This window comes from Tachypleus tridentatus, chromosome 3 (genome assembly GCF_004210375.1).
Source record: "Tachypleus tridentatus isolate NWPU-2018 chromosome 3, ASM421037v1, whole genome shotgun sequence".
Classification (NCBI taxonomy): Eukaryota; Metazoa; Arthropoda; class Merostomata; order Xiphosura; family Limulidae; genus Tachypleus; species Tachypleus tridentatus.
The window spans coordinates 109997715-110069803 of NC_134827.1; the positions used below are offsets into that span (position 1 = coordinate 109997715).

Genomic DNA, 72089 nt, shown 5'->3' on the forward strand with positions numbered 1-72089 from the left:
GTAAAACGAACGAAACGTTGGAACTTACATAAATAGTCCTTTACTGTTATTTTAAAAGTTGGCAGATAGCCCGATGTAGCTTTGCTGTAAGAAAACACACAGAACACCATGACATATCGATATACATTCTTCAAGCAAGTAATACATCTCCAAAACTATATTCACAGTCTGGTTACAACTGCTGTCCCTAATTAACTCGCACCTCAACTTGTTATTCGCCGGGATGACCATAAGTCTACAGACTCACAACGCAGGGTTCGAGTACCTCGATGGACTCAGCAGATGTAATCTGAATATGTTACTGTTATTGTTTTATAAAGTACCTAGTTACACACAGACGTTATTTCTTGGAGGTAAAGATGTGTATTATTTTAATTTTGACAAAAAAAAACAACAACAAACATTATATGAGTTACCCATCACGGGTATCGAAACCCGATTTTTATCATTATAAGCCCTCGGGCTTAACGCACTATTACATAGTGAACGTAAAACAAAGAGGCAGTCTTTATGGTTAACGTTTCGTGGAAGCAAGCCTCGAGATAAAAGATATGTATCTGATAGTATAATAAAAATGTCTGTGAGTCTGTAATTGACTAATTTCGTAGTAAACTGTGGTATTATATTATATTATACGACACGACACTTTTAATATTAACTTGCTGTCAGAACAAGCTAATTACTTAGGTCAAAAGTAAAAGTCAACACTGTAACAATTAGACCTAATTAAATACACCGTGTTTAGGTTGTTACCTATCAGGATTATAAAGCTCTGTTCTATTGGTTGAGTACAAGTCGTTATTAGCGGTGTTTTCGGCCGTAAACACATTAATATTTCACAAGATATGGCCAGCTTAGGACGCTTGGGGTGGTCTTAAATTTATGTAGTAAGCTAACAACGCCAAGTAATCTTCATAATAAAACAAAGTGATGAAATATAAAAACAACAACAGACATATTAAACATTCTGATTAATAATGTTCGTAAAATTAAAAACAAATTATGGAGCACGCCCTGCTCGTGTAAACTATAACACTAGTTCAGAGCGTTATGTATCTTCGAAGACTTAAGGTTTGTTGAACGACTTAGCAGCAGTATAATCATATTACACTTCGCTATAACACAAAATACACTACGTTGAAATATGTAAGATATATTAAAGGTTGAACATAGTGGGTAATGGTGCTCAAATAAATATTGTGAAAAGATACCCCATCTATCGCCAGGTGCTATTTTACTGGTGGTATGGAAACCTCTGATACACAACAATAAACCGATCATTACATCAGTAAAACTGAACGAACACAGGAGAGAGATAGAAATGTTTCCTTTGTTAATATTTTGTAACTTTATAATGAACACAATAAAACATTTTAACCGTCGTCTGCTTTAGACATCGATGGCGTAATAATACCAACTGTTAGAGAGACACAAGTGCTGAGGATGACGTTTCGAATGTCCATCGCAGTTCATCATGAATACTCTGTTTAAACAATCTATCAAAGAATATTCTTATATGTTGGTAGTCAGAAAGAAATTATACACTACATGTTTATAAGACAATTTTTTCTTTCGTCCAACGTTTCGCCATTGGAACTTCACGAGGATTAGTAGGACAAGAACAGTTCTCTGTTTCAACTTTGTTATCAAAATGTCTAAATCCCTACAGGATGCACTAGAGATGACCAAAATACAATATAAAATTTTATATATTTTTAACCTGGATAGCTCACAAACGAAATGATGGCACACTCTTTAGCGAGACATGTAACTTCTAATGTCTAATTAAGAGGTGAAATAAATCATAATATAGTCAACTTACTTAAAGACATCTGGAAGTTACAATGTTGAGTGTCCATTGGATATCTATGTAGTTCCATTAGGCATCCCACTTGGACTAAGTACCTAGAAGAAAGTCGAAAACCTTAACAATTTTATACACTAAGTGAGGACCGGACAACTGTAGTTTTATATACTTTATACACTAAATGAGGACCGGAGCAACTGTAGTTCTATATAATTTATACACTAAGTGAGGACCGGGACAACTGTAGTTTTATATACTTTATACACTAAGTGAGGACTGGGACAACTGTAGTTTTATATACTTTTATACACTAAATGAGGACCGGGGCAACTGTAGTTTTATATACTTTATACACTAAGTGAGGACCGGGACAACTGAAGTTTTATATACTTTATACACTAAGTGAGGACCGGGCCAACTGAAGTTTCAAATACTTTATACACTAAGTGAGGACCGGGGCAACTGGAGTTTTATATACTTTATACACTAAGTGAGGACCGGGACAACTGGAGTTTTATATACTTTATAACACTAAGTGAGGACCGGGGCAACTGAAGGTTTATATACTTTATACACTAAGTGAGGACCGGGACAACTGAAGTTTTATATACTTTATACACTAAGTGAGGACCGGGACAACTGTTGTTTTATATACTTTATACACTAAGTGAGGACCGGGACAACTGAAGTTTTATATACTTTATACACTAAGTGAGGACCGACAACTGAAGTTTTATATACTTTATACACTAAGTGAGGACCGGGACAACTGAAGTTTTATATACTTTATACACTAAGTGAGGACCGGGACAACTGTTGTTTTATATACTTTTATACACTAAGTGAGGACCGGGACAACTGAAGTTTTATATACTTTATACACTAAGTGAGGACCGGGACAACTCTAGTTTATATATACTTTTATACACTAAGTGAGGACCGGGACAACTGAAGGTTTATATACTTTATACACTAAGTGAGGACCGGGGCAACTGAAGTTTTATATACTTTGTACACTAAGTGAGGACCGGGACAACTGAAGTTTTATATACTTTGTACACTAAGTGAAAACCGGGACAACTGAAGGTTTATATACTTTATACACTAAGTGAGGACCGGGACAACTGAAGTTTTATATACTTTATACACTAAGTGAGGACCGGGACAACTGGAGTTTCATATACTTTCTACACTAAGTGAGGACCGGGACAACTGAAGTTTTATATACTTTATACACTAAGTGAGGACCGGGACAACTGGAGTTTCATATACTTTCTACACTAAGTGAGGACCGGGACAACAAAAGTTTTATATACCTTTATACACTAAGTCATGAGGACCGGGGCAACTGAAGTTTTATATACCTTTATACACTAAGTGAGGACGGGACAACTGAAGTTTTATATACTTTATACACTAAGTGAGGACCGGGACAACTGAAGTTTTATATTACTTTTATACACTAAGTGAGGACCGGGACAACTGTAGTTTTATATACTTTATACACTAAGTGAGGACCGGGACAACTGAAGTTTTATATACTTTATATACACTAAGTGAGGACCGGGACAACTGAAGTTTTATATACTTTATACAGTAAGTGAGGACTGGGACAACTGTAGTTTTATATACTTTATACACTAAGTGAGGACCGGACAACTGTAGTTTTATATACTTCATACACTAAGTGAGGACTGAGGCAACTGTGTTTTATATACTTTATACACTAAGTGAGGACCGGGACAACTGAAGTTTTATATACTTTATACACTAAGTGAGGACCGGGACAACTGAAGTTTTTATATACTTTATACACTAAGTGAGGACCGGGACAACTGTAGTTTTATATACTTCATACACTAAGTGAGGACTGAGGCAACTGTGGTTTTATATATTTTATACACTAAGTGAGGACCGGGACAACTGTAGTTTTATATACTTCATAACACTAAGTGAGGACCGGGACAACTGTAGTTTTATATACTTTATACACTAAGTGAGGACCGGGACAACTGAAGTTTTATATACTTTATACACTATGAGTGAAACGGGACAACTGAAGTTTTATATACTTTATACACTAAGTGAGGACCGGGACAACTGGAGTTTTATATACTTTATACACTAAGTGAGGACCGGGACAACTGTAGTTTTATATACTTTATACACTAAGTGAGGACCGGAACAACTGAAGTTTTATATACTTTATACAACTAAGTGAGGACCGGGACAACTGTTGTTTTATATATACTTTATACACCAAGTGAGGACCGGGACAACTGAAGTTTTATATACTTTATACACTAAGTGAGGACCGGGACAACTGAAGTTTTATATACTTTATACACTAAGTGAGGACCGGGACAACTGTAGTTTTATATACTTTATACACTAAGTGAGGACCGGGACAACTGAAGTTTTATATACTTTATATACACTAAGTGAGGACCGGGACAACTGAAGGTTTATATACTTTATACACTAAGTGAGGACCGGGACAACTGTAGTTTTATATACTTTATACACTAAGTGAGGACCGGGACAACTGAAGGTTTATATACTTTATACACTAAGTGAGGACCGGGACAACTGTAGTTTTATATACTTTATACACTAAGTGAGGACCGGGGCAACTGAAGGTTTATATACTTTATACACTAAGTGAGGACCGGGCAACTGAAGGTTTATATACTTTATACACTAAGTGAGGACCGGGACAACTGAAGTTTTATATACTTTATACACTAAGTGAGGACCGGGCAACTCAAGTTTTATATACTTTGTACACTAAGTGAGGACCGGAACAACTGAAGTTTTATATACTTTATACACACTAAGTGAGGACCGGGACAACTGAAGTTTTATATACTTTATACACTAAGTGAGGACCGGGACAACTGTTGTTTTATATACTTTATACACTATGAGGACCGGGACAACTGAAGTTTTATATACTTTATACACTAAGTGAGGACCGACAACTGAAGTTTTATATACTTTATACACTAAGTGAGGACCGGGACAACTGAAGTTTTATATACTTTATACACTAAGTGAGGACCGGGACAACTGTTGTTTTATATACTTTATACACTTAAGTGAGGACCGGGACAACTGAAGTTTTATATACCTTTATACACTAAGTGAGGACCGGGACAACTCTAATTTTATATACTTTATACACTAAGTGAGGACCGGGACAACTGAAGGTTTATATACTTTATACACTAAGTGAGGACCGGGGCAACTGAAGTTTTATATACTTTGTACACTAAGTGAGGACCGACAATTGAAGTTTTATATACTTTGTACACTAAGTGAAAACCGGGACAACTGAAGGTTTATATACTTTATACACTAAGTGAGGACCGGGACAACTGAAGTTTTATATACTTTATACACCAAGTGAGGACCGGGACAACTGAGTTTCATATACTTTCTACACTAAGTGAGGACCGGGACAACTGAAGTTTTATATACTTTATACACTAAGTGAGGACCGGGACAACTGAGTTTCATATACCTTCTACACTAAGTGAGGACCGGGACAACTAAAGTTTTATATACTTTATACACTAAGTGAGGACCGGGGCAACTGAAGTTTTATATACTTTATACACTAAGTGAGGACCGGGACAACTGAAGTTTTATATACTTTATACACTAAGTGAGGACCGGGACAACTGAAGTTTTATATACTTTATACACTAAGTGAGGACCGGGACAACTGTAGTTTTATATACTTTATACACTAAGTGAGGACCGGGACAACTGAAGTTTTATATACTTTATACACTAAGTGAGGACCGGGACAACTGAAGTTTTATATACTTTATACAGTAAGTGAGGACCGGGACAACTGTAGTTTTATATACTTTATACACTAAGTGAGGACCGGGACAACTGTAGTTTTATATACTTCATACACTAAGTGAGGACTGAGGCAACTGTAGTTTTATATACTTCATACACTAAGTGAGGACTGAGGCAACTGTGGTTTTATATACTTTATACACTAAGTGAGGACCGGGACAACTGTAGTTTTATATACTTTATACACTAAGTGAGGACCGGGACAACTGAAGTTTTATATACTTTATACACTAAGTGAGGACCGGGACAACTGTAGTTTTATATACTTCATACACTAAGTGAGGACTGAGGCAACTGTGGTTTTATATACTTTATACACTAAGTGAGGACCGGGACAACTGTAGTTTTATATACTTTATACACTAAGTGAGGACCGGGACAACTGTAGTTTTATATACTTCATACACTAAGTGAGGACCGGGACAACTGTAGTTTTATATACTTTATACACTAAGTGAGGACCGGGACAACTGAAGTTTTATATACTTTATACACCAAGTGAGGACCGGGACAACTGAAGGTTTATATACTTTATACACTAAGTGAGGACCGGGACAACTGTAGTTTTATATACTTTATACACTAAGTGAGGACCGGGGCAACTGAAGGTTTATATACTTTATACACTAAGTGAGGACCGGGGCAACTGAAGGTTTATATACTTTATACACTAAGTGAGGACCGGGACAACTGAAGTTTTATATACTTTATACACTAAGTGAGGACCGGGGCAACTCAAGTTTTATATACTTTGTACACTAAGTGAGGACCGGAACAACTGAAGTTTTATATACTTTATACACTAAGTGAGGACCGGGACAACTGAAGTTTTATATACTTTATACACTAAGTGAGGACCGGGACAACTGTTGTTTTATATACTTTATACACTAAGTGAGGACCGGGACAACTGAAGTTTTATATACTTTATACACTAAGTGAGGACCGGGACAACTGAAGTTTTATATACTTTATACACTAAGTGAGGACCGGGACAACTGAAGTTTTATATACTTTATACACTAAGTGAGGACCGGGACAACTGTTGTTTTATATACTTTATACACTAAGTGAGGACCGGGACAACTGAAGTTTTATATACTTTATACACTAAGTGAGGACCGAAACAACTCTAATTTTATATACTTTATACACTAAGTGAGGACCGGGACAACTGAAGGTTTATATACTTTATACACTAAGTGAGGACCGGGGCAACTGAAGTTTTATATACTTTGTACACTAAGTGAGGACCGGGACAACTGAAGTTTTATATACTTTGTACACTAAGTGAAAACCGGGACAACTGAAGGTTTATATACTTTATACACTAAGTGAGGACCGACAACTGAAGTTTTATATACTTTATACACTAAGTGAGGACCGGGACAACTGGAGTTTCATATACTTTCTACACTAAGTGAGGACCGGGACAACTGAAGTTTTATATACTTTATACACTAAGTGAGGACCGGGACAACTGGAGTTTCATATACTTTCTACACTAAGTGAGGACCGGGACAACTAAAGTTTTATATACTTTATACACTAAGTGAGGACCGGGGCAACTGAAGTTTTATATACTTTATACACTAAGTGAGGACCGGGACAACTGAAGTTTTATATACTTTATACACTAAGTGAGGACCGGACAACTGAAGTTTTATATACTTTATACACTAAGTGAGGACCGGGACAACTGTAGTTTTATATACTTTATACACTAAGTGAGGACCGGGACAACTGAAGTTTTATATACTTTATACACTAAGTGAGGACCGGGACAACTGAAGTTTTATATACTTTATACAGTAAGTGAGGACCGGGACAACTGTAGTTTTATATACTTTATACACTAAGTGAGGACCGGGACAACTGTAGTTTTATATACTCTCTATACACTAAGTGAGGACTGAGGCAACTGTGGTTTTATATACTTTTATACACTAAGTGAGGACCGGGACAACTGTAGTTTTATATACTTTATACACTAGTGAGGACCGGGACAACTGAAGTTTTATATACTTTATACACTAAGTGAGGACCGGGACAACTGTAGTTTTATATACTTCATACACTAAGTGAGGACTGAGGCAACTGTGGTTTTATATACTTTATACACTAAGTGAGGACCAGGACAACTGTAGTTTTATATACTTCATACACTAAGTGAGGACCGGGACAACTGTAGTTTTATATACTTTATACACTAAGTGAGGACCGGGACAACTGAAGTTTTATATACTTTATACACTAAGTGAGGACCGGGACAACTGTGGTTTTATATACTTTATACACTAAGTGAGGACCGGGACAACTGAAGTTTTATATACTTTATACACTAAGTGAGGACCGGGACAACTGAAGTTTTATATACTTTATACACTAAGTGAGGACCGGGACAACTGGAGTTTTATATGCTTTATACACTAAGTGAGGACCGGGACAACTGTAGTTTTATATACTTTATACACTAAGTGAGGACCGGGACAACTGAAGGTTTATATACTTTATACACTAAGTGAGGACCGGGACAACTGTAGTTTTATATACTTTATACACTTAATGAGGACTGAGGCAACTGTGGCTTTATATACTTTATACACTAAGTGAGGACAGGGACAACTGAAGTTTTATATACTTTATACACTAAGTGAGGAACGGGACAACTGAAGTTTTATATACTTTATACACTAAGTGAGGACCGGACAACTGGAGTTTTATATACTTTATACACTAAGTGAGGACCGGGACAACTGTAGTTTTATATACTTTTATACACTAAGTGAGGACCGGGACAACTGTAGTTTTATATACTTTATACACTAAGTGAGGACCGGGACAACTGAAGTTTTATATACTTTATACACTAAGTGAGGACCGGGACAACTGTTGTTTTATATACTTTATACACTAAGTGAGGACCGGGACAAGTGAAGTTTTATATACTTTATACACTAAGTGAGGACCGGGACAACTGAAGTTTTATATACTTTATACACTAAGTGAGGACCGGACAACTGAAGTTTTATATACTTTATACACTAAGTGAGGACCGGGACAACTGTAGTTTTATATACTTTATACACTAAGTGAGGACCGGGACAACTGAAGTTTTATATACTTTATACACTAAGTGAGGACCGGGGCAACTGAAGTTTTATATACTTTGTACACTAAGTGAGGACCGGGACAACTGAAGTTTTATATACTTTATACACTAAGTGAGGACCGGGACAACTGTAGTTTTATATACTTTATACACTAAGTGAGGACTGAGGCAACTGTGGTTTTATATACTTTATACACTAAGTGAGGTCCGGGACAACTGAAGTTTTATATACTTTATACACTAAGTGAGGACCGGGACAACTGAAGTTTTATATACTTTATACACTAAGTGAGGACCGGGACAACTGTAGTTTTATATACTTTTATACACTAAGTGAGGACTGAGGCAACTGTGGTTTTATATACTTTATACACTAAGTGAGGACCGGGACAACTGAAGTTTTATATACTTTATACACTAAGTGAGGACCGGGACAACTGAAGTTTTATATACTTTATACACCAAGTGAGGACCGGACAACTGGAGTTTTATATGCTTTATACACTAAGTGAGGACCGGGACAACTGTAGTTTTATATACTTTTATACACTAAGTGAGGACCGGGACAACTGAAGGTTTATATACTTTATACACTAAGTGAGGACCGGGACAACTGTAGTTTTATATACTTTATACACTTAGTGAGGACTGAGGCAACTGTGGTTTTATATACTTTATACACTAAGTGAGGACAGGGACAACTGAAGTTTTATATACTTTATACACTAAGTGAGGAACGGGACAACTGAAGTTTTATATACTTTATACACTAAGTGAGGACCGGGACAACTGAAGTTTTATATACTTTATACACTAAGTGAGGACCGGGACAACTGTAGTTTTATATACTTTATACACTAAGTGAGGACCGGACAACTGAAGTTTTATATACTTTATACACTAAGTGAGGACCGGGACAACTGTTGTTTTATATACTTTATACACTAAGTGAGGACCGGGACAAGTGAAGTTTTATATACTTTATACACTAAGTGAGGACCGGGACAACTGAAGTTTTATATACTTTATACACTAAGTGAGGACCGGGACAACTGAAGTTTTATATACTTTATACACTAAGTGAGGACCGGGACAACTGTAGTTTTATATACTTTATACACTAAGTGAGGACCGGGACAACTGAAGTTTTATATACTTTATACACTAAGTGAGGACCGGGACAACTGAAGTTTTATATACTTTATACACTAAGTGAGGACCGGGACAACTGTAGTTTTATATACTTTATACACTAAGTGAGGACCGGGACAACTGAAGGTTTATATACTTTATACACTAAGTGAGGACCGGACAACTGTAGTTTTATATACTTTATACACTAAGTGAGGACCGGGACAACTGAAGTTTTATATACTTTATACACTAAGTGAGGACCGGGACAACTGTAGTTTTATATACTTTATACACTAAGTGAGGACCGGGACAACTGAAGGTTTATATACTTTATACACTAAGTGAGGACCGGGACAACTGTAGTTTTATATACTTTATACACTAAGTGAGGACCGGGACAACTGAAGTTTTATATACTTTATACACTAAGTGAGGACCGGGACAACTGAAGTTTTATATACTTTATACACTAAGTGAGGACCGGGACAACTGGAGTTTTATATACTTTATACACTAAGTGAGGACCGGGACAACTGTAGTTTTATATACTTTATACACTAAGTGAGGACCGGAACAACTGAAGTTTTATATACTTTATACACTAAGTGAGGACCGGGACAACTGTTGTTTTATATACTTTATACACTAAGTGAGGACCGGGACAACTGAAGTTTTATATACTTTATACACTAAGTGAGGACCGGGACAACTGAAGTTTTATATACTTTATACACTAAGTGAGGACCGGGACAACTGTAGTTTTATATACTTTATACACTAAGTGAGGACCGGACAACTGAAGTTTTATATACTTTATACACTAAGTGAGGACCGGGACAACTGAAGGTTTATATACTTTATACACTAAGTGAGGACCGGGACAACTGTAGTTTTATATACTTTATACACTAAGTGAGGACCGGGACAACTGTAGTTTTATATACTTTATACACCAAGTGAGGACCGGGGCAACTGAAGGTTTATATACTTTATACACTAAGTGAGGACCGGGACAACTGAAGTTTTATATACTTTATACACTAAGTGAGGACCGGGACAACTGGAGTTTTGTATGCTTTATACACTAAGTGAGGACCGGGACAACTGTAGTTTTATATACTTTTATACACTAAGTGAGGACCGGGACAACTGAAGGTTTATATACTTTATACACTAAGTGAGGACCGGGACAACTGTAGTTTTATATACTTTATACACTTAGTGAGGACTGAGGCAACTGTGGTTTTATATACTTTATACACTAAGTGAGGACAGGGACAACTGAAGTTTTATATACTTTATACACTAAGTGAGGAACGGGACAACTGAAGTTTTATATACTTTTATACACTAAGTGAGGACCGGGACAACTGAGTTTTATATACTTTATACACTAAGTGAGGACCGGGACAACTGTAGTTTTATATACTTTATACACTAAGTGAGGACCGGGACAACTGAAGTTTTATATACTTTATACACTAAGTGAGGACCGGGACAACTGTTGTTTTATATACTTTATACACTAAGTGAGGACCGGGACAAGTGAAGTTTTATATACTTTATACACTAAGTGAGGACCGGGACAACTGAAGTTTTATATACTTTATACACTAAGTGAGGACCGGGACAACTGAAGTTTTATATACTTTATACACTAAGTGAGGACCGGGACAACTGTAGTTTTATATACTTTTATACACTAAGTGAGGACCGGGACAACTGAAGTTTTATATACTTTATACACTAAGTGAGGACCGGGACAACTGAAGTTTTATATACTTTATACACTAAGTGAGGACCGGGACAACTGTAGTTTTATATACTTTATACACTAAGTGAGGACCGGGACAACTGAAGGTTTATATACTTTATACACTAAGTGAGGACCGGGACAACTGTAGTTTTATATACTTTATACACTAAGTGAGGACCGGGACAACTGAAGTTTTATATACTTTATACACTAAGTGAGGACCGGGACAACTGTAGTTTTATATACTTTATACACTAAGTGAGGACCGGGACAACTGAAGGTTTATATACTTTATACACTAAGTGAGGACCGGGACAACTGTAGTTTTATATACTTTATACACTAAGTGAGGACCGGGACAACTGAAGTTTTATATACTTTGTACACTAAGTGAAAACCGGGACAACTGAAGGTTTATATACTTTATACACTAAGTGAGGACCGGGACAACTGAAGTTTTATATACTTTATACACTAAGTGAGGACCGGGACAACTGGAGTTTCATATACTTTCTACACTAAGTGAGGACCGGGACAACTGAAGTTTTATATACTTTATACACTAAGTGAGGACCGGGACAACTGGAGTTTCATATACTTTCTACACTAAGTGAGGACCGGGACAACTAAAGTTTTATATACTTTATACACTAAGTGAGGACCGGGGCAACTGAAGTTTTATATACTTTATACACTAAGTGAGGACCGGGACAACTGAAGTTTTATATACTTTATACACTAAGTGAGGACCGGGACAACTGAAGTTTTATATACTTTATACACTAAGTGAGGACCGACAACTGTAGTTTTATATACTTTATACACTAAGTGAGGACCGGGACAACTGAAGTTTTATATACTTTATACACTAAGTGAGGACCGGGACAACTGAAGTTTTATATACTTTATACAGTAAGTGAGGACCGGGACAACTGTAGTTTTATATACTTTATACACTAAGTGAGGACCGGGACAACTGTAGTTTTATATACTTCATACACTAAGTGAGGACTGAGGCAACTGTGGTTTTATATACTTTATACACTAAGTGAGGACCGGGACAACTGTAGTTTTATATACTTTATACACTAAGTGAGGACCGGGACAACTGAAGTTTTATATACTTTATACACTAAGTGAGGACCGGGACAACTGTAGTTTTATATACTTCATACACTAAGTGAGGACTGAGGCAACTGTGGTTTTATATACTTTATACACTAAGTGAGGACCGGGACAACTGTAGTTTTATATACTTCATACACTAAGTGAGGACCGGGACAACTGTAGTTTTATATACTTTATACACTAAGTGAGGACCGGGACAACTGAAGTTTTATATACTTTATACACTAAGTGAGGACCGGGACAACTGTGGTTTTATATACTTTATACACTAAGTGAGGACCGGGACAACTGAAGTTTTATATACTTTATACACTAAGTGAGGACCGGGACAACTGAAGTTTTATATACTTTATACACTAAGTGAGGACCGGGACAACTGGAGTTTTATATGCTTTATACACTAAGTGAGGACCGGGACAACTGTAGTTTTATATACTTTATACACTAAGTGAGGACCGGGACAACTGAAGGTTTATATACTTTATACACTAAGTGAGGACCGGGACAACTGTAGTTTTATATACTTTATACACTTAATGAGGACTGAGGCAACTGTGGCTTTATATACTTTATACACTAAGTGAGGACAGGGACAACTGAAGTTTTATATACTTTATACACTAAGTGAGGAACGGGACAACTGAAGTTTTATATACTTTATACACTAAGTGAGGACCGGGACAACTGGAGTTTTATATACTTTATACACTAAGTGAGGACCGGGACAACTGTAGTTTTATATACTTTATACACTAAGTGAGGACCGGGACAACTGTAGTTTTATATACTTTATACACTAAGTGAGGACCGGGACAACTGAAGTTTTATATACTTTATACACTAAGTGAGGACCGGGACAACTGTTGTTTTATATACTTTATACACTAAGTGAGGACCGGGACAAGTGAAGTTTTATATACTTTATACACCAAGTGAGGACCGGGACAACTGAAGTTTTATATACTTTATACACTAAGTGAGGACCGGGACAACTGAAGTTTTATATACTTTTATACACTAAGTGAGGACCGGGACAACTGTAGTTTTATATACTTTATACACTAAGTGAGGACCGGGACAACTGAAGTTTTATATACTTTATACACTAAGTGAGGACCGGGGCAACTGAAGTTTTATATACTTTGTACACTAAGTGAGGACCGGGACAACTGAAGTTTTATATACTTTATACACTAAGTGAGGACCGGGACAACTGTAGTTTTATATACTTTATACACTAAGTGAGGACTGAGGCAACTGTGGTTTTATATACTTTATACACTAAGTGAGGTCCGGGACAACTGAAGTTTTATATACTTTATACACTAAGTGAGGACCGGGACAACTGAAGTTTTATATACTTTATACACTAAGTGAGGACCGGGACAACTGTAGTTTTATATACTTTATACACTAAGTGAGGACTGAGGCAACTGTGGTTTTATATACTTTATACACTAAGTGAGGACCGGGACAACTGAAGTTTTATATACTTTATACACTAAGTGAGGACCGGGACAACTGAAGTTTTATATACTTTATACACTAAGTGAGGACCGGGACAACTGGAGTTTTATATGCTTTATACACTAAGTGAGGACCGGGACAACTGTAGTTTTATATACTTTATACACTAAGTGAGGACCGGGACAACTGAAGGTTTATATACTTTATACACTAAGTGAGGACCGGACAACTGTAGTTTTATATACTTTATACACTTAGTGAGGACTGAGGCAACTGTGGTTTTATATACTTTATACACTAAGTGAGGACAGGGACAACTGAAGTTTTATATACTTTATACACTAAGTGAGGAACGGGACAACTGAAGTTTTATATACTTTATACACTAAGTGAGGACCGGGACAACTGGAGTTTTATATACTTTATACACTAAGTGAGGACCGGGACAACTGTAGTTTTATATACTTTATACACTAAGTGAGGACCGGGACAACTGAAGTTTTATATACTTTATACACTAAGTGAGGACCGGGACAACTGTTGTTTTATATACTTTATACACTAAGTGAGGACCGGGACAAGTGAAGTTTTATATACTTTATACACTAAGTGAGGACCGGGACAACTGAAGTTTTATATACTTTATACACTAAGTGAGGACCGGGACAACTGAAGTTTTATATACTTTATACACTAAGTGAGGACCGGGACAACTGTAGTTTTATATACTTTATACACTAAGTGAGGACCGGACAACTGAAGTTTTATATACTTTATACACTAAGTGAGACCGGACAACTGAAGTTTTATATACTTTATACACTAAGTGAGGACCGGGACAACTGTAGTTTTATATACTTTATACACTAAGTGAGGACCGGGACAACTGAAGGTTTATATACTTTATACACTAAGTGAGGACCGGGACAACTGTAGTTTTATATACTTTATACACTAAGTGAGGACCGGGACAACTGAAGTTTTATATACTTTATACACTAAGTGAGGACCGGGACAACTGTAGTTTTATATACTTTATACACTAAGTGAGGACCGGGACAACTGAAGGTTTATATACTTTATACACTAAGTGAGGACCGGGACAACTGTAGTTTTATATACTTTATACACTAAGTGAGGACCGGGACAACTGAAGTTTTATATACTTTATACACTAAGTGAGGACCGGGACAACTGAAGTTTTATATACTTTATACACTAAGTGAGGACCGGGACAACTGGAGTTTTATATACTTTATACACTAAGTGAGGACCGACAACTGTAGTTTTATATACTTTATACACTAAGTGAGGACCGAACAACTGAAGTTTTATATACTTTATACACCAAGTGAGGACCGGGACAACTGTTGTTTTATATACTTTATACACTAAGTGAGGACCGGGACAACTGAAGTTTTATATACTTTATACACTAAGTGAGGACCGGGACAACTGAAGTTTTATATACTTTATACACTAAGTGAGGACCGGGACAACTGTAGTTTTATATACTTTATACACTAAGTGAGGACCGGGACAACTGAAGTTTTATATACTTTATACACTAAGTGAGGACCGGGACAACTGAAGGTTTATATACTTTATACACTAAGTGAGGACCGGGACAACTGTAGTTTTATATACTTTATACACTAAGTGAGGACCGGGACAACTGTAGTTTTATATACTTTATACACTAAGTGAGGACCGGGGCAACTGAAGGTTTATATACTTTATACACTAAGTGAGGACCGGGACAACTGAAGTTTTATATACTTTATACACTAAGTGAGGACCGGGACAACTGGAGTTTTGTATGCTTTATACACTAAGTGAGGACCGGGACAACTGTAGTTTTATATACTTTATACACTAAGTGAGGACCGGGACAACTGAAGGTTTATATACTTTATACACTAAGTGAGGACCGGGACAACTGTAGTTTTATATACTTTATACACTTAGTGAGGACTGAGGCAACTGTGGTTTTATATACTTTATACACTAAGTGAGGACAGGGACAACTGAAGTTTTATATACTTTATACACTAAGTGAGGAACGGGACAACTGAAGTTTTATATACTTTATACACTAAGTGAGGACCGGGACAACTGGAGTTTTATATACTTTATACACTAAGTGAGGACCGGGACAACTGTAGTTTTATATACTTTATACACTAAGTGAGGACCGGGACAACTGAAGTTTTATATACTTTATACACTAAGTGAGGACCGGGACAACTGTTGTTTTATATACTTTATACACTAAGTGAGGACCGGGACAAGTGAAGTTTTATATACTTTATACACTAAGTGAGGACCGGGACAACTGAAGTTTTATATACTTTATACACTAAGTGAGGACCGGGACAACTGAAGTTTTATATACTTTATACACTAAGTGAGGACCGGGACAACTGTAGTTTTATATACTTTATACACTAAGTGAGGACCGGGACAACTGAAGTTTTATATACTTTATACACTAAGTGAGGACCGGGACAACTGAAGTTTTATATACTTTATACACTAAGTGAGGACCGGGACAACTGTAGTTTTATATACTTTATACACTAAGTGAGGACCGGGACAACTGAAGGTTTATATACTTTATACACTAAGTGAGGACCGGGACAACTGTAGTTTTATATACTTTATACACTAAGTGAGGACCGGGACAACTGAAGTTTTATATACTTTATACACTAAGTGAGGACCGGGACAACTGTAGTTTTATATACTTTATACACTAAGTGAGGACCGGGACAACTGAAGGTTTATATACTTTATACACTAAGTGAGGACCGGACAACTGTAGTTTTATATACTTTATACACTAAGTGAGGACCGGGACAACTGAAGTTTTATATACTTTATACACTAAGTGAGGACCGGGACAACTGAAGTTTTATATACTTTATACACTAAGTGAGGACCGGGACAACTGGAGTTTTATATACTTTATACACTAAGTGAGGACCGGGACAACTGAAGTTTTATATACTTTATACACTAAGTGAGGACCGGGACAACTGTAGTTTTATATACTTTATACACTAAGTGAGGACCGGGACAACTGAAGTTTTATATACTTTATACACTAAGTGAGGACCGGGACAACTGAAGGTTTATATACTTTATACACTAAGTGAGGACCGGGACAACTGTAGTTTTATATACTTTATACACTAAGTGAGGACCGGGACAACTGTAGTTTTATATACTTTATACACTAAGTGAGGACCGGGGCAACTGAAGGTTTATATACTTTATACACTAAGTGAGGACCGGGCAACTGAAGGTTTATATACTTTATACACTAAGTGAGGACCGGGCAACTGAAGGTTTATATACTTTATACACTAAGTGAGGACCGGGACAACTGAAGTTTTATATACTTTGTACACTAAGTGAGGACCGGGACAACTGAAGTTTTATATACTTTGTACACTAAGTGAGGACCGGGACAACTGAAGTTTTATATACTTTATACACTAAGTGAGGCCCGGGACAACTGTGGTTTTATATACTTTATACACTAAGTGAGGACTGAGGCAACTGTGGTTTTATATACTTTATACACTAAGTGAGGACTGAGGCAACTGTGGTTTTATATACTTTATACACTAAGTGAGGACCGGGACAACTGAAGTTTTATATACTTTATACACTAAGTGAGGACTGAGGCAACTGTGGTTTTATATACTTTATACACTAAGTGAGGACCGCGACAACTGAAGTTTTATATACTTTATACACTAAGTGAGGACCGGGACAACTGAAGTTTTATATACTTTATACACTAAGTGAGGACCGGGACAACTGAAGTTTTATATACTTTATACACTAAGTGAGGACCGGGACAACTGTAGTTTTATATACTTTATACACTAAGTGAGGACCGGGACAACTGAAGTTTTATATACTTTATACACTAAGTGAGGACCGGGACAACTGTAGTTTTATATACTTTATACACTAAGTGAGGACCGGGACAACTGTAGTTTTATATACTTTATACACTAAGTGAGGACCGGGACAACTGTAGTTTTATATACTTTATACACTAAGTGAGGACCGGGACAACTGTAGTTTTATATACTTTATACACTAAGTGAGGACCGGGACAACTGTAGTTTTATATACTTTATACACTAAGTGAGGACCAGGACAACTGAAGTTTTATATACTTTATACACTAAGTGAGGACCGGGACAACTGTAGTTTTATATACTTTATACACTAAGTGAGGACCGGGACAACTGAAGTTTTATATACTTTATACACTAAGTGAGGACCGGGACAACTGAAGTTTTATATACTTTATACACTAAGTGAGGACCGGGACAACTGAAGTTTTATATACTTTATACACTAAGTGAGGACCGGGACAACTGAAGTTTTATATACTTTATACACTAAGTGAGGACCGGGACAACTGTTGTTTTATATACTTTATATACTAAGTGAGGACCGGGACAACTGAAGTTTTATATGCTTTGAAAGAAGAAACATAGCATCACTAAACTTATGAAGTACAAAGCTATGCAACAAACTGTCAAAACTCGCTTCTTAGCTCGTGAGCCCATAGACTTATCCTATCAGAGGAGATCCTCCTTCTCAGAATAACATACTGTCCAGTTAAAAAAAAAAAAATCATTCAATTTCACTTACTATAAACTACATATCGAATATTTCACCCCGGTGGGATAGCAGTACGTTTTAAACTAACAGCGCTAAAATCCGAGGTTTGATTCTTCACGATGTACACAATAGATAGCTCAGTATGACTTCTCTAAAACAAACAAATGTACAAATAAAAATTGCACTTTCCTTTAAAGAAACATACGGGTATTTTCTTGTCTAGATGACGTAGTAAGCTATCATTATTTATGAGCACATTTGACAAAAGCCAACCCTTTGGTATCAAAATATATTAAATAGATTTAAAAGTTCTCCAAACGAAGCTATTTATTAAAATATTTGTTATTTCTGAAAATCGTGAGTTAAAGAAGATAATACAATCAGCTAATGGATATTCCATCGTGTGCAATTAAGCACGAATCTACACATTGGGTTACTAGCTGTGTTTACCGCTGGAAATCGAATCCCGGATTTTAGTGTTGTGCATCTCTTAACTTTCCACTGTCCGAACGGGAAAGTCTAAGAATGAAATCAATAAAAGCACACCTTTAACACCTGTAACATCTCTTTACACCCATAAGACGCAAGAATAACTACAGTCAGTAAGAGCGAATGTGACCTAGTGGAAAGCAAGTCAGAATGTGAACCTGAGGGCCCATGATTTGTATACCGTTCATGCTGAAATCGTGCTCTGAGCTTTGGAGCACAAGTGCTGATGAAATTCCACTATTCGACGAGAATGACCAGAGATATGTTGGTGGGTGCTTTTGAATAGCCCATGTTCCTCTAATCCATCAGTTCAAGATTGGGAACAGATGGTGAAGATAGCTCTTTTGTAGTCTTGCACAAATACATGGAAGAAATAAATACGGCCAGTGATGTAATGAGAGGAGACCAATGTCGTCATCTCGTGGCTGATGAGTGCATACAAGCTTATTAGTTACTAAGTACACATTTAAACATTTAAACCTACGATCAGATATTTTATTTTTTTTGGTAACATTACGGATGAGATAATAAAAACATCAGATGACAGTTACCATTGATGGTGAAGTGGTATCATATAGACTGTTACCAATGATGGTGAAGTGGTATCATATGGACTGTCACCGTCAAGGAGAATGTGAAAATTATATCTACCATATATAATAACAATTTCATAAAGGTAATTTTCTCAAAGACAACACAACAATAGATATATAGTCTTTGAACAGACGGCACCAGAGGGCATTTTCTTGTAAAAGTTACCAATGGAATTCAGTTGGATTACAATAATGATAGGTAAAATAACATAATTCAATCTTAGGTAAAAGAGGCAGTGATATTATTAGTTTGTGAAAGTGCAGATAGAGGTCATCAGTGTGGTAATACCACAATTTTAAATTAAAGTTCTCTAATTCACTACAGTTTCCAAAGTTATAGCGTTAGATGTAACACACGTTCATAAAGATACAAATGTCTACTGACAGTACGTATCCGTACTACAGCACCGTACTCTACCAGTACTTGATAACTAACAAATGGAGGTGTACACGACCTTATTTTAAATAACAAAAAACTGGACAAACGGCCTTATATTTCTATATTAATAAAGTAGGTAAACAGCATGAGAAAATTATATATGGACCACATACCTCCAACTCCATTACAGATTCATACATACCTGGTATGATGGTAGATGGACCACACTTACTACATCCCTAGCCATCATCAGATTCATACATACCTGGTGTAGTGGTACATGGCCCATACTCACTCCATCCCTAGCCATCATCAAATTCATACACACCTGGTATAGTGGTAGATGGACCACACTCACTACATCCCTAGCCATCATCAGATTCATACACACCTGGTATAGTGGTAGATGGACCATACTCACTACATCCCTAGCCATCATCAGATTCATACATACCTGGTATAGTGGTGGATGGATCATACTTACTACATTCCTAGCCATTATCAGATTCATACACACCTGGTATAGTGGTAGATGGACCATACTCACTCCATCCCTAGCCATCATCAGATTCATACATACCTGGTATAGTGGTAGATGGACCACACTCACTACATCCCTAGCCATCATCAGATTCATACACACCTGGTATAGTGGTAGATGGATCATACTCACTACATCCCTAGCCATCATCAGATTCATACACACCTGGTATAGTGGTAGATGGATCATACTCACTACATCCCTAGCCATCATCAGATTCATACATACCTGGTATAGTGGTAGATGGACCATACTCACTACATCCCTAGCCATCATCAGATTCATACATACCTGGTATAGTGGTAGATGGACCATACTCACTACATCCCTAGCCATCATCAGATTCATACATACCTGGTATAGTGGTAGATGGACCATACTAACTACATCCCTAGCCATCATCAGATTCATACATACCTGGTATAGTGGTAGATGGACCACACTCACTACATCCCTAGCCATCATCAGATTCATACACACCTGGTATAGTGGTAGATGGACCATACTCACTACATCCCTAGCCTTCATCAGATTCATACACACCTGGTATAGTGGTAGATGGACCATACTCACTACATCCCTAGCCATCATCAGATTCATACACACCTGGTATAGTGGTAGATGGATCATACTCACTACATCCCTAGCCATCATCAGATTCATACATACCTGGTGTAGTGGTAGATGGATCATACTCACTCATCCCTAGCCATCATCAGATTCATACACACCTGGTATAGTGGTAGATGGATCATACTCACTACATCCCTAGCCATCATCAGATTCATACATACCTGGTATAGTGGTAGATGGACCATACTCACTACATCCCTAGCCATCATCAGATTCATACATACCTGGTATAGTGGTAGATGGACCATACTCACTACATCCCTAGCCATCATCAGATTCATACATACCTGGTATAGTGGTAGATGGACCATACTCACTACATCCCTAGCCATCATCAGATTCATACACACCTAGTATAGTTGTAGATGGACAATACTCACTCCACCCCTAGCCATCATCAGATTCATACACACCTGGTATAGTGGTAGATGGACCACACTCACTACATCCCTAGCCATCATCAGATTCATACATACCTGGTATAGTGGTAGATGGATCATACTCACTACATCCCTGGCCATCATCAGATTCATACACACCTGGTATAGTGGTAGATGGACCGTACTCACTACATCCCTAGCCATCATCAGATTCATACATACCTGGTGTAGTGGTACATGGACCATACTCACTACATCCCTAGCCATCATCAGATTCATACACACCTGGTATAGTTGTAGATGGACAATACTCACTACATCCCTAGCCATCATCAGGTTCATACACACCTGGTATAGTGGTAGATGGACCATACTCACTACATCCCTAGCCATCATCAGATTCATACACACCTGGTATAGTGGTAGATGGACAATACTCACTACATCCCTAGCCATCATCAGATTCATACACACCTGGTATAGTTGTAGATGGACCATACTCACTCCATCCCTAGACATCATCAGATTCATACACACCTGGTATAGTTGTAGATGGACCATACTCACTCCATCCCTAGATATCATCAGATTCATACACACCTGGTATAGTGGTAGATGGACCACACTCACTACATCCCTAGCCATCATCAGATTCATACACACCTGGTATAGTGGTAGATGGACCATACTCACTACATCCCTAGCCATCATCAGATTCATACACACCTGGTATAGTTGTAGATGGACCATACTCACTACATCCCTAGCCATCATCAGATTCATACACACCTGGTATAGTGGTAGATGGACCACACTCACTACATCCCTAGCCATCATCAGATTCATACACACCTGGTATAGTGGTAGATGGACCATACTCACTACATCCCTAGCCATCATCAGATTCATACACACCTGGTATAGTGGTAGATGGACCGTACTCACTACATCCCTAGCCATCATCAGATTCATACATACCTGGTGTAGTGGTACATGGACCATACTCACTCCATCCCTAGACATCATCAGATTCATACACACCTGGTATAGTTGTAGATGGACCATACTCACTCCATCCCTAGATATCATCAGATTCATACACACCTGGTATAGTGGTAGATGGACCACACTCACTACATCCCTAGCCATCATCAGATTCATACACACCTGGTATAGTGGTAGATGGACCATACTCACTACATCCCTAGCCATCATCAGATTCATACACACCTGGTATAGTTGTAGATGGACCATACTCACTATATCCCTAGCCATCATCAGATTCATACACACCTGGTATAGTGGTAGATGGACCATACTCACTACATCCCTAGCCATCATCAGATTCATACACACCTGGTATAGTGGTAGATGGACCATACTCACTCCATCCCTAGACATCATCAGATTCATACACACCTGGTATAGTTGTAGATGGACCATACTCACTCCATCCCTAGATATCATCAGATTCATACACACCTGGTATAGTGGTAGATGGACCACACTCACTACATCCCTAGCCATCATCAGATTCATACACACCTGGTATAGTGGTAGATGGACCATACTCACTACATCCCTAGCCATCATCAGATTCATACACACCTGGTATAGTGGTAGATGGATCATACTCACTCCATCCCTAGACATCATCAGATTCATACACACCTGGTATAGTGGTAGATGGACCATACTCACTACATCCCTAGCCATCATCAGATTCATACACACCTGGTGTAGTGGTAGATGGACCATACTCACTACATCCCTAGCCATCATCAGATTCATACACACCTGGTATAGTGGTAGATGGACCATACTCACTACATCCCTAGCCATCATCAGATTCATACACACCTGGTATAGTGGTAGATGGACCATACTCACTACATCCCTAGCCATCATCAGATTCATACACACCTGGTATAGTGGTAGATGGACCATACTCACTACATCCCTAGCCATCATCTGATTCATACACACCTGGTATAGTGGTAGATGGACCACACTCACTACATCCCTAGCCATCATCAGATTCATACACACCTGGTATAGTGGTAGATGGACCATACTCACTACATCCCTAGCCATCATCAGATTCATACACACCTGGTATAGTTGTAGATGGACCATACTCACTCCATCCCTAGCCATCATCAGATTCATACACACCTGGTATAGTGGTAGATGGACCACACTCACTACATCCCTAGCCATCATCAGATTCATACACACCTGGTATAGTAGTAGATGGACCCGTCACGCAGCACTTTAGTGCGAGAGTTAGGCACAGTTTCACTAAAGAAGAGCACGTGCTTGCTGTTATGAAATACAATGTCTGGTTTCCATAGAAACGTCTCGGCCCCGCACGGGAAACTTCTGAACTGCTCATCTCCACTTATCAGCTTTTCCAGATCCAGACGTCGGTCCTTCCACGCTATCACAAGGTAAGCGTGCATGCGGAACTCCTGCGTGAAGATAGATGACGTAACACTGGTCCATTACAGCCGTTACTACCGTATAGTACGCAGCACATAAATCACACAGTGACACTATACTTACAATACACTTTTCGTACAGTAATTAATGATAGGTTTCAATACAAGCATGTATGCTTGAATGTTGTTTAATATACTTTAATATTCTTAATTAGACACTGACGCACAACACATTCTGTCGTAAAGTTGGTTAAAACTCAAAGAAAGTCGAGAATGTCAAAATAGAAATTACCAACGATTAACGAGTTATTAGCTCCAAACTCGCGTCCTAAATGTGTCAAAGATAGTCCTGAACACACGTCCGAACTGTGTCATTCAGTGAGGTCTAAATACGAGTCATAAATATATATACAGCGATCTCTAAACGCGTCCTTCAGTGACTCAAAACGAAACGTATAAATTATTGTTTAGAAACATGCGAATCCGATGCTCATAATTTTAAACAGATGTTTAAAGCGTGAATCGTTGAAAGTAAACAGTCATTCAAGTTCTATTGTTATTTTCTCCTATGGGTTATATGGAGCCAATTAGTGTGTGTATGTTTTTTTCTTATAACAAAGCCATATCGGGCTATTTGCTGAGTCCACCGAGGAGAATCAAATCCCCGATTTTAGCGTTGTGAATTCGTAGACTTGTTGCTGTACCAGCGGGGGGACAATTAAAGCCAAAGCCAAGCACATATCTTGGTTACACTACAACTTTCACACAGTAAAAACTTTAATACGTGGTTCAAGGTTTATTACACGGTCATAACAATGAGGGCCAGATGACCTGTTTATCATTAAAGTAGAATAAAGGACACAAAAACTATAAGACATCACGACATTCGAAACCACGTGCACGAAGATTGCAGATGGTGATCTAATCCAACCTGATAAAAAAAATGACACAGTCTCGCGGTTGCGCGTGCTATAATAATGCCCTTTCGGTAGAGTTTGGAATTAGCTTTAATTTTGTACCCCATAAGTTATATTAAATGGTGCATTTTGATAACACTCGTCAATTTGTTACTTTATCCTTCTATGTCACAAACGAACTTCTAAGTGTCGTTCGTTAAAATCTGTTAGCTCTGTTTTCTAAAGCGAAAATAATAGATTGTTTACAGCACACTTAGCCCTTAGTGTAATCTCACAAACTGACAAGACAGAACGGTGCGGATAGTTTGTTTTCTTTTACGAATTTTGCGCAAAGCTACACGAGAGCTATCTGCGCTAGCCGTCCCTAATTTACCAGTGTAAGACTAGAAGAAAGGCAGCTAGTCATCACCACCCACAGCCAACTCTTGGGCTATTCTTTTACCAACAAATAGTAGGATTGACTGTTGCATTAAAAAGCCCTCAGAGCTGGAAGGGTGAGCATGTTTGGTGTGAAGGAGATTCGAACCCATGACCCTCAGATTACGAGTCGAGTGCCTGAACCACGTGGCCGTGCCGGGCTGGATCGCGACGGAAGTTCTTAGTTTATACCACGACATTAAACAACGTAACTTTATGCTAATGTGTTTTATTGGGTGTTGGTTCAAAACAGTCATAAATAATTTTAGAACATCTGTCAACGACATTGGAACAGGACTAGATAAAGTTCGGTCTTCAAACCAAAACAGGCCCGGCATGGTCAGGTTTGTTAAGGCGTTCGACTCGTACTCTGAGGGTCGCGGGTTCGAATCCCCGTCACACCAAACCTAGTCACCCTTTCAGCCGTGGGGGGCGTTATAATGTGACGGGCAATCCCACTATTCGTTGGTAAGAGTAGCCCAAGAGTTGGCGGTGGGTGGTGATGACTAGCTGCTTTCCTTCTAGTTTTACTCTGCTAAATTAGGAACGGCTAGCGCAGATAGCCCTGATGTAGCTTTGCGCGAAATTCAAAAAGAAACAAAAAACAAACGAAACCAAGACAGTCGAATGCTTGATCAAATCAGGAAAACTGGGAAGTCTGTAATAAGACAACTGAAAAATCACAGCTGGAACAAGCAGTTATCAAAGTTGGGAAATTAGAGATGTGGAAATCGAACAGTTCAGAAAGCCAAGCTAAGGGAAACCCATGACTGAAAACAAGAAATCAGAAAGATTAGAGGAAAACCATGCAATTGTCACTCAGAAAATACTCAAAACAAAAATTGTATTATTTATTGGTTTTTAAATTAGGCCAAGAGGAAACTGTGAGGCGTTGTGAAAGTGTTTTATATATATATATATATATATACACACACACAACAAAAAACTGACGTATCATAAACAGTATAATTTCTTTCTTTATGGGGAGCATCTATATATCAATATCATAATAGAATTAATCGATAAAATACCATTTGATGTTCTGATATTCCATCTATTTCAAGGATTTGTAGAGAGACATAGACTTTGGTCGGCTTGTCTGGAAAAAAATTCCAAGTAACAAAGAAATATTAAAAAAACGTATGTGAAACAAGACGGTTAATGTTGATTCTAGAGAAAAACACGACTCAAACAAGTAACTCGTGTAATCACCAGTTTTATTTACTAAGCTTGTGAGTGTGCTACAACAGAGATGACAGTCTTACACTACCAGAGTAAAAAGCACTGGGCGTATATTTCAAACGCAACTATAAAGTGTCTCATACCGAGAGATACATTATGGTGTAAAACAGTTTAGTCTTATTGTCTCAGAAATTTAAAGTGTATTTAAGTATCAGCATGTGAAGATTTGGGGCTCATGTTTCGTGTTTATGATTGAACATATTAGTGTTCAGTGGTAATCAGCTGTGGTTGAACATATTAAATAATAAACATAATCACCTGTAGTTGAACCTTTAAAAAATGTTTAACGTTTAGTTTTTATTCGTGTAAAACGAGGCTACTTTATCAAATAAAAATAGAATAAATGGATCACGTGGTCACTGATTTGACACCTGTCTTGAACCCGCACGAAACATTCCACCAATTAAGTTATAGCAATAACATACACAGCTAGAAAAAGATATACAAGTTTTTAAAGCTGGTATGAATTGATGTTATCAGCTTTATCCTTATACGTTTTAAACAAAATCATACAATCCATATTTTATATTAAAATATTAATTTAAGGACTGAACTATGCTACAAGCCACCTACTTCTTGCTAAAGTGTATCATAACTAAAAAAAAATTAAAAAATGTTGCTTCTTCGACTGGTGAAAAAAAAAGGTACTACAAAAAAATTTGATTATATTTTAATTCTTACCAAGAACAGGCGGAGGTTCACATGACAGATATGTGTCTGGAAAAATATTTTTCGAGGTGTTACTATTGTCACATCTATAAGAAAAAGAATTTTAAAACTAATTTGGATGCTTGCCTATGCAAATATTAACTGATATTTACTGTATAAATAAATAAATATTTATTATTAATAACACATCGCGTCGATGAAGTGTCACGAGAGCAAACGTTAACCCTATTTTAGGATAAAGTTAGGTTACATTTAAATTCAGGCTTAACATTGCACTTACCAACAATACTTTTTTAATGGCATACTTAAGTGTCATAGTAATTAATAGAGCATTTTAACAAATATTTATGTTAAGTAGATTTTGTATAATAATAGATAATTCAAAAGATTTTCATATTTTATATTTATCTATTTAGTTTATTTCAATTGTGAAGTTGAAATTTTCTGATAAAAATGTTCGGTCAAGTTGAATTAAAATATTTTTGAAAGTTTAAATGTACGTGCGAAAAGAAAAAAAAATCAAAAATATACCATATTTTAAGACAGTTAATATATTAATGTATTTAATATATATTTATCAAATGACAAATATTTTCAATTAATCATTTTAACTTTCCATTTTATACTCTGCAAAGTTATATTTGTACTGTTAATATGGCTACCGAATTATAAGGAAAGAAAACATTAGCATTCATTTCAAATAGTGGCTTTTATGCCATAAAGCTTAGAAATAATATTATTACTAAGTTCCGTGTATTGCACTATGATTAACATTTATAGCTCCCTTTACCCACATACTTAAAACAGTGGGTTTGAAATTTTTCCGCTTATATAATAACCTGAATTTCATTTGTATTACCCACACCATTACACCTCTTCTAGCTGTTTTAAACTTTGCAAATATTGGAATAACAGAAAAAGTTAATTAATTAACGTCATTTCTTTCTCTTAGTTTTAACCTATCGCCAACACAAGTAAGACAGAACTGCGATCATAGACCCATATCGCAGAATACCAGTAATTACTGGTGCATAATATGTGCTCTAAGAATTGCTAGATAAAGCTATGTTTGCTTGTGTGAATTTCAGATAAGCAGTTATCAAAGTGGTTCTTGCTCACAATATCACAGTTCTTTAACATGTTTGACATGAGACAGTCGAATTAGAGTCACAGGATAACATCTGTTGTCTTGTCTATCGAAAGGATTCTAGTAGTCCCATGTTATTTTCCACACTGGACTCCTTGAGATAATGACCACACAAACCAAAGACCGGTTTCGATGTTGTTAAAGAACGCATCAGTCCTCTAATACAGCTAAGCCTACTTTTGAATCATCTGATCATAGGGCGGACCACAGATCAGACTTTTAAAGGCCCAATATGGCACACATATTGGGAACAACTGATTTCTGATTTCGGTATATTACTGTAACTATTAGACCATGTCGACAGATGTCTCTGCACAACTAGTCAAAGTAATGTTTGATAATAAACCCTGACACATGTCACGCGCCAATGTCACGCCCTTTTGAAGTCCAGGGAGAAATAAAAATGACATGCACAAATATATGCATTTATACAATTCAATCAATCACGTGATAGGTCATATGATCAATTTTTGTCCAATTAGAGAAAAATTAGTTGATAGTATAACGTTACGCGAACGTTTCTCTTTCAGTACTTATTTTCTATGTTCATTAATATTTTTTTCATTAATGTTATTAACTTACAAGAGAAGTAAAAATGATTACATGACAAATAATAAAACAAGAACATTTAAGTAATTACCTTATTTCTATTTCATCGCCACAAGACCAATATATCTTCAGACAGGTCAAGATAGAAACGACCAAAACATTCAAGAGGCCCATGGTTTGTTGTCTTCGCTGGTTTTGCAAACATAACCAAATTAAAAACTGGTAAGTTTTAGAGAAAGAACATCTGGCGTAAGTCGTTGAATATTGATAGACATTATAACATATGTATAAAGCTAAAGAGAATAAAGTTGAGTTTATTGGATGGTCTATATAGCGTTACAACGTCTCTACTTTCTTTTCAGTTAACGTCTTTTTTTTCTTTTTCCTTAAAAATATTCGAAATGTATTATTATACTCGTCGTAAGATCTAATATGGCTCAGATAAGTCTTGAATATCATACGAAAACCGTCAAATCAATTTCAGTGAGTGATAAATTGTGGTAAATTTAAAATTTATTCTGTTCTCCAGTTTTCTTTCTAGTTGGCTCGGCTTAATCATCTTAAAATATATAACTCATCTTTATTGAAGCACACCTGACGAAGAGAAACCTAGTCATTGTAGGCGTAGCAATTTTATGATATATGCAAAGATGTTGTTGTTTTGAATTAAGCACAAAGCTACACCACGGGTATTGAAACCCGTTGTAACTCCGCAGACATACCGCTGAGCCACTGGGGGGGAAAAACGTAAAGAAAGAACCAATTATTTTAAAGACCACAAGTACGCACAAGTTTAGGCTTAATTATAAGTTGTTTATAGTTTAGAACACGTAAAAAAGTTGAAACACTTCTGTTTGATGGTCCTGTAAACATTGCATTTTAAGTTAAGGCTTAACAATGAGTCCTTTAAGATTCAGAACATGTAAATAAGTTGAGAAAAATATTCTGTTTGAGAAACTGTTAACATTACGTTTAAAGTCCAAACTTAACGATAAGCTGTTAATATTTAGGACATGTGAACAAAACACAATATACTTATGTTACGTGGTTTTGAAAACATTGTATTTAACGTTTAGGCTTAACACTAACCTGTTTACGATTCGGAACATGTAAAAAAAGGTGAAAAACGCTTCTGTTTCGTGGTCTTGTAAACATTGTGTTTCAAGTTTAGGCTTAACAATAAGCTGTTTACAATTAGAAAATGTGAAAATAGGTGAAAAACACTTCTGTTTCGTGGTCTTGTAAACATTGTTTCAAGTTTAGGCTTAACACTAAGCTGTTAACAATTAGAAAATGTGAAAAAATTAAATATACTTCTATTTTATGGTCCTTTAAAACATTATGTGTATATCTTCATTTCATATTTCCGATAAAATATAAGAATTTTAAGTAGATTTATCGTTAATCAAATATTATTTGGTTCTTAGGCCTAAAAACATATGTTGCGTAGCATAACTGGAATTAAGAAACAGATTAAAGAACAACGAGTGATATATTTTTAAGCTTCGTGTAATTTTTAACTTAGTGTTTTCTACAATATTCCACCATCATACCCTACCCATATGTTCCTCAACAGATCTACAAATATGCCTTCCAGTACCACTTTCCTAATAGATCTACAAATATGTCTTCCACTTTCCTAATCTTCCTATCTTATTTATTTTTGTCTGTTTGTTTCAAATTTTGATCACAGCTACTCAAGGGCTATCTGCGCTAGCCGTCCCTAATTTAGCAGTGTAAGACTAGAGGGAAAGCACCTAGTCATCATCACCTACCGCCAACTCTTGGGCTACTCTTTTATCAACGAAAAGTGGGATTGACTGTAAGATTATAACTCTTCCACGACTGAAAGAACGAGCATGCTTGGTGGGAAAGAGGGATTCGAACCCGCGACTATCAGATCATAATTCGAGCGCCTTAACGACCTGCCCATGCCGGTCCCTTCCTATCTTATCAAAGGTATTTTGAAATTTTAAACGTGTAGTTCGAAACCAGCCTCGTTTCCTTCACAAAATAATTCAAATGAAGCTCGAACTTTCTTTACTTTTTATACATAATTTGAGGATTCTTCGATTTCACATTCACTACTGTTCCTTCCGCTTTAAACTAGAGTGCTTATTCTGTCTTTCCAATCTTTTGTTTCACACTATAATTTCTTCACTCTTTTCTCTGATTTGTTGTTTATCCATCATCTTAACACTTCCATGTTCTATCTATCTTTTGAAATGTTAACACATTTTTCACTTTGACTCTCTCGTAATTATCAGTACCTTTCTCTCCAGCACAGATAAACAACAGTATGTCAAACCTTCCTAAACACCCCACAGAATAGCACAGATAAACAACAGTATGTCAAACCTTCCTAAACACCCCACAGAATAGCACAGATAAAGAACAGTATGTCACAACCTTCCTAAACACCCCACAGAATAGCACAGATAAACAACAGTATGTCACAACCTTCATATACAACCCACAGCATAGCACAGATAAACAACAGTATGTCACAACCTTCCTAAACACCCCACAGAATAGCACAGATAAACAACAGTATGTCACAACCTTCCTAAACACCCCACAGAATAGCACAGATAAACAACAGTATGTCACAACCTTCATATACAACCCACAGCATAGCACAGATAAACAACAGTATGTCACAACCTTCCTAAACACCCCACAGAATAGCACAGATAAACAACAGTATGTCACAACCTTCATATACAACCCACAGCATAGCACAGATAAACAACAGTATGTCACAACCTTCCTAAACACCCCACAGAATAGCACAGATAAACAACAGTATGTCACAACCTTCCTAAACACCCCACAGAATAGCACAGATAAACAACAGTATGTCACAACCTTCATATACAACCCACAGCATAGCACAGATAAACAACAGTATGTCACAACCTTCCTAAACACCCCACAGAATAGCACAGATAAACAACAGTATGTCACAACCTTCCTAAACACCCCACAGAATAGCACAGATAAACAACAGTATGTCACAACCTTCATATACAACCCACAGCATAGCACAGATAAACAACAGTGTGTCACGACCTTCATATAAACCCACAGCATAGCACAGATAAACAACAGTATGTCACAACCTTCCTAAACACCCCACAGAATAGCACAGATAAACAACAGTATGTCACAACCTTCCTAAACACCCCACAGAATAGCACAGATAAACAACAATATGTCACAACCTTCCTAAACAACCGGCAGCATATATTCTGATCCTTAATTTACCATTGTTCTGTCTTTGTAAAAAACAACAAATATATTAACATCCTCTTACGGTAAGTAAAGAGCCTTTTTATCCCTTGTCCCCTCTTTCATCACATAAATGATAAACTATATATCCCTCTTTCACTACATAAACAATATACTCTATCTCTCTGTTCACCATTGTTCCCTCTTTCACTACATAAACAATATACTCTATCTCTCTGTTCACCATTGTTCCCTCTTTCACAACATAAACAATATACTCTATCTCTCTGTTCACCATTGTTCCCTCTTTCACAACATAGACGACATACTCTATGTCTCTGTTCACCATTGTTCCCTCTTTCACAACATAAACGACATACTCTATGTCTCTGTTCACCATTGTTCCCTCTTTCACTTCATAAACAATATATTCTATCACTGTCTTCTCCATTGTTCCCTTTTCCACTACATAAACGACATACTCTATCTCTGTTCTCCATTGTTCCCTCTTTCACTATCTAAATACACTTACCTACGACTTTACCTCAGAGTGGATCCTGGATTTTCTACTCAGTTATTCCTAGTTGTAAAATGGGTCTCTTGTCTTCCTAGAAGTTTCGTAGGTTACGTTTTATCACCTAAAATATGTTGGGGAAAATAATACTCTTGATTTATTCATCAATCAATACATATATTAAAGAGAGACATTAACAGATCAGTTACGATGTTGGGAACCACCTACAAGAAAGCTGACAAATACTGAAAACATAAAACTCGCTAGTGGAACAAAAATTCAACAAGTCGATCATTTTAAGTGACATGCGCTTTGGAGGATTAACAGCTGGCACTGAATAAAGTGCCACTGTAGAAAATTGTAGAGACGTCGATATTTTTATATATGATAGCATAAGCTGTGTAACAAAGTAGCTTTTAAACATTAAATTTAACACTAACGACCAATAAATACACAATAACAATATACTCTATTGATGAACGGACTCCCCCTGAATCAATAAATAATACATCAGCCCGATCACTTGCTATTATGTGAGTGGCGATACATAGGTGTCATTATTGTAAACGAGCACGTGGTTTTTGTTAATAGGTGTATGCATATACAAACATTGACCGATTTGACTGAGTTTATTAATATTACATTTCTCACAAGTTGCCTCGCTATAAAATTGCTGTAATATTTATAAATAAATAATAAGAATTGTTACGATAAAAATATTCAACAGAGAATTTAACATATATTAGTTGATCTGATCCAGATCCTTCAAATTTAACATCTATTAGTTGATCTGATCCAGATCTCTCAAATTTAACATCTATCAGTTGATCTGATCCAGATGCCTCAAATTTAACATCTATTAGTTGATCTGATCCAGATCCCTCAAATCCGATGGCAATGAACGGACTAGTATTTCATTTCTTAGATGAGACTTCAACGGTTGTGAAACTAAGCCTAAAATCAGAGAGTTAAAAATACATGCAAATTGCATTTTTTTCATACTGGATTTACACAGTACTTACAAAATATGTATTGAAATTTCCTATCATCTCCAACTCTAAACGAGAGACTATCAAATAGTGCTTTCTAGCTGTTACATTGATTGTGTTGCAGAAAAAAACCCCAACCAAATACACTTGTTACTTCAGCCTAATTAGGTGGTCTCGCCATCTATGTACAGAAAAGAAAACCATTTGACAAATTAACTTTATTTTTTGTATCTTAGAACGACTGGTATGGGTATTAACACTTTTATTGATAAGGAGAGAACAACGTTTCGACCTTCCTAGGTCATCTTCAGGTTAATAAAGAGTTTGAAACTGGCCTTCGCCGGAGACATGTCTCAGAGACGAGAGCAGGGGCGTAGATTTTTTAAACCCGATGGGGGGTGGAATGATTTTTGTAACCACTTATGTGAACTGTTTAATTTACAAATTGGTAATCTCTGATTACGTGAACCTGAAAGCTGTAAACATGCAGTCACAGAGTTATCTTGTTACCACGATACTTCAAAGTTTCCATGTAGGTTTGTATAAGTGAGGTGTTGTAAACAGTTTTCAAAATGTTAATAGAATAAAGACAAATGTGTCACAAATTAACTGCCACATGAATTTATTCCTGCACACTGCACAGTATAAAAGATGGCCATTATACTTGACAAGGTTACTAATAACTTTCATTGCATGAATTACGTTTTCAAATATTAATAAAATTAGTAATTAGTAAGTTTATATCTGCTGAAAAACTGTTCATGTTATTTGATAAAAATAATTAAAATGTCTTTGCGAACTGTTGAAAATTACACATCAATACAATGTAGCACATAATTATTCATACTTTTCATTGAAGTAAGATTCATTTAGTCCTGTAGTCTACATGTTCCCAAACGTAGACCTCCTTTGTGATGATCTGTTTATGAATTCTTTCATAAGCTCTTCTATATTTATCTTATCGACCTCATCTTTGTGAGTGTGACAAACTGCCACATGGTTGAGGCAGCACTAAGACATAGTTGACCTTAACCACGTCTTCAACCGTCTAATGCAGAAAAGCTGCGTTCACATTCGCAGCTGGATACTGGACATACAAGCAAAACTTTCATGAGAAGAAACACTTCACTAAACATCTGCTGGCTTGTTTCATGCATTTTACAGTAAGCATCCTTCGCCCCTTTCAGACATACTGCTTTTGTTGTTCTTTTAGACATGGGCAGTTGAAACTCGAGTCGTTGTGCAGAGATTTCTTGAAGGAAGTTTATAACCGAGTTTACAATCTTGCCAGATGTGATCATGTTCTCAAGTGCCAGATATTGCCTCAAAGTCATTGTTATCTGCATTGAATCTAGTGGTCAGATGTTATATGACTATGTCCATAAATTAAAAATATTGGCTTCTGTAGTAATCTCTAGCTGTTCCAGAATGGTGTGTTGAGCCATCACCTGTTATCCTTCTGGGGGGTCTGCGAATGCATGGTAGTTCAATTGGCACCAGATCTAGGGAAGTTATTTTTTTCTCAGCTTCATCAAATATCTTGTTGTAATTTTCTTCTGTTGCAATACCCGCAACTGCTCAACTGTCATTGCAGATTCTTCAATCATGCCAGATACTGTCGTTGATATGGTTTGGAGTGCATGGTTTAGTTCCTCTAATGTAGCTATGGATGCTGAGCCATTAACAATCCTAAAACTGTCTTTCCTTTGTCAAATCTGTCCAACAGACCTCGTGTTTTCACTGTTACATCTGATTTTTCATTTGCTAATTCAGACAAAGAATCTACAATGCCCCTGTAGTGATCATTAGCACATATAATTGCAGATAGGCAGCACAACCAGCGTGTTGGACACAGTGGGCGGATGTATTTAACTGGACCATTGTGGCTGTCTGACGATCCAATATTTTCAAAGATTGTCTTGTATTTGCCCGACCCCCTGAAGCAAGACACCAAGTTCATGTACCCACTGGAAAGAATCTCGAACACATTCACAAGTTTCAACTGTATGTTGCATTATTAAATTAGCCTTGTGTGCTCTATGCAGTGAAAAAACAAAGCTGACGGTTGCTTCTCTTTTATTTTTGCCTGACATCCACTGTACGCACCACTCATGTTAGCGGCTCCATCATAAGTTTGTGCTCTTAATCCTGACAGTGGTAAATTGAGTCTAGTCAGTACATCAAGTACAGTCGAGGATATAGTTTCACCAGTTGTATTGGAAACACTGTACAAACCAAGAAATGTCTCATGGACGTCAAGGTTCTCATCTACGTATCGTACACATATTGCTTCCTGTTCGGCACCTGTAACATCTTGAGTGCCATCAACCATTAATGCAATTATTTTACTTTGCTGCACTTCGTGTGCTATGTTCCTCAGTATTTGATAGCTGAACATCTCCATTATTTCATTCTGAGCCTGGGGTGATGTGAATGTGGTTTTCTTTGACAAGTAGGCCGTCAACTCAGGATCTTCCTCTTCCAGGAGCTTCTTTAACTGCGGGGAAGTTCCCCTCTGTATCAGTATGTCCACGTAATGCTAAACCTTGACGCAGTAAGAAACGTAAACTTCTGAATATTTTAGCTAGACTTCTTTTGCATTCTTCCTGCTGCTTCTTGTTTTCCATCATGTAGCTGGACAGTCACTGGAGTTACACCAAGTGAACTTTCTGGAGATATGGCAAATCTGTGCTGAGAGGAGGATTGGTGTTCGTTGAATTTGTGTTTTGCCTTTTTACAGTTGCAAAAACCGGTGGATATGAAGGTATACTCCACTGGCCTCTCCAATTTCCCTGTAAAAAGGCCTCTATTTTCCGCCTTGGCACAATGAAAGCATATGACTTTCTGAGTCTGATTGTCGAAGTGCAGCCATGGGAACTCATCAAACCACTTGCCCTGGAAGTTGATATTCCTTTTCAGACTTATCCTCTGATAAACATGGTATTTCCTCTGTATAACAAGTTTCTATTCCTTTGCTTGAGGTTGTTGGATTATCTATTTCTGCATTGTCACTAGTAGTACCAGTAACTGGCTTGTAGAACTGTCTAATATCGGAAAGTTTCAGACGCTTGCTTGTCATAATTAGAATCTGTTTCCCAGATGACTCAACAAGCTAAAATACAGTCTTTATTGAAAAACTCTAACGTACAACGAACGAAGATAGAACAGAATGGAAGTTGGACTGAACTGTACAATGTATTTAAGTTGAACGCGCGAACCTCACAGTGACTACCGAGCCGACTGACCGGCTGGACATCGCTGGGACAATAATGTGTGCTAGTTACAACACAAGTAATTGCAAGTTTCTCTAAAAATACTTAAACAATCACAAATATATTATATTCCTGTTAAAACTCATCAAACACGTTGTGATATAATGTCTATAGCATTATAACGTCTATTAAATAAAAACACCTAAACAAAAACTAGCAATACAATTAGAGTAGAGGCTTCAGGCTGTTGAAGTCGCTCCTTTTGTGTTCTAATTATACAAGAAAATACAATATTTTTACTATCTATGATAAGAGAACATATTGTTCTTTTACCATAAAGCACCAGCACTTTATTAGAGGGTGGTGATAATCAGAAATTTCATGGACTAATGAGGGACACAAACACAGGTCTAATGAGCCCTGTTGTAAAATCGAGGCTCAAACTAAAGGGAGCGGAGGGGGGTGATGTAGGGCGCGTCTGGATCCAAGCGGCCCGAACCTGTCGGTAACTGTACACTAAACGTACACTATGGTCAGTGGCTTCGGCAGCCAAGGAGAGTAAGGCGTTCGACAATAAAACCGGCTAGACATGCATAAGAACAAATGGCGTAGGAAAACCGCAAAATATACACATAAGATTGATACAGCTACAAGTTACAAATGGCCTGCCAGATCTAGATCACAGGAGTTTACACTTGGGAGTAATATTTTCGAATTTCATGCTCTATTCAATCCGTTGTGATGAAAATTTTACTTAATTTTACACTATGTACAAGACGTAGGTAGATTCTGTGATAGTGCTTGCAAGCCTTGCATGTATATTTAGGCCTACTGACTGATACTTACGAACTAGATCGAAAAGCTTAGAAACATGTCTATATTAAATATGTACATTTCGGCTACTGAAAAAGCCTACATCTAGGCCTAATTATGTAATTCGATTGGTAACAACACGAGAATCACAAGAACAAACACACAATTTGTAGGCCTGTGATGCAATAAAACAATTCAACAGACCAAACTGTAGGGGGGGACGATTGTATGCACCATACCCCCCACCTAAAATGAAGGGGGATATATACCCCATCCCAAGTACTACGCCCCTAGACGAGAGTATAAACGGGTAGGGATTGTAGAAGGCGTTGCAGGTTGATGTTAAGTTATTAATTAATATAGGTATAAACGTGTTCCTTTATATTGGTTTAATTTTGGTTTTAGTTGTTGTATAAGTAGGGCTTCTTTGATTTTATGTTTGTTTATATTTGTTTCCCTACTGAGTGTTTTCTATGGTTATGCTGTGTTTATTTGATTTGCAGTGTTCGAAAACGTGTGAAGGTGACTTTTTATGTTCTTTGAATTTAATTTCCATTTTTCTACTTGTTTCTCCAATATAGAAGTTGTGGCAGTTATCACATTGTATTTTATAAATAATGTTGGTGTGGTGTTTGTCAGTGTAGTTTTTACATAGTATAGACTTTAGTTTTGTACCTGGTTTTTGAATAAATTTGGTGTTTACTGGAATGTTGTGTTATAAGTTTTTTTCCAAATGTTGGTTATTTTTTCACCGATATCAGGAACATATGGTGTACAGCAGTGTAAGGTTCTGTAGTTTGTTGTATCTTGGGATTTATTATTGTTTGTTTGTTCTTGGTCTAGGTGTGTGTGTATAATATTTTCCACTGTTTTTTGATGAAACTTACTGATGTTGATGAAGTATTGTTTTATTTTGTCCAATTCATCGTTAATTCTATCTGGTAAACATAGTTTTGTGGCTGTGTTTATTTGGTTTATTAATATGTTAAGTTTTTGTTTTGTTTCATGTGCTGAGTCCCAGGGAATGTATTATCCAGTATGGGTGATTTTTCTGTGGATTTCTGTTTTGAATTGTGTATCAGTTCTAGTGATCCCGAGGTTAAGAAATAATATTTTTTTAGTATTTTCCCTGTTCACGGGTGAACTTAATGTTGGGATGTATCGAGTTAATGTGATTGAAAAAACTAAGTGTGTTATCTGTACCAGTATTGTGGTGGGTGTAAGGCTGAACTGATCGCTTGTGATTCAATCTGTGTCATAAAATGTTGGTTAGAACTGGTGACACGGGATTCCCAATATTTAGGCCATTTATTTGTAGGTAGTTTTATGGTGGTGAATTCTATAATGGTTGCTGAGGATGTGTACCTAGAAATATTACATCTATCGAAATGAAAACCTGACTGGAAGACCTAGCTAGTGATCCAATTTACACAAACTGAAATACCAACAAAACAATAGAAAACAACAACCAAAAAGAAGACAACTTCAACAACAATTCCATCGACAACCAACAACCAGCTTTCCCGGTAGAACTGAAAACATCTATTTCTCCGAAACACCTCAAAACAGTGTCTTAAAAAACCTTTTAAAGGAATTTTCACACAAAACTATGAACATAATTTCACAGAAAACTGAAATACAACCTCATATGGAAAGATATTAATTCTATAAACAATCTAAAACAAGACAACAACATCAAAATTCTAAAAGTAGATAATGGCAGTTCTATAGTTATAATGAACACAAATGAATACATTCAAAAAATGAACATCTTATCAGATAGAAACAAATTTAAACTACTAAACACAAATCCAACAAAAACACATGAAAACCAGTTGAATAAAATATTATTACAAATGAGGTGGACATTTTCTAAATATGTTACATCAGCAGTCTCCATTTTAAAAGAATATACTAATTAATAACCTAACACCCAACTGCAGCGCCCCCTACAATTCCGTACTCGTTTATACTCTCGCCCCTAAGACACGTGTCCGGGAACGATCACATTCAAACTCTCTCTTTCTTAACCTGAAGATGACCTAGGAAGGTCGAAACGTTGTTCTCTCCTTACCAATAACAGTGTTAATACCCATACCAGCCGTTCTGAGATACATTTTTATTTCCAGTTAATTTCTTGTCATTAAGTTTTTGGGGATTTTTTATCTGCTGAACACCAAGGAAAAAATAATTGATTACGTTTGTCGTTTCGTTTTCATAAGTTAGGGTATTCTGAATTGTTGTTCGATAGAAATAACATATATACTAAACCATATACTTCAAACACCTCAATCTCAACTGTGACTACACAAACCAACTGTATAATAATATTTAAACTGTCATCATATTTACTGCGAGTCTAAAATCACATCATTAAAAGCTTGTTGTTAAGCGCAAAGCTGCAAAATGGATTATCTACAATGTAGGCCAGGTGGGTTAAGGTACTCGACTGGTAATGTGAGGGTCACACCAAACAAGCTCGCCCTTTCATCTTTGGGATCCATATAATGTTCGGTCAATCCTACTATTCGTTGGTAAAATAGTAGTCCAAGAGTTGGCGGTGGGTGGTGATGACTAGCTGCCTTCCCTCTAGTCTTACATTGCTAAATTAGGGACGGCTAGCAAAGATAGCCCTCGAGTAGTTTTGCGCGAAATTAAAAACAAAAAAAACTATACTGTTGTCGTAAGCCAAAGATTTATCAGTCACTCACTGTGGTGCATACGAAGGACAAATATTTTCTTTCGTCATAAAAAAACAACTCGCCACAATTTTGAACTAAATAATCTCTTACTAAGAATAATCTGACAGGACGTTAGCACGTGCATGTTCGAAAATGGATAATCGGAAATAAGGAAACACGTGAGAACCCAGACAGATAATGACGTCCATCCTGTGGATTATTTCCGTTACTCAAACGTTTCACATAAGCTCGCTTAGTCAGGAAAGTTATTTTGTTTATTAAACACTAGATTCATTAATATTACTTTTATTTAAAGTTTTAAAAAATTAAACCTATCTTAACACGCCTACGAAAAGACGTTTCTAGTCCTGATTTCTCCAAGCCCGTTCCCCTGGCTGTGGTTTCGCTAGATAGTAGATAGGGACAGTGGGAATCTCGTTAATCCATTCATTAATCGATTTAAATGGCAATTTCATTTAAATACAAAATTATTAGCCTAATATTAATAACCTTTCAAGTTGCTCTGGGGCCTAATAGGCCCCACTTTTCGTAGGAGTGTTAAAGTGTTACAATACTTCAAAATTTAAGGTTTCTTTTTCAACTTAATCTATAATCTAATATTACATCAAGATACTGGAAACATATTGAACAGAGAACAACCGATTTAATAATTGTTACACACTTGATAAATAATTACTAATTCAGTTCTCATAAATTAATTCCCGGTTCGTTTAGAATTATGAAATTTTGTTTTGTTGAAGAAACTATCACATTCAGGTTTCTTTACACTTAAACATAATAAATTATTATTATAAAACCAACTTCTTGTATGTTTGAAATCGTTATTTACGTTTTGATTAACAGACGTTCTTTTATCCATTAGTATTGAGCCACCTATAGAATTTTGTTTTCCCGTGAAGCTTAACTTATGAGATACCATTTTACTTTTAAGGTTTGTTTGATTTTGTTTTGAATTGCATGCAAATCTACACGAGGGCTATCTGCGCTAGCCGTCTTTAATTTTGCAGTGGAAGCCAAGAGGGAAGGCAGCTAGTCATCATCACCCACCCTCAACTCGTAGGCTACTCTTTTACCAACGAATAATGAGATTGACCGCCACATTGTAACACCTCCACGACAGAAAAAGGCGAGCATATTTGGTGTGACGGGGATTCGAACTCGCGACCCTCATATTATGAGTCGAATGCCTTAACCACCTGGCCATGCTAGACCAGGTTTGTTTAAAGTTAAATGCAAAGCAACACATTGGGTAATGTGTACCCACCATGAGTATCGAAACCCGGATTATAGCGTTATAAGTGTCCGCAGTCGTACTGCTGTGCCATTGGGGGTCAATATAAATGGATACATTAATGTATCTACAACAAATCATTGGAGTACTTCACAAGTTCAGTTTAGTTTATCATCTCTAACATTATTTAAAACAACTTATAACAGTCCTTCTTATACCACATGTATGTTTCACTATAAAACTCAAGTGATACCTGTCAAAAGATTTTAACATATCTAGAAATATGACAGGTGTTGTTTTATAAAGGAGCCGATTTCATCTGTTATTGTTGTAGTTGGTGAACTTTATCTGTTTACATTTTCAGTGAACTTTATCTGTTTACATTTTCAGGATATCCATCTGTTATTGTTGTAGTTGGTGAACTTTATCTGTTTACATTTTCAGTGAACTTTATCTGTTTACATTTTCAGGATATTCATCTGTTATTGCTGTAGTTGGTGAACTTTATCTGTTTACATTTTCAGGATATCCATCTGTTATTGTTGTAGTTGGTGAACTTTATCTGTTTACATTTTCAGGATATTCATCTGTTATTGTTGTAGTTGGTGTACTTTATCTGTTTACATTTTCAGGATATTCATCTGTTATTGTTGTAGTTGGTGAACTTTATCTGTTTACATTTTCAGTGAACTTTATCTGTTATTGTTGTAGTTGGTGAACTTTATCTGTTTACATTTTTAGGATATCCATCTGTTATTGTTGTAGTTGGTGAACTATCTGTTTACATTTTCAGGATATTCATCTGTTATTGTTGTAGTTGGTGAACTTTATCTGTTTACATTTTCAGGATATCCATCTGTTATTGTTGTAGTTGGTAAACTTTATCTGTTTACATTTTCAGGATATTCATCTGTTATTGCTGTAGTTGGTGAACTTTATCTGTTTACATTTTCAGGATATCCATCTGTTATTGTTGTAGTTGGTGAACTTCATCTGTTTACATTTTCAGTGAACTTTATCTGTTTACATTTTCAGGATATCCATCTGTTATTGTTGTAGTTGGTGAACTTTATCTGTTTACATTTTCAGGATATTCATCTGTTATTGTTGTAGTTGGTGAACTTTATCTGTTTACATTTTCAGGATATTCATCTGTTATTGTTGTAGTTGGTGAACTTTATCTGTTTACATTTTTAGGATATCCATCTGTTATTGTTGTAGTTGGTGAACTATCTGTTTACATTTTCAGGATATTCATTTGTTATTGTTGTAGTTGGTGAACTTTATCTGTTTACATTTTCAGGATATTCATCTGTTATTGCTGTAGTTGGTGAACTTTATCTGTTTACATTTTCAGGATATCCATCTGTTATTGTTGTAGTTGGTGAACTTTATCTGTTTACATTTTCAGGATATTCATCTGTTATTGCTGTAGTTGGTGAACTTTATCTGTTTACATTTTCAGGATATCCATCTGTTATTGTTGTAGTTGGTGTACTTTATCTGTTTACATTTTGAGGACATCCAAGATGGCAAAATGAGAAAACTTACTGAATCAATAAAAACGATTATTTAACAACATAATTTATCAGCTATGATATCTGATAACTATATAATTGTTCTGTATCACTTCCACGTGATATTCACATTATAAATAAACTTTGTTTTATTTTTCTAATATTATTGACCACTGCCTCCTGAACCAAAGGTCATTACAAAGACAGGTTTTTCTGGTACGAACTAGTTTGTAATATATTGTTTACTTTGATTATTTCCTCAATATCAAAGGCAGAAAACTGAATGTATGTAGAATGTAGTGTGTGTGTATGTGTAAGTTAAACAGTGCTGATTATACAGATGTGAGCCATTAGAGACCTTAACCTCTTCGTAATGTGCAGCCAATAATATATATATAAAGATTCCTCGAAATATAGGCTCTAGAAGCACCACTTATCTTACTTATGGGGCCATTATTTTGGGCATGAATCATCCTTTCAGTTTACGTAAGAAAAAGAAGTGTCTGACACTTATTATACATAAGTTGTTAATTGTACCGCCATTTGTTGAATAGATGTTTCAATATACCACATCAATTTATTTACTGTACTTCTACTACTAAATTACACTGATATTCCATTTCCATGTCTAAAATAATGTGTGGTTTTATTGTATTCAACTATAAGTTTGCGATTATAACGAATTCTGAATATATTATCTATTCTGTACGAACCTGTATCGCCATCTGTTGAATAAAACTTTCATAAAACACATCAAATTTTCATGCTGAAAATAATGTGTAGTTTTATCGCAATTAACTTCATTTTTGTGAATACAACATTTCAAAGTTTCATCCATTCCATATTTGGGTCTGGACGAGATTTTCCCTCACACTGCCGATTAATGGAATATGCAAGAAGCGGTCCTACATTCCTATTGAGTTATTTAAGATATACTGTGTTTCGTCACATACCAGCAGTTTTATTGCGTATATTTTACCTGTCCTCTGCCTATCGCGGACGTAAAATTGATTTTCATCGTTATAAGCCCTTCAATCTCACTACCGATACATTTGGATGTACTTAAGCAACAATGGTTATAGTTTAACCTGATTGGTGCAGAATAAACGCAAAACCGATTGTTATTGGTTGTTTCTCTGACGTCACAACTAGTCGTCATTTTTTCATTGGTGAAGGGCCAGGCGTGGCCTAGCGCGTAAGGCGTGCGACTCGTAATCCGTGGGTCGCGGGTTCGCGCCCGCGTCGCGCTAAACATGCTCGCCCTCCCAGCCGTGGGGGTGTATAATGTGACGGTCAATCCCACTATTCGTTGGTAAAAGAGTAGCCCAAGAGTTGGCGGTGGGTGGTGATGACTAGCTGCCTTCCCTCTAGTCTTACACTGCTAAATTAGGGACGGCTAGCACAGATAGCCCTCGAGTAGCTTTGTGCGAAATTCCAAAAAAACAAAACAAAACAAATTCATTGGTGAATTCTCAAAGCAACAGTAGGTTTTAGCACGACTACTGTTTCTGACGTCCAGTATCTGAACTGTGATGGTCGAGTTCCTTATTTCTGTTGATGTTTTAATGGAATATGCAATCACGAAGAGATATTTTTTTTCTACTTAATGAACGTTGAGAAAACTAAACCTTAAAAGACATATAACATTACATGGTATATAAACAATATTTCTCTATGTATCAAACGTGACGAAAACTTAAGCCTAATTATATATATCCTATGGACATAACTACTAATCCACTCAAGATTTCATCAATATATCTTGAGGTTACTGATGTCTGTAGTTTTTCGTTAAAATACTAACAACGATAATTAGTGATTAATACTGAATTATTTGTAAAACTTATTATATCTCCATTAAAATTAATTTCATAGAAATATAACAGAAGCACCAAACTGATCTTTGGATAAAGACAAGTTTATTTCATCATTTATAACATTATTTTAACGACTTGAGTTTCTTATTCAAACATGACTACATGATTTTCATTTTGTGAACATGTTCATACAATTTAGCTGCAACTGTCACAGTGTTGAAGGAAAAACACTGCAGTGAAGAATACATTTATTAATAAGTCAGTTCTAATTATTTCTGGTTTGGTTTGAATTTTGCACAAAGCTACACAAGGGCTATCTGTGCTAGCCTTCCCTAATTTTACAGTGTAAGACTAGAGAGAAGGCAGCTAGTCATCACCACCCACCGCCAACTCTTGGGCTACTCTTTTAACAATGAACAGTGGGAGTGACCGTCACATTATAACGCCCCCATGGCCGAAATGGTGAGCATGTTTAGTGTGATGAGGATTCAAACCCGTGACTCTCACATTATGAGTCAAGTACCTTAACCACCTGGCTATGCTGGGCCTAATTATTTTTGACTGAAACAGAGTTTCTGCTGATAACAATTATTTTCTTAAGAAACAAAGTATATTTGGTAGTTATGATATATTACTATTAAATGTAAGAGAATCTTATAAGACCAGGGTTTCTATTTTTGTATTGTAGAATATTTCCATTCTATTAAATGACTTGAAACAGAAGTACTTAAAACAGTCTCACAAGTTTTTATTTCTAACTGTAGGCACACAAGGAAATTTCTCAGTGGAACAAATTCTACTTACTAATTATAGGTTTTATTATGTTGTTAAACAGAGAGACGACGTTAAGATCCTCAAATAATCCCTCTAAAGAATTTTCTTCGTCACTTTCGTGCACCATAAACTCTCTCGAACTGAGAAAGAAATAATATACAACTTATAAATTATTCTGATAAATATTTACTATATACATTCAGTGTTAACAGACAACTGCTGGTTGTGTCGTACAACATAATAAAAACGTTTTCTTCCAGAAGTCGTGTTGTAAAAGGATTAGATAGATTCATTAAGGTAAATTGGAATAACACCATTATTTTGACAAGTAAAAACTCACTCAGTACATATATTTTTGATTTCTGACATAATTTTACCAACTCTGATCACTGGTTCTGGTATTATTTGAGCTATCAACTTGTTTATTGGCCGTACAGTTTTCTGAAATGTTAGGATTAATTTAACATATTTTATTGTTAAGAGACTTAACTAAATATCAAATTTATTAAAATTATTTTTTTTCTATGGTAGAAGATAAAATATATATATATATATATATATATATTGGCATTAAACATTATAGTCAGTGTGTAGGTTTAATTGGAATTATAAAGTTGTTACCAAAATATAAACACTTTAGCACTAATAAACAGATTAACCCTTAACTTCAACAGTTTATTATTTCAGAGTAGAAATAATTCTTTGTTTCATGGTAAGACATTCATTTATTTAAAACCTCTTGAATGTTACTGCTAGGCCTGATATTAATTGCCTGATTTATTTATACTGATAGATGTACACAGAACATATTTTACAAGTGTTGCTATTTAAATTTTATTAAATCTTTGGATTTTTCTGGAATGAAACACTAAGAACTCTCTTCTACAAATAAAACTACAGATGTTTTGTTTTTCAACTTTTAACATGTTTTGTACTGTAGTAGAGACATAGTAACAAATGTCTTAGGCTTAACCTTAAACACCCAGAGAACAATGACTGTACAAATGTTTTATTGTTTAAAGTTGTTTATCAAACTGTTTCAATGGTCAGAACATTTTAACAGACGTGATCTCACAAGGTCAACACAAACTAGGAATTTCACAATAAAAGACACACCAGATCACCAGTTGAATAGTGGAATTTGTTAATGAAATAAACATTGGGCTTATTAATTAATTATATTTAACTGGGACTGTGTTTGAAGGTTTGTTCACCATTTGTTAATGAAATAAACATTGAACTCATTAATTAATTATATTTAACTGGGACTGTGTTTGAAGGTTTGTTCACCATTTGTTAATGAAATAAACATTGAACTCAATAATTAATTATATTTAACTGGGACTGTGTTTGAAGGTTTGTTCACTATTTGTTAATGAAATAAACATTGAACTCATTAATTAATTATATTTAACTGGGACTGTGTTTGAAGGTTTGTTCACTATTTGTTAATGAAATAAACATTGAACTCATTAATTAATTATATTTAACTGGGACTGTGTTTGAAGGTTTGTTCACTATTTGTTAATGAAATAAACATTGAACTCATTAATTAATTATATTTAACTGGGACTGTGTTTGAAGGTTTGTTCACCATTTGTTAATGAAATAAACATTGAACTTATTAATTAATTATATTTAACTGGGACTGTGTTTGAAGGTTTGTTCACCATTTGTTAATGAAATAAACATTGAACTCATTAATTAATTATATTTAACTGGGACTGTGTTTGAAGGTTTGTTCACCATTTGTTAATGAAATAAACATTGAACTCATTAATTAATTATATTTAACTGGGACTGTGTTTGAAGGTTTGTTCACCATTTGTTAATGAAATAAACATTGAACTCATTAATTAATTATATTTAACTGGGACTGTGTTTGAAGGTTTGTTCACCATTTGTTAATGAAATAAACATTGAACTCATTAATTAATTATATTTAACTGGGACTGTGTTTGAAGGTTTGTTCACCATTTGTTAATGAAATAAACATTGAACTCATTAATTAATTATATTTAACTGGGACTGTGTTTGAAGGTTTGTTCACCATTTGTTAATGAAATAAACATTGAACTCATTAATTAATTATATTTAACTGGGACTGTGTTTGAAGGTTTGTTCACCATTTGTTAATGAAATAAACATTGAACTCATTAATTAATTATATTTAACTGGGACTGTGTTTGAAGGTTTGTTCACCATTTGTTAATGAAATAAACATTGAACTTATTAATTAATTATATTTAACTGGGAATGTGTTTGAAGGTTTGTTCACCATTTGTTAATGAAATAAACATTGAACTCATTAATTAATTATATTTTACTGGGACTGTGTTTGAAGGTTTGTTCACTATTTGTTAATGAAATAAACATTGAACTCATTAATTAATTATATTTAACTGGGACTGTGTTTGAAGGTTTGTTCACCATTTGTTAATGAAATAAACATTGAACTTATTAATTAATTATATTTAACTGGGACTGTGTTTGAAGGTTTGTTCACCATTTGTTAATGAAATAAACATTGAACTTATTAATTAATTATATTTAACTGGGACTGTGTTTGAAGGTTTGTTCACCATTTGTTAATGAAATAAACATTGAACTCATTAATTAATTATATTTAACTGGGACTATATTTGAAGGTTCGTTCACTAGTTAGGAATTTAAAGATTGTATGGTCTTCAAATTTATAGAATGTTTGTTACGTTAAACAACACATATACCAATTACAGTTCCTTCCATACATTAGGTCAGATGGTAAAACACAGGGTGGAAAGGAAAGTTTTCAAGCTGCATTACTTCATTAAGGTGTCCTGATTGGTCAGTATTTATTTTCTAACCAAAGAAAGTTACTGTTACTCTACTTTGGTTTGTCATTTATTTATAACTGTTAATTAATTAATTTGTTTAATAATACCTTTATACAAAGAATATATTTATATTATCAACAATGTAACCAGTAATAACAAGTTTTTGTTAGACCAGTATCTACTGTTTATCTGTTATTATGTTTATTAGGTATATTTAATCAGTTTTCTGTTGAATGTACTGTCTGTTAAATAAAGATCTGTTCAGATGGAGTTAGCTGTGGTTTTTCTAACTGGCAGCAACAGAGAACTCTAGTATTGCAAGACCACTGCATGGAGCTGTACAAGTATCACATGTATGTAAATGTAATTGTGTGTTTATTTTATTTACAATTGATGTGGATTACCCTATAACCAAGGGTTTTCATTCAAAGATAAACTAGGAGCTGTAATGAGGACATTAGTGAAAACTAGAACTCTGGAACAATCAATTCTTTGTTTGATTACACATATAGAACCTTCAGAAGTCAAAATTTATCTTTTTATATTACCCTGGATTCAACTTACCAATTACTCTGACAAAATGTGGATCAGTCTTACATGAATTACATAAACAAACGTATAATGATAGAACTTGGGTTTTGGTACACATGTAAGAACACAAAATAGTCTACTATATAAATCTCTATTTAAATAGAAACAAATACAATGTCAGTATTTATATTATTTGAACAATTAAAAAATTCATCATAATAAAAGAGAACCCAATTCTAATTAGTGGCTTATTTTTGTAGGTTGTGACAATAACTGACCGAGTTCAATTAATAATCACGGAAAGTCACGATGATAACATAATTTCTGGATAATGGAAAATTGATTACTTTACGCAACATTAATAACTTATCAACTGAAACAGTTAATCACTGTTAATAACTGTTAATCACTGTTACTACAGAAGATATTTTAAAAAACCAGTTTACTTGTCCTCTTGTACTTTAAGAAGTGTCTGTTATTACTACACATACCCAAGTGAATGCTCTGTTACTCTTTCGTAAAGAACGGTCAGCATTCGTTCCTTACAACTTTGTCCAGCTGAATCGACATCGACACGTACCGTTCTCAGTCGTGTTACGAATTCCTTTTGTGAAAAAGTGCAAGATGTAAGAAAACTGTACACAAGTACACAGACGTTATAACACAAGCATACTGATGAATGTGAACCAACATCTTTAAAACAGGCAAAACTTTTAAAGTCACCACAGCACGGCTGATCTTCCAAAATCAATCACTTCTTAAATGTAACATTGTTCATGTGCTCTTCAGAAACACAACGTTTAATATATTACAAACAATTTAACCAGAATTTCCAAAGACCCAACAACAAACACAATTTGTGTGTTTGGTTTTCATCAATAACCAGGATACAATTATAGAAAATGCTGTGAATTACCAGTGTATTTGGTAACATTTACAAAATATATATACACTTTTTCCACAAAAGACAAAAACAATGGATTAAACACACACCTTAACAAGTTTCTGTTTCCCCTGTAGTAGTAAGAAAATCCACCTTCTGTAGAAGATAATTACATTTAACAAACCGAGTTCACCAGCCCAATACTTTAATGTCTTTACATACTTGGTTTTAGATCTCATATGATCTAGAGACAGCAACGTTGTCCACGTTTCTTCTGAAATAATACAATAATATTATTCAATTTGTGTAAATAACTGCAGAATTTTAACAACAGTTTTCTAAACAATTAATTGACTCATGAAAACAACAGATAACTGACATTAAACTTTCATTATGGTTTAAGAACCTTAACCTGGGTTGATGAATATATTCATTATCAAACTGACAGCTTACGACACGTTTCACGCTAACATGTACCATACCATTAACAAATCAGTAGATACACATAAGTACATCAGAATAATTCCTTACCCGATTCTTGGGACAAAGTTACATCTTTCTCTTCTGAAACATAACAAAGTCCATTTTCTTGGAGCCACAGAACGAGATCCATTACCATTGGTGAACCCAGAAGGGTTAGGGCATAACTTCTTATATCAGCCAATAACCTTGTCTGTGTCTGTCTTGTGAAGAGGTTACAATCAACAGAGATATTAGGAACAACGTGTGGATATCCTTCTGGAAGTTCTAATGTAATAGTGAACTTTTTTCCATGTTTATTACTGGAGTGTTTATAGAGATTTTCGGAGTTCAGGTTGATTTTCAAGGATATCACACAAGTTGTCTCATCTGGAATTCATGGATACTATCAGAACCATTTCTTGTGTATTCAGAACAATACAGTTCATACTTATGGAAATTTTAACAATGTCACAATGAAAGTTTTCAAAAGCAAGTCTTCCTTCCATGTTACTGAAGAAACAAATAACCCCAAATAATAAAAAAAGCTCTTCCATACATAATTTAAACCATAAAGTACAGGCTGTGATAGATCAGGGCGTTTGTTAACAAAGGTAACTTTTTCATTTGGGTTTACTTATAATATTGTTTTCAATAAACAGGTGTTTCAGCTAAATGAACATATGGAATAATGTAAGTTATTCTGCTGTTTTGTAACTTATCCATTATGTAGTCTTATAACAATGACCATGAGGTCTATCTTTAAACATTTAACTATATTTTACAGTCTGACAGCTTAAACATGTGTGCTATGTACATATTTTAAAAGACAAGACAATCCAGTGAAAAACAAAATGATTTATTACACATAAAGTGTGTGCATGTATCCAAATGTCAAAGGTAGTCTTTCTTGATGACAAGAAACCCACTTGAAATAAAAAATGTACATCTTCAGGTTAAAAAAGATGACCTAGAAAAGTCAAAACATTGTTCTCTCCTTATCAATCAAGGTACAGTCTCTCTACTTCATAGGCTATTTGTAATGTTTACTCTTAGCTCACCCATACAAGTATTTCTATGTTAAAGATATTTGATAATTCAGTGTGGACAAAGCTTACACAATTGTATTGTTCAAGTCATCACAATACAAACCTTGGAATAAAATTTCAAGCTCCCCATCTCTGGAGTAAATTGCCTGCAAGGTGTCTATTTCTTCCCTTTGCATCATTAGGTTGCCATTATTTCTTTCACTTAGCACTTACGACAGAACAATAAAAATAATATTTGTTAACTTCTTGTCTACTTCATTACTTATTTATTTATAGACAGTTTTTAAGCCTTGTAAAACAATATGAAACATTGTGAAGATTGTCTGATCGAACATTGTAATTATCAGTAGTAAGGGAAATTCAAATTAAGTACAATACCTATATATAAAGCTTCCTTAATATTATTAGTCATAATTAATCAAATTATTGGTTTCAGGATCAAATAAAAATGACTACCACCAGTGGTTTCAGTTTTGCTTTAAAGTTACAAGTTGTGGAAACAATATTCACTTCAGGTTAGCCAGCATTGTAAATACAATGATATAAATTACAAATCTATAATTTGAACTACATTAAGCTAACGACTAACTTAAGGTTAGGCTCTTATATAACGGTTCTCACACCTTCATTGTCACCAATGTTATGGGGAAGTTGGTTAGGTCCAAATATACAGTAACAAGGAGGGTACAGAAATTATGATGGCATAAAAGTAGTACTAATCAATGGAATATTTTCATAAATATTTAAGCTGAGTTGCACATTCAAAGTCCAAACAAATGTTTTAGCTTATATTGGTCAAATACCCAAGGTATCTTAAATTTAATATTACGAACTCCAATACAACAAGTGTATTTTCACATTCAAAGTCAGAGCATGCCTAACCCTCCACCATACGGTTTTATTCATAAACGAAAAAGATATATATAAAATAAAATTAGCGTAAAACATGATATTCCATTCTATAACGAGAAATCTATTATATAATAAAAAGAATAAAGCAAGTAATAGCAAAGTGAAGAGAAATATTCAATGAAAGAAAAGGGAGATAAGTGTTAATGAATTAATTTAGAATTTTACTAATAAGTGTCTTACACAATTCATGTAATTTGTTTTATGGTTATAATGGCACGGCATGGCCAGATGGGTTAAGGCACTCGACTCATAATCTGAGGGTTGCGGGTTTGAATCCGCATCACACCAAACATGCTCGTCCTTACAGCCGTGGGGGCATTATAATGTGACGGTCAATCCTACTATTCGTTCGTAAAAGAGTATCCCAAGAGTTGGCAGTGGGTGACGATGACTAGTTGCCTTCCCTTTAGTTTTACGCTGCTAAATTAGGGACGGCTAGCACAGATATCCCTTGAGTAGCTTTGCGCAAAATTCGAAACAAACAAACAAAACTCCTCAAATTCCTCAGACTAACCGCTAACCCTTCATAACGGCGTCTTCTGTTGTAGGAATGCATAATTTAGCCAACATTTTGTGATGAATTATTATAAAATTTCTTTGATACGTAACCAGTCACAATATGTAGTATTTTTTATTTTTCATTGGAATAAAATTATTGTTGTTACTACAAAATGTGCTATTGTTAACACCACTATTTAGGACAAGAGACTAATTAAAAATAAATATAATATTTAATCATTTAAAAATACGTATTTATATGAATTACAATAAATTTCTTTCCGCAATTTTATTTTTTAAACACTTATTATATGCAAGAACTCTTCCTCTTAATGTCTTGCAAATAATAATAATTAGTGGAAGGCTATTAAGTGACACAGTTCTCACCAGTACTATAGGCCAACGACACATTAGTTTTGGTTTGAATTTCGCGCAAAGCTACACTGGACTATTTGTGCTAGCCGTCACTAAATAAGCACTGTAAGACTAGAGGGAAGGTAACTAGTCATCACTACCCACCGCCACCTCTTGAGCTACTCTTTTACCAACGAATAGTTGGATTGACCGTACAGCTGATAGGTAGCGAGCATGTTTAGTATGACGGGGATTCGAACACGCGACCCGCCTCTCATGAGTCGAGTCCCTTAACAACTTGGCCACGGCGGGTTTACGACAAATTAAAACTGCCAAGGATAATAGAAATAACTTAATAGTTAATGTTAATTATAATAATAAGTTTGAATGCCACGTGAACGCAAGCACCAATCATATGCCCAGTCATATTAGTCAAATAATTTAATTTTGAAGCTATTAGTAATTGTGTTATTAGGAAGATACATGTATTTTCTCTTCTGATGCTACATTGTATTTAGTTTTGAGAGTTTCATAAGTATCATAAATATTTGTATATAATTTCCTATTTTATAGAACGCCAAATTATATCGATTATTGATAAGGGGTCCGGCATGGCCAGGTGGTTAAGACGCTCCACTCGTAATCTGAGGGTCAAGTTATAGAGTGCTTTGCTATGGTATAGAAATCAAATTTTTAAAGTTATAAGCTCTCAGTCTTACTGCTCAGCCACTAGATGGCAGGACAAAGAGTTAGCAGAGAATAAGATGGCGTGAAATCGTTTAAACCCAATGAGTCACAAAATGTGCTAACAAGGCGGTGAAATCCAAAGTACTAAATCACAATGGCGTCTTATTGATAAACAAATAATCATTCAACGAGTAATCAATAATTATTAGAAAATTAAACATAACTATAATTCAAAATTATTGTAGGCTTAGAATTGAATTAGAACCACTCTGTAGTGGTTGCATAAGTAACTGACGCAAACCCACTCTGAAAACAAACAAACACTTAAACTTTCAAACCACATCCTGTAGTGACCGAAATAAACAATTGCTTTCTAAGGTAGTTTCAAAACACTAGCAGCCATTCGTAGGGATTATACTCTTTATTACAGTAACGTGCGTTATAGAAGTGGCTGTAAATCCCAATATTTGGCTCAACTAGCGAGGCGTGATACCAGTTGATTGCCTTCTTTCTGGTCAGTAGCTCAAAAGTATGAACGTATGGAGAGAAAAAAAAATACTATATTTCAGTTGCTGTGAGGTCCTGAATGTTAGTTATACTTAGTTATAATTATTTCATGAAAGAGTTGATGTTAAAAGAACATAAAAGTTCAAGAAAAAATAATATTATACGAGAATAAAGAAAAAGGTTTATGAATCTGTTTCAGCACCAATCATTAACTTTGTTACATCTGTTTACTTGATTGTTCTAAGCCTGTTTTATCATTTGCAAAATGTCGGTCTTTACGACTCATTTAGAAAGCTGTTCAAGAATAGAAAAAGAACCTTATTACCAGAACAGCATTATTGGATAAACGTGGAACTGACGCGATCAGACAGTTTATAATTAAAAAACACCTCTAACACTTAAGATACATTTTTCTCAATAGTTTTGGAACTCTTTAGTCTCGGTATAAGCAAACAAGCATCACAAAATAAAAAAAATAGACCTGCTAGAGATCTCAACACAAGATTTCAGACCTTATTGAGTCTACTAAATATGGTATAAAATATTTAATAAATTATCTACGAAACTAACAATTAATTTTCACCTATGTAGATGATCGAAGCTTTTCATAATGTTCAATGACAGGTGAACAAAAGGAACCATGTCATGAAATATAAAACAGGTACATTTTATGGAACTCTAAAAGGATCCAATCTCTTGTAACAAAAAACACAGGTCTGATGGACCACTTAATGTGTCCAATGGATCATTTTATGAAACAAAAAAGGAACAATGGACTGCTTACGAAACAAAAAATGTATCCAGTAAGGCAGTAACTCATCTCATGGAATAGAAAGTGGATTGTGTGGACTGTTACGTGAAACAAAAAATCAGTTGGATTTGTAATAACGAACCCTTTCTGCCATAATCTTTAAAAAAAACTGTTTTTTAATTCACAGTAAAAAATATAACGTGATAATATCTTTGAGTCAACTTTTCAACGACGCTCGTAGATTACACGAGATAAAAATCTCGCCGATTTTTTGGAAGACACATACGTATAGAGATCGTTTATTATTAAGTACACAACTCTTCCCACCGGTTTCTAGCAGTATAAATCCAAAGGCATGCCACTGGGCACGCGCCGATAGGCAACAGATGACGAACATAATCCAAAGACATGCCACTGGGCACGCGCCGATAGCACGAACATGAAGAAATTAAGATTGTGGCTTAACAACAACAACAACAAAACACTAGATATAAACCTTTAGTTGTGTATCTTAACTAACTAGTAGAAACCGGAGCCGTTGTCTTGAAAAAGTTTCCAACGTCTAAAATCATTAGGATAGAATAAAGTCAAGGTAAATTTAAATATTTAAGTGAAGTGTTTTAATTAGCGCGGGTTTTGCTTTGGAAAATAAATTTTATAATTTGAAAATTCCGAAATAAATTTAGAAGAGGTTTGAAGTGAAAGATTAGAGGGAAGGCAGCTAGTTAACAGCAGCCACCGCCAATTCTTCGGACACAAATTGAATTGTGGGGTTTGATCGTTATCTTATAATGCCTTCAGAGACCCACAATGTGGAAGAGGTAAACAACTGTTCACGGTTGACCAACACTATGAAAAGTCTTGAGAAAATTTAGTTGTAGTGGCATATAAAAATATAATAATAATGGCATATACAAAATAAAATAATAGTGGAATATAAAAATATTACAATAGTAGCATATAAAATATAATAATAGTGAAAAGTGAAAATATAACAGTAAAGTCATATAAAAATGTAACAAAAATGATATAAAAATAGCATTGTTAATACATGTTGGACTGGATGCTTTCGGCGGGCTCGGCATAGCCAGGTGGTTAGGGCACTCAACTCGTAATCTGAGGGTAGAGGGTTCGAGTCCCGTCACACCATATACGCTTGCTCTTTCAGCTGTGGGGGCGTTACAAGTAACGGTTAATCCCAGTATTTGTTGGTAAAAGAGTAGCCCAAGAGTTGGCGGTGGGTGGTAATGACCAACTGTCTACCCTCTTATCTTTCACTGCTAAATTAGGGATGATTAGTCCAGATAGTCCTAGTGTAGCTTTGCACGAAATTCATAAAACAAACAAACAAATGTTTTTGGCGGCTAAATCATAATTATATAATGCTGCATATTCAAATATCGTTTTAGAGAATCCTTTGTCTCTCATCGTTAGTTTAGCCGACGAGTCTTGGAATTAAACGAAAGGCCTCTTGAGCACTGACTTCTGTGTATTTTAAAAGCTATTTTTAACGTTTTTGATGTTGAATTCGGAAGACCAAAATACAGAGAAATGGGGAGGGGAGATTTATGGTGTAAAAGAGGTTGATTTATCACACATTTTAGGCCTATTGGCTTCTAATTTTTGGCCAAATTTCTGTGTAATTTTTAAGTATTGTACTGGAGGTATAAACATTGTTTCAGAGAACCGTTCGCGTTTTGTCCATCCATATGAACACTTCTTCTGTCTGTGACAACCTTCCCTCTAGTTCTTAGAGTGAAGCAACTAGTAACACCTGCTAAACAACTATTACAGCTTTGGGTTTGGTGTATATGTTTCAACTTAAATTATGTATTACAATAAAAATTGATTTATTAAATAAGCTTGAATGAGCATAAGAGTTTTGTTTACTGATCGTGTAATATTTTGTATTTTCTACCCAGTATGATCTAGCAGGTGGTTTAGGAGCGCTGGACTCGTAACATGAGGGTCAAGAGTTCGAATCCCCGTCACACCAAACATGCTCGCCTTTTCAGCCAGTGGGGGCGTTACTATCTCATATCCAATCCCACTAATAGTGTTCTCTTATAGCAAAGCCACATCGGGCTATCTGCTGAGCCAACCAAGGGGAATCGAGCCCCTAATTTTGCGTTGTAAATCCGTAGACTGTACTAGCGGGGGGGGCGACCGGAAAGAAGGCAGCTAGTCATCACCACTCAGCGCCAACTCTTGGTTTGTTTATTTTGTTTTTTGAAGTTCGCGCATAGCTACTCGAGGGCTATCTGCGCTAGCCGTCCCTAATTTAGCAGTGTAAGACTAGAGGGAAGGCAGCTAGTCATCACCACCTACCACCAACTCTTGGTTTGTTTATTTTGTTTTTTGAAGTTCGCGCAAAGCTACTCGAGGGCTATCTGCGCTAGCCGTCCCTAATTTAGCAGTGTAAGACTAGAGGGAAGGCAGCTAGTCATCACCACCCACCACCAACTCTTGGGCTACTCTTTTACCAACGAATAGTGGGATTGGACGTCACATTATAATGCCTCCACAGCTGAAAGGGCGAACATGTTTGGTGTGACGGGGATTCGAAACCGCGACCCTCAGATTACGAGTCGAACGCCTTAACCCACCTGGCCATGGTGGGCCCTTCAATAATGAATCCCTTGATTTTAATAGCAATAATATATATTGAACTCTAGTAAAAGATAGGTCATAATTTGATATTTGTATCTATAATGTTCTTTACATTGTAATACAAGAAGAAAAAATTCAGATTGCATAACAGGAAGTGTCCTAGAACGGATATGACGTTTTCTTCAAGGAAACACAGGAACTACTGATGAGAAAATGTAACCATACTTTCCTTATTTCTTTCTTTTACTTTTAAAAGTGAATTTGTTTAGAATTTCCAGTTGTGTTCCTTTTCAGCTAAATGTATAATTACAAATTTGGTCTTTAATTTCATGAAATTTTGTGGTAGATTTGTTTGTTTGAAGTTAAGCACAAAACAACACAATGGACCATCTGTGACATGTCTATCACGAGTATCGAATCCCGGTTTCTGGCAGTATAAGTCCGCAGAGATACCGTTGTGTTATTGGGGGGCGGGGCGGTATAACTATTGGTTTTGAAGCTGGCGATCCGGGTTTGAATTCGTGCGATATCAATGAGTATTCCCATCATTTTAAGCTTGGGCGCGTTATAAGAGTGATAGTCAATTCTTTAATGTTAGGATGGTGGGTGTTAGGGTGCTGCTGTCTGACTGTTTGTCTCGCCACTAGTGCAAAAATAGGGATCGTTGTATATAGCCTCAGGAGATGGAACTTTGGAGTTGGCGCAAGCCGGGTTCGAACTTATGTCATACCATCACTGCAGAAGGTGCTTCTTGTACAATTATGTTAATCCTTTGTACAAAAACGATGATATTTGGTAACTCGGGAAATTCCTTGTAGAATAAAACCCCAAGAACTGGACAAATATTGCAAGTACCTGAAGATTTTAAAACACACGTCGACAACAACCACATATTTTATTTGATATGGACATTTTACCTTCTTCAGTCTTAGCTACTAAGAAAGATAACCTACTAATTGAGAGCTCTAACCACGAGGCTATTCTAGGCCCATAAAGGGATGCCATAAAATATGTTTGACAGAGAAGTGATATTTATTTATAAGATTTACAGTTGAAATTACAGTCACTGCTTTATTTCATATTAATAACATAAATATTTTTATTACAACGACAGACGAAAAATTGAGCTTTTAGCGCCCTCTATTGCATGAGCTATATATTAGTACGAAAATTAATCTCTATATTTTTCCCCTTTTTTCAAAATTATTAAAAGCAGTGTTTCACTAAAATTATTCTGTAACAGACGATAAAAGCTTTAAGTGGGATTATTTTAATAGAATATTATTTATTAATGTTTTGTTTTAAAAATCAACATTCCGACTACTTTTAAATAAATTTAAAACTAGGCTTATCCTTAAAATTCACTGTTTCACTTTTCCAAACACTAATAACATGAAATAACAATACTATAACACAAGATTAACTTGTTTTGACACCTATTTTTCCAGTTCAGTTCTTGGGGAATTTTAACAATATAATTACAACAGTTTTTGCGTAAGTTGAGAAAGATACGTGTTAACGAATTGACGTCTTAACACCCCTCCTTTTATCTTTTCGGACGAACTTCCGTAGCAATACAACTAATGACGTAAACTTTTCTCTAACACGCATTCTAATTGGCCACTTTATTCAAACACCAAGTCGTCTGGGGAGCCAAGAACCAATCATAATCAACTTTGTGATTAAATCATTAGTTCAACTAGTTAAAAGATTTATGACTGGGAGGAAAGACCTCAGAAAAAGTGAAGTGTAGTCCTAGTTTCGAGGGGTAAGACAATTTGCGATTTTAAAGAAGCGAAAATAGTTGTAGTGTTATTTTACAAAGGTTATTAACCAAAAGTGAAAAATTTAGTCTGGTGTGTATTTGTGAAAGAGAAACGATGGTTCTTGATTTATTTGGGGCCCTCAAAGGTGCACTGAAATTTGCAACCTATTCCATCGACGACAGCGTATGTAGATTACATTACAAAGCTACAGTGTTGATTCTAACTGCGTTCAGCCTGTTAGTAACAAGCACCCAGTACTTTGGTGATCCAATTGACTGTGTGTCCACGGATGACATTCCTCAAAATCTTTTAGATACATACTGCTGGATTCACACTACCTTCACTCTTCCGTCTGCGATGGATCTTAAAGTTGGAGTCGAAGTTGTGGCCCCTGGAGTTAAGAAGACAGAGGTCGGAGAAAAGAAGGTTTACCACACCTATTATCAGTGGGTGTGTTTTGTTCTCTTTCTTCAGGCGGCGATGTTTTACCTGCCGAGGTACCTCTGGAAAATATGGGAAGGCTCTCTGGTAAAGAACTTGGTGTCGTCTCTAAACTCTCCTGTTTTAAGTTTTGAAGCCAAGTCGGAGGCCGTGTCTCTGGTGGTTGAATATCTTAAGACTCACTTGAATAACCACGGTAGGTACATTGGCTATTTCGTTATCACCGAAATAATGTATTTTGTTAATGTAATCGGTCAGATGTACCTAATAGATAAGTTCCTGGGCGGAGAGTTCACAACTTATGGAACAGACGTAATCAAATTTGCTAGAACTGAACAGCGAGATCGAGTTGATCCAATGATAAGAGTCTTCCCAAGAATGACCAAGTGCTCGTTCTACCAGTTCGGTTCCTCTGGTGATGTAAAGAAACATGACACCCTATGCATGTTATCTCTGAATATTATCAATGAAAAGATATACATATTTTTATGGTTCTGGTTGGTTATGTTGTGCGTTGTAAGTGGCATTAAGTTGGTTTACAGAATTTTTACCCTCCTTTGGCGAAACGGACGTCATCTTATTTTGAAAGCTAGAGCAAATATGGCAAATCAGGCGGACGTTGATACTGTGTGTAACTATTGTTACGCAGGTGATTGGTTTCTAATCTACCTTCTGTGTAAAAACATGGACGCCGTCCACTTTAAGGAGTTGATGGCGAGCTTTGCGAAAGAGCTAGAAGAAAACAAAGATTTCTTAAGGAAACGGAACAACAAAGACAAGGAATACACAGTGTAACGGTAACTAATGTGTGGATGATCGCGGTTCATTCTAATAAACGTTCTTCTCAGTGGACTTTAACAAGTTATTACATTCTAGTATCATTTTGTTTTGTATTTATCTCCAGCGGTGAAATCCATCGGACGTTCTTGGTACACGCAAATAACCTTGGCACAAATGTTGGAGGGAGATTAAAACATTACGGTTAAGTAACAAACAGTTGACTTTCTAAAACTAAAATTCTTGTAATTGTTAGCTTTGTGTTTTTGCTAATGAATTACGAAACAAATTCTTGAGTGCATCAATTGTTGGAAAGATTGTCACACTTAAGCTGTACGTTCACTTGAACCCTATCCTTTTGTTTGGACTACGACTCTAACGTATAACCAAAGTGCTTATTTGATTAATGTTTAATTAAACAATGAAGACTTGAGTTATTAACCGTATTGGTGTGTTTTGGTTATAGGATTATGCTTAAATTAAGCGCTGACATATAATGTTTTTACAAAATATGGAAGTTATGTAATTTACATGCTTGTAAGGTTCTCACTAGTAAATGCTTTATCTTGTATTGATTAAGTTTCTTTGAATGTTGTTAACATTATCGAATATGTATGCTCATCACTTGTTTTCAGTGGTTATTTAATTACAATTAGAGCAGCATTTTTTATATGAATATTTTTAAAAATCATAACTTGTTTTTTGCTCTAGATTGTCTTCCATATTTCTAAGACTGAAGTCTGCGAATTATGCCCAAAATCTTATAAAATAATTAAGATTTTCACGAGTTTCTCGTGAAACTAAACTTGTATGAATTAAAATATTCCATTTTGGAATCCAGCTTTTAATGTTCGGAACGTTTATCCACAATAACAAAACATACCGATAGATTTGAGTCTGCGACAAAAGTTTAAGTAGTCCTAAACTTTGTAAACTTTGAGAACGGCTGTTCTGGTCTATTGTATGAGTGTAATTGTGCCAAAAGACGAGAACTATTTTTCAAATTATTCTTAAATGTGTAGTCACTTTTTGGAGCTACGGAATTTTTACTTTTAAGTTAAAAATGAATTATTTAAATAAGGAAGTTTTGTGATATGTTTAACATTCTTTTGCTGTAACCACAAGGAGGCGCCCCGAGCAAAAGTTCTAGAAGTTAACACGTCTGGACTTTGGCTGCTCTAGAAACGTTGACGTTTCGGCTACAATACTTCGGTAAGTTGTTTTTGTTGGATAAACCCAGGGCGGGGTAACCTTCGTTTTGTGAACAATCAACAGGAAGGAAGTACGTGTTGTAAGAAATTTTATCTTGGAAACCATTGGGTGACTAGTTATCTAACATCCTGTGTACGGTGTGTTTATTAGTAAACGAATATACGGGTAAGTAGGCAATGACTTCGGCTCTAATTAGCTTAGTGAGTCCAGTTAGGACCGAAACACTAATTTCTAATGTTTTAGATTATTAAAACATTTTAATTCAATTAATCTTCCAAAAGTGTAATTTTATTTCGTAGCCCTTGTGATTTGTGTCAAAGTAAACGATGGGCTTGCTGATCGCAGCCCCTCCCTTTCGTATAAAAATCCACCTTGTGGTTTTCAATAGAATTAGTAGTAAGATAAAGATTTTTTACAAAATGTGTACACAGTATTTCCCTGTTAAGGAAGCTAACATAGTTCAGTTAGCTGTAACCTTTAATTTTCGTGGGTTTCTGAATCAACTTGCCTTCGTGTCCACTATAGTCTTTAGCCAGTTTTAGGTGTGTGTGATATCCAATCATATCTTTTATAAAAAGGAATGCACTAAAGACTGGTTTCTAATTGGATTTCTTTGTTTCCTTCTAAAGGCTCTGGGATGACGGGAGAAAACAGACCAGTTAAACTCCATCACTTCCCTCCAAATGAAGTAAACAAATAAAACGGGTGTTTTTATCTCCCAATTTGTTGACATGGTTGTAATCACTTTCTGAGCAACTACTTTGTGTTGGTTTTGTTACCGAATAATGTTAGTGGATATTACACTAATACTAATCTGTGTAGATGTTGTAGGTTTGAGAACTTCAAATTCAAGTCTCTCTGGAAGCCGTAACGTCGTCGTTTCTTTCAACAGCCACCCATAAGTTTTTAAATCTAGTATATTGCTCTGAAACTTCTAACTATACAGGAGTAAGCCTCAGTGTATATAACACTAGTGTGTTATGGTCAGTATTTAGAAATGGTTGTTTTAAAGTCGTTGTAACATATATTCTATAGATCAGAATGAAATCAGAGGTTTAATATTGCTGATTTCTCCTAAAAGCATTAGTGTGTGTGTGTGTGTGTGTGTGACAGAAATGATGGAGGGGCAAATGACGCTCTGACTCCATATTGTATTTAATTTGCTCCCACCAAAGATTTATAGTTTTCAGTTTCTGTGCCATTCAGTTAACCCGTGTTTTATAAGATGATATAAAACCTTATGTTTTTGTTTCATTATGAAGTTTCTCTTGTTTACTTTTTATTTCAGTTTACATTTGACTAAAATCCTGTAACCATTTTGGTGATTACATTAAAAGTGAAATCTTAATGTGGTATCTTTTGTCTTTACTCGTGAAAAGAATAATAATACTTACAAATAAACAAACAAAAGCCACCGTACGTAAGCAGCAGTAAGAAAGACTGATATGTGACAAGGACTATAGTTCCATTATTTGTTAGTATTCGATGTTCATTTTAAACCATAAAGTTGTATATTTGTTTTGGAGCCCGGTGGTTGATGTGTCCGACTTTCAGTTGGAGATTACCAAGGTTGGGTTCCATTAGTTCCCACTTCAAAAATAGCACCTCGTTCTTTGGATTCATAGGTGCTTCATAAAAGTGGCTGTCACTAGTTTTACTAGTTGGAGTATCCGTTGGACAAGTGAAATTAAAACTCCTTTGTAACAAAAAAAACTACAAAACAAAACAAAACTGGCTTCTGATTTTTTCTTGGTATAAATATTAAGTGTAATATTAAAAGTACCAGTAATAGAGAAGTTTTGAAACGTGAATTCATTCTGGTATTGGGAAGTGTATACATTTTCCAGAATATAAGTACGGAATCCAAGTATTCCCTTTACCCATGACGTTTCTCCGCTAATTCTGTATTAGCGTGCTAAGCTCGGTGCTGATTGGTCAAGAAACGTGGAAACGTGTAAGGATCAGGTTAATTATACCTAGTAGTGTCCGGTGTGGGATAAGTTATTAGAAAATTGTGGCCTCAAACACTACGTGACTGTCTATTCATAATGTAACTTGTCTCTTGGTAAAACCCAAGTTCACATTAGTAGCTTGAATTTTCTAAATATCGTGATAAGGTTACTTCCCTCCCGGATAAAATTAGTATTTCTTATTACAGCGCCATCTACACATTTGAGAACTAAATATTACTAGTCTGAGAGAGGTAGTTAATCCAATAAATGATAATCTTAAAATCCCCCTAAGCAGATGTTAAGCATATTATAATTTTGTCCGTGTGTGTCTGAGATAATGTATCTTTAACGTCATCAGATCAAGGCTTAATATCGGCTGCTTATCACATCAAGGCTTAACATCGGCTGCTTACAGCGCAGAATCCAAACACAGTTCAAGTAATTTTGCCTTCTATCACTTTGCAACCATAGTAACGAAATGTTGACTGTTTAACAGTATTGTTATTTAAGGACATTAAAAAAAAAATAATAATGGAAAGACACTTTTGGTTATACTTTATAAACATATCGGACCATCTTGTTTCCCAAGACAACCGTCAATTAATTAGAATACGGAAGACCAGTTACTGTTCATCGCTCATTGCCACAATGTCTAGTGTTGTATAAAACGTAATCCCCTGGTGGGGTAGCGATAAGTCTTCCGGTTTACAACGCTGAAAACAGCGGTTCGATTTTTCTCAACAGGTAACTCGATATGGCTTTGTAATAAAACAACAACAACAAACTCAAAACGAACTGAAGAATATTTTAACGGAAAGTTTTTCCCAACGTTTCGTTCACTAGAGGAATCGAAGCTTGTATTTTAACGTTACATAGTTGTAAAATATTCAATGTATATTAATGTCTGATGTACATTAAAAAACAAACAAAGCGCTTTAATCAGTAGAAGGAAGGACATGATTGGTGTATTTGATACAAGTTGATAATATTGCAGGCGGAAATAGTTTACTACGAATATGCAATTTTCAACTACGTTTTAATAAAACTTTGCTATATTATTTTAATGTAATATCCTGATTCGACTTTAAACAGATTAATGTCTGAAATACAGAACGAATTAATTTTAAGTTTGTTTTTTTATGTGAAGAGTTTAAACGTAACGGAAAGTGTGTTTAAAATGTGCAAACTGAGCTGTTTGCACGGGGGGTTTATCCCTCCTGTTGAATGATTACAAAGCCGACGAGAAGCACCACCACGCAGATCGCTGGCTGACGGAAATCCAGGATTAGTTTTGCTATGAACTGGTTGACCCATAACGTCTTGTAACAGACGATACGTTCTATTGTTCGTAACTTTCAAAATTTAAACGAACAAGTCTTAACACAGTTTTAATAATCTTTGTTTGTTGTTTTCGTGAGAACTAATTGCTTTATCAAAATCTTAACCCTTTATTGCGTGACAATTATTTGCTTAGCATGACGTTCAATTTTAGTGGTTCCTATTTTGGCGAGTCTTATTTTTTATATCAACGTTTCTTCCTGGTTTTCTTATTTGTATAATAATTCAATATCTTAAACTGCCAGGAAGTTGCAAAAAGGAAAAGTCGTGGATTTGGAAGACAAGTAACCTTCCAGAGAGAAAACAAAACCCTCTAGGGAACAATGGGACAGAAACACAGTAAAGAACCTCTGATCCTAAAGTAAAAGGGTTTGTTTTAAATTTGGCGCAAAGTTACACTAGGGCTATCAGTGCTAGCCGTCTCTAATGTAGCAGTGAAGACCCACCGCCAACTCAGTTTATTCTTTTACTAATGAATAGTGGGATTTACCGTCACATTATAATAACTCAATAAAAGGACGAGCATGTTTGGTCGGACGGTTATTGTTTGTTGATTATTGAGCAGAAGGCTACACAATGGCATATCTATGCTCTGCTCACCACGGGTATCGAAACCCAATTTCTAGCGTTGTAAGTCAGTAGACATGCCGCTGTGCCACTGATAGGACAACTAAAACGGGAAAAGTGAACTGGATGGTTAACGCTACGAAGGTCGACTCGGTGTTTAGAACTTTGGTTGCAATTATCTTTAAGGAATACAAGACAAACGTTTTTAAGGTACAAATGATAAACGACGGATATCGAAACGTTTTGGTGTTAACGCACAGTTGGCAGGGAAACACGCTAATGACAAAATATGACAATAGATGACGCTGCAAGTGGTTTTTTGAAACCGTATATACTTGCACACGAATATTACAATTATCGTGCGTTAACACTAAGACAAATATTGATATGAAAGATCGTGGTGCTTTATGCTATTGTGTGTGTTCTATAGTTTGTTATCGACGGAAAATATGTTGAATTTGAAATGGGACAGGGGAACATTTATGAAAAACTGTTTATTCCCTACCGCTGAGGGATATATCAAATAGAAATATAAAGTTCTTACTCTCCTGGTTTCATTTTAGAAACTATTTTGGAAATTTCAAAACACTTTAAACGCAATCAGGAATCCATAATAGTTATAACTGAAAAAAGGCTTAACTTTCACAAATTAGAAAAGTTCTACCACGTATAATAAATGAAATTCGTTTATAATAAATCATGCCAGTAACTAATTTGTCGCATCTAGGTCGGGCATAGCCAGATGATTAAGACACTCGACTTCTAACCTGAGAGTCGCGGGTTCGAATCCCCGTCTCACTAAACGTGCTCACCCTTTCAGCAGTGGGGTCGTTATAATGTGACGGTCAATCCCACTATTAGTTGGTAAAAGAGTAGCTCAAGAGTTGGCGGTGGGTGGTGATGACTAATTGCCTTCCCTCTGGTCTTACGCTGCTAAATTAGGAATGGGTAGCGCAGACAGCCTTTGTGTAGCTTTGCGCGAAACTTAAAACAAACTAAAACAAATTATTGCATCTTCCAGACAATGTTGCGAGTATTTAATACATCAAAGATATTGGTTAGTGAGGTTATAATGCAGGAACTATGTGTTTGTGGATTGTTCTAGGACGTGGACGTTGTAACGCTTCTGATGTCATTTCACAAACTTGTAGCGCGCACAAACACACACACAAGGCGCATGCGCACTTTGTAATATTGAGTCTGCGGAAACATTACAAGCTTATTTGAAACAACGACCGTCATATTAATCAAAACTAATACAATGTTGATAAATTAATTTTTTTAAAGTTAAATATGTATATGGCAAATTTGGTCATTTATCAGCAAAACAAATTAAGTCTTTTATAAATAATGAGTTGTTATTGATCGTTTGATATGAATCACCTTGATGCTGATACCATGTCAGCGCCACTTGTGGGATTTTTTCACACACACGGTCCCACATTTGTTTTTTATACGGTTGCAAAGCAGATAGGATGAATGGTTTTACCACCATGAACTATACGTATTTAAACAAATATTAAATTGTGTTGGTTCTGTGTACTAATATGGTAAACGAAACTGAAGAATCCTTGTGGTAAAGCTGGGTTTGTGGACAATCTGGAATACTCATAGAAAGATTGAGTTTGTGGACAGTCTGGAATACTCCTAGAAAGATTGGGTTTGTGGACAGTCTGGAATACTCCTAGAAAGATTGGGTTTGTGGACAGTCTGGAATACTCCTGGAAAGATTGGGTTTGTGGACAGTCTGGAATACTCCTAGAAAGATTGGATTTGTGGACAGTCTGGAATACTCCTAGATAGATTGGGTTTGTGGACAGTCTGGAATACTCATAGAAAGATTGGGTTTGTGGACAGTCTGGAATACTCCTAGAAAGATTGGGTTTGTGGACAGTCTGGAATACTCCTAGAAAGATTGGATTTGTGGACAGTCTGGAATACTCCTAGAAAGATTGGATTTGTGGACAGTCTGGAATACTCCTAGAAAGATTGGATTTGTGGACAGTCTCGAATACTCATAGAAAGATTGGGTTTGTGGACAGTCTGGAATACTCCTAGAAAGATTGGATTTGTGGACAGTCTGGAATACTCCTAGAAAGATTGGATTTGTGGACAGTCTGGAATACTCCTAGAAAGATTGGGTTTGTGGACAGTCTGGAATACTCCTAGAAAGATTTGGTTTGTGGACAGTCTGGAATACTCCTAGACAGATTGGATTTGTGGACAGTCTGGAATACTCCTAGAAAGATTGGATTTGTGGACAGTCTGGAATACTCCTAGAAAGATTGGGTTTGTGGACAGTGTGGAATACTCCTAGAAAGATTGGGTTTGTGGACAGTCTGGAATACTCCTAGAAAGATTGGATTTGTGGACAGTCTGGAATACTCCTAGAAAGATTGGATTTGTGGACAGTCTGGAATACTCATAGAAAGATTGGGTTTGTGGCCAGTCTGGAATACTCCTAGAAAGATTGGGTTTGTGGACAGTCTGGAATACTCCTAGAAAGATTGGATTTGTGGACAGTCTGGAATACTCCTAGAAAGATTGGGTTTGTGGCCAGTCTGGAATACTCATAGAAAGATTGGGTTTGTGGACAGTCTGGAATACTCATAGAAAGATTGGGTTTGTGGACAGTCTGGAATACTCCTAGAAAGATTGGGTTTGTGGACAGTCTCGAATACTCATAGAAAGATTGGGTTTGTGGACAGTCTCGAATACTCATAGAAAGATTGGATTTGTGGACAGTCTGGAATACTCCTAGAAAGATTGGGTTTGTGGACAGTCTCGAATACTCATAGAAAGATTGGGTTTGTGGACAGTCTGGAATACTCCTAGAAAGATTGGATTTGTGGACAGTCTGGAATACTCCTAGAAAGATTGGGTTTGTGGACAGTCTGGAATACTCCTAGAAAGATTGGGTTTGTGGACAGTCTGGAATACTCCTAGAAAGATTGGATTTGTGGACAGTCTGGAATACTAGAAAGATTGGATTTGTGGACAGTCTGGAATACTCATAGAAAGATTGGGTTTGTGGCCAGTCTGGAATACTCATAGAAAGATTGGGTTTGTGGACAGTCTGGAATACTCCTAGAAAGATTGGGTTTGTGGACAGTCTGGAATACTCATAGAAAGATTGGGTTTGTGGACAGTCTGGAATACTCCTAGAAAGATTGGGTTTGTGGACAGTCTCGAATACTCAGAAAGATTGGGTTTGTGGACAGTCTCGAATACTCATAGAAAGATTGGATTTGTGGACAGTCTGGAATACTCCTAGAAAGATTGGGTTTGTGGACAGTCTCGAATACTCATAGAAAGATTGGATTTGTGGACAGTCTGGAATGAAAGATGGACAGTCTGGAATACTCCTAGAAAGATTGGATTTGTGGACAGTCTGGAATACTCCTAGAAAGATTGGATTTGTGGACAGTCTGGAATACTCCTAGAAAGATTGGATTTGTGGACAGTCTGGAATACTCCTAGAAAGATTGGGTTTGTGGACAGTCTGGAATACTCCTAGAAAGATTGGGTTTGTGGACAGTCTGGAATACTCCTAGAAAGATTGGATTTGTGGACAGTCTGGAATACTCCTAGAAAGATTGGATTTGTGGACAGTCTGGAATACTCCTAGAAAGATTGGGTTTGTGGACAGTCTGAATACTCTAGAAATTGGGTTGTGGACAGTCTGGAATACCCTAGACACCCTGGGTTTGTGGACAGTCTGGAATACTCAGAAATGGAGTTTGTTGACAGTCCAATCCCTAACCTCAACGATCTAAAGGAGGAATAAACCATCAAATACAGATGTGACACTCAGAATTCTTTACCTGCAGAATATACATTTGTAGATGTGACACTCAGAATTCTTTACCTGCATGAATATACATTTGTAGATGTGACACTCAGAATTATTTACCTGCATCAATATACAGTTGTAGATGTGACAGTCAGAATTCTTTACCTGCATGAATATACATTTGTAAATGTGATGAACAAACCGTTACACCCTGTAGTCCTGGAAGGCAAAATGGAGTGTCTTGAAAGGCCAATCCCTAACCTCAACGATCTAAAGGAGGAATAAACCATCAACTACAGATGTGACACTCAGAATTCTTTACCTGCATGAATATACAGTTGTGGATGTGACAGTCAGAATTCTTTACCTGTATAAATATACAGTTTTTTTATTCATAAACTAAAGTTGTATTTGAAATACCACAAAGTAATCCTGTATTTATGGTAGTTTTCTCTATCTGGTGAGTGAATACATGAACTGGTCAGAAGGCGTGTACATATGACTTGTGTAGAATTTTGTTTTAAAGTTTGGTGCTGTATTTGTATAACCAAACCCTGTACGAAATTACATCTATGTTTTTGTTTGGGATTTCGCGCAAAACTACTCGAGGGCTATCTGCGCTAGCCGTCCCTAATTTAGCAGTGTAAGACTAGAGGAAAGGCAACTAGTCATCACTACCCACCGCCAACTCTTGGGATACTCTTTTACCAACGAATAGTGGGATTGACCGTCACATTATGACGCCCCCACGCTGAAAAGGCATGTTTTGTGCGACGGTGACGCGAACCCGCGACCCTCAGGTTACGAGTCGCACGCCTTAACACGCTTAGCCATGCCGGGCCTTACCTATATATTTTCGCTGTTTAACTAGTAAGCGGCTAATGTTATCAATGTATTAAGATAATTTGGCCCCCCGCTAGTACAGCGGTATGTCTCCGGATTTACAACGCTAAAATCAGTTTCCCTCGGTGGGCTGAGCAGATAGCCTTTGTGGCTTTGCTAAAAGAAAAACACACAAACACACAAAACACACATAACTTGAGACGGATTACTGTACCTCAACAAAACTAGGAGATAAACGTTTAGTGTTCGCAATTTATTTCGCCCAATAAATATTTAGGATAATTAGATAATGTGAAGCTAGAGTCTGTATCTATTCAGTTACATCTCGCACTTAAAAATAATACTGAGAATTATTAAACATGTAGGTGAAGAGTAGGGTACATATGGGATCGCTAATCACATTGAGTATGTGCTGTCATCTAGTGATGAGAAACAAAACTACATTAATGCTCCTGTAAAATATTGTCAATGAACGAGTACAGTTTTTGACACTATTACAACTTACAACAATAACAAATAAATATGACTGTAAGTAGTCTTATAATTCTAAGTGTCTTTCATAGTTATTTGGAAATTACAAACTGGAGGGCGGATAAGTGCTCTGTGTACTGTTGAAGAGTGTGACACATGTAAGTAACCGAATAAGTGCTCTGTGTACTGTTGAAGAGTGTGACACATGTAAGTAACCGAATAAGTGCTCTGTGTACTGTTGAAGAGTGTGACACATGTAAGTAACCGAATAAGTGCTCTGTGTACTGTTGAAGAGTGTGACACATGTAAGTAACCGAATAAGTGCTCTGTGTACTGTTGAAGAGTGTGACACATGTAAGTAACTGAACCCAGGTAAGTGTGGTACCATGCACAAACAAGATAAAATTTATAATGTATAACACAGGGGTTTATTCTTTCTACAAGTGTCGTAAAACTAATGGTTTATAATGTATAACACAGGGGTTTATTCTTTCTACAAGTGTATTTATAATGTATAACACAGGGGTTTATTCTTTCTACAAGTGTATTTATAATGTATAACACAGGGGTTTATTCTTTCTACAAGTGTATTTATAATGTATAACACAGGGTTTATTCTTTCTACAAGTGTCGTAAAACTAATGGTTTATAATGTATAACACAGGGGTTTATTCTTTCTACAAGTGTATTTATAATGTATAACACAGGGGTTTATTCTTTCTACAAGTGTATTTATAATGTATAACAC

The 72089-nt window shown here is 35.9% G+C and overlaps 3 protein-coding genes across 6 annotated transcripts; 1 reads left to right on the forward strand and 2 right to left on the reverse strand.

Annotated features, from left to right (window-relative positions):
• Nucleotides 1-1389: 1389 nt before the first annotated feature.
• LOC143245966 (gamma-aminobutyric acid receptor subunit rho-3-like) lies at nucleotides 1390-33198 on the reverse strand. The gene is made up of 7 exons (XM_076492218.1): nucleotides 33088-33198; nucleotides 29416-29513; nucleotides 27641-27714; nucleotides 26749-26816; nucleotides 24181-24413; nucleotides 1823-1905; nucleotides 1390-1496 (listed from the first exon to the last, which is right to left on the reverse strand). The coding sequence occupies exons 2-7, from the start codon at nucleotides 29496-29498 to the stop codon at nucleotides 1390-1392; spliced, it is 648 nt and encodes a 215-aa protein (XP_076348333.1). The 5' UTR covers nucleotides 29499-29513; nucleotides 33088-33198.
• A 715-nt stretch (nucleotides 33199-33913) lies between these two features.
• Nucleotides 33914-52772, reverse strand: LOC143247742 (RWD domain-containing protein 3-like). Of its 4 annotated transcripts, none has more exons than XM_076496166.1 (7): nucleotides 52696-52772; nucleotides 51966-52070; nucleotides 50886-51203; nucleotides 50465-50628; nucleotides 49963-50075; nucleotides 46155-46264; nucleotides 33914-34023 (listed from the first exon to the last, which is right to left on the reverse strand). In XM_076496166.1, exons 1-7 carry the CDS (start codon nucleotides 52766-52768, stop codon nucleotides 33929-33931), a joined length of 978 nt encoding a protein of 325 aa, XP_076352281.1. In that variant the 5' UTR covers nucleotides 52769-52772; the 3' UTR covers nucleotides 33914-33928. The 4 variants fall into 4 exon arrangements, with proteins under 4 accessions (XP_076352281.1, XP_076352283.1, XP_076352282.1 ...); XM_076496168.1 differs by having other exon boundaries at nucleotides 52486-52769; XM_076496167.1 differs by lacking the exon at nucleotides 52696-52772 and adding an exon at nucleotides 52241-52469.
• Nucleotides 52773-59944: 7172 nt separating this feature from the next.
• Nucleotides 59945-63725, forward strand: LOC143247744 (innexin inx2-like). Its single transcript, XM_076496170.1, has 2 exons — nucleotides 59945-62377; nucleotides 63007-63725. The coding sequence occupies exon 1, from the start codon at nucleotides 60062-60064 to the stop codon at nucleotides 61181-61183; it is 1122 nt and encodes a 373-aa protein (XP_076352285.1). The 5' UTR covers nucleotides 59945-60061; the 3' UTR covers nucleotides 61184-62377; nucleotides 63007-63725.
• The last annotated feature ends 8364 nt before the right edge of the window (nucleotides 63726-72089 follow it).

What these genes read in the sequence shown, in the direction of transcription:
- LOC143245966 (XM_076492218.1), bottom strand. Translation starts at nt 29,498, where the DNA reads ATGGGCCTCTTGAATGTTTTGGTCGTTTCTATCTTGACCTGTCTGAAG. An exon ending in TGAACCTCCGCCTGTTCTTG is followed by an intron (nt 26,817 to 27,640) that starts GTAAGAATTAAA and finishes ATTTTTTTCCAG; the next exon opens with ACAAGCCGACCAAAGTCTAT. An exon ending in GAATATCAGAACATCAAATG is followed by an intron (nt 24,414 to 26,748) that starts GTATTTTATCGA and finishes ATCTTCACGCAG; the next exon opens with GAGTTCCGCATGCACGCTTA.
- LOC143247744 (XM_076496170.1), top strand. Translation starts at nt 60,062, where the DNA reads ATGGTTCTTGATTTATTTGGGGCCCTCAAAGGTGCACTGAAATTTGCA.
- LOC143247742 (XM_076496166.1), bottom strand. Translation starts at nt 52,768, where the DNA reads ATGAATAAAACCGTATGGTGGAGGGTTAGGCATGCTCTGACTTTGAAT. An exon ending in GTAACAGAGCATTCACTTGG is followed by an intron (nt 46,265 to 49,962) that starts GTATGTGTAGTA and finishes TTTCTTTCTCAG; the next exon opens with TTCGAGAGAGTTTATGGTGC. An exon ending in CATAATAAAACCTATAATTA is followed by an intron (nt 34,024 to 46,154) that starts GTAAGTAGAATT and finishes CTCTGATTTTAG; the next exon opens with GCTTAGTTTCACAACCGTTG.